Genomic DNA, 72,089 nt, shown 5'->3' with positions numbered 1-72,089 from the left:
TAATAACTCGAATTCCCGATGCTATTATTTTTATTTATTTATTTTTTGCTCTGAATATTTAAAGACATCCTTCGACAGAGGTGGATCGAGGGGGAAGGGCCTGTTGGCCGCCCCCGCCCCCCGCTTTGTGGTTCCTCTTGCTGGAAAACTGCGTGGGTTTGGTTCGACACAGATGCGCCAAGAGCGCAGCTTGCTCCTACATCCACCGATTCGTTTCCTTCTCTTTAGCGCGATCCACTTTAACGCGGCCACCTCCTCTGGAGAAGCTTCTCCTGCGCCTTTGGCTTGCTTTCCAAGCACTCGTCACCCTCGGGGCTGGTGTGCTTGTGTGTAGGGGGGGCAGGCTTTGGCTCCCCGCCGCGCCTGGGGGGCTTTCACCCCACTTGGTTCTCCTCTCTCCAGCCCCTTCAGCACCCCCACCCCCTAAAAAAAAGTCTCCCCACCGCCTGCGCGCTTGAAACCACCCGCAGGTTCGCCTCGTTGTAGGGGTCGCTACCTAAAAGCGACTAAAAAGAAACCGACAACTACCCGCCTGGGGTGGATTCCGCGGAGGTCGGTTGTCAGTCGCCCGGTGCTAGTTGGAGGGGTCGGGGTGAGGAATGTTGAGGGGCGCCTCTTGGCTCCTCGATTTGGGGAGGAACGAAGGAACGACTGCAAGCGGCCCCCCTGGGGGGGGGGCGCTTGCAATCAAAAGCTTTTCTCATTGGGAGAAAAGCCTGTTTTTTGAATTCCCCGCGCAATTTACTTCCGAGTAGCCTTGCCAAGCAAGGGGGGGGTTGGCTCGGGTGGGTTTGTTTATTTCCTGCTGTTCGGTCCACCTCCACCCAGATGGAGGGAAGTGGGGGGAGGGGGAGAGGAGGATGCCGCTTTCCTACGAACCGCCTCCCCCCCCCTCGGTTTGGCTCGTCCCCTGTTCCTAGCAACCCGTCCACTAAACGTCACAGCCTGGAATGGAACTCCGAAGCTGTTTTCCGCGCGCAGAATATCCTGGCTGGCTCCGTAGTCCACCCCCAACTCTCCCCCCCCTTACAGGTTTCTTAACGCCCCCCCTTCCCCTATGGGGGAGTGGGGGGTGGGGGGGAGAGCAAAATGCAAGAGGCATTCTCTTCCCCACTGTAAGATTCCTGCCTCGCTTGGGGGGGAGATGTTTAAAAATAAAGCCAAACAGGGTCTCTGGAGGAGAAGTGGGGGGGGGCCCTCTGCGATGCAAATCAAAGTTCGGAGAGGAGACGAGCGCTCGGCGGGGGGAGGCTTGAAAAGGGGAGTGGATGGATCGTACGGGAAGGAGAGGGGGAGCAGACTTGGGAAGCTGGCAGGGGGCAACTTCGCACTTCCAGCTGGGGAAGGAAAGGCGGGAGATCCAGGCTCGGCGCTGCATGAGCCTGCAGAGATGCGCTTGCGAATGCCACAACTTTCCTTTCCTTTCCTTTCCTTTCCTTTCCTTTCCTTTCCTTTCCTTTCCTTCCCTTCCCTTCCCTTCCCTTCCCTTCCCTTCTTTTCCCCTTCCCTTTCTCCTTTCTTTCCTTTCCCCTTCCCTTCCCTTTCTCCTTTTTCCTTTCTTTTCTCTCGCTTTTCCTTTCTCCTTCCTTCCTTTTCTTTTCCTTTCTCCTTTCTGTCCTTCCCTTCCCTTCTTCATCCATTTATTTCCTTTCCCCTATCCTTGGGGGAAAGGATTCTCCTCTGATCAAAACAGGCCACATTGATAGAATAAGCCAACCCGGGGAGGGTGGGTTGGGGAAAGGCGAATAAGATATTCGGGGGGGGCGGTGCATTTATTCATTCCACGCGCTCTCAAGGGTCAAGCAAACATTCCACAAATAAATAAATCCCTATGGAGATTCTCAGTCATTCAGGTCATAGATGTCCCAAAGGTGTTCCCCCACCCGCGCCCAAAAAAAGGCAACTGGATTTAAGAAGAAAGTCAATTTGTCCTTTGGGGGGGGGTGAAAAACTCTGCGATCCCACAGTTAATGTTTTCCGATTTCTCTGGATTTTGAGGGGTGGGGTGGAGGAAGGATAGCTTCACATCTGGCGCACCAAACCCGCACACCTTTCCATAAACAGTCGTGGTGTATATCTCTAGTCTACATACATTTTCTGCCTGGACGGGTTGGCTGAACTTTCCCACGCTTGCGCGCGCGCGTGTGTACACACACTCACTCACTCGCGCGCTTCCCCTCACGCAGCAGCCAATTGGCAGCCAACCCTTTGAAACCGTCCTCGTGAAGCAATCGATAGTCTGTTCTGTTCGGCTGGCCGTCGCAGCACAGAAAGAGAAATTATTAAAAATCGAACAACCAACCTCCTCTTCCCCGCTCTTCCCAAATTCTGAAGTATTTCGTAAGGGCGAGATTTTGGAACAAACGGTCGGAAAGCTGTCTCTCTCTGAGCCTTTTTTAAATATATACATTTCTTTTTTTTTTGCATTGTCCTTGGGAAATGTCGAGTGAGGGAATGGGACAGAACATATATCTATATATCTCCAATTTTAATATTTTTTTTTAAATAGCACGCTTTTTATTCAGTTAAGAATGCCTGTTTCCCTGGCTTGGCCTGATTATCACCAAATTAAGTCTCCAAGTCTCCAAATCAATTTTTCGTAGTTTTTTTTTAAAGTTCTTTTTTTTTTCTCAGCCCCTTATCTTTTTCCGAAAGCGTTCATCGCAGGTTTTGAATTTCTCCAACACAAAATCCCGGCATCCAACGGACTTCTTCAACCCTCTGCATCGTAGGCATTAAATTAAAGATCTCCCCCAACGAATCCCCAGAAATAGGTTTGATCTTCCGCTCCTTCCAAACAAACTCCAAATTCCTAAATTACCTTGGGCCGCCCTTTCCACCCCTCCCTCATCGCTAAGCGCTCTTTCCCCCCCCCCCCCGCCCACTTCAAATGATCTGCGATCAAGCGATTCATTTCATTTCAACCCTTCCGCTTTTGTTTTTAAAGCGGGGGGGGGGGGATGAGAAGGCCGGAAGCCACCTCTCCTCCGTTTCAAACGGGTCGTTCTCCTTTTGCCCCGACGACCCCTTGTCGCCCTTCCCCCTTTTTTATTTCTAAAGATGCCGCCTTGCCCAACTGTTATTAGTGACAACCATATTTCGTTTTTTAGCTTAAGAACCGAATTACAACTGAACCGGAACGAATGAGAGATAGTAAAAAAACAAAAACAAATGGAGAGGGGTGAGGAGGAGGAGGGAGGGAGGGAAGAAGGAAGAAAGGAATAAAGGGGAGGAGGAGGAAGGAAGGAATGAAAGAAGGAACAAACAAAAGGAAGGAACAAATGAAAGAAGGAAGGAAGGAGAGAGAGGAAGCATGTGAGAGAGAAAGGAAGGAAGGAAGAAAGGAAGAAGGAAAAAAGGAAGGAAGGAAGGAAGGGTCCTATGCAAAGGATTGAGTTAAAAGTCCCTATTGGGGGCTGTGAAATCTTCAAGGTTGGGACCTTAAGGAGGCATCTTGGCTGCATCCATTCATTCACATCATTAAAAAAGGACAACAAAGAATTTTCTTTCTGCGCCAACTCAGTAAGCTCGAGCTGCTCAGGGAGCTGCTGATCCAATTCTACAGAGGAATTATTGAGTCTGTCATCTGCACCTCTATAGCTGTCTGGTTTGGTTCTGCAACCCAACAGGAAAAACACAGACTTCAGAGGATAATTAGAACTGCAGAAAAAATAATTGCTACCAACCTGCCTTCCATTAAGGACCTGTATACTGCACGAATCAAGAAGAGGGCTGTGAAAATATTTACAGATCCCTCACATCCTGGACATAAACTGTTTCAACCCCTACCCTCAAGACGCTATAGAGCACTGCACACCAGAACAACTAGACACGAGAACAGTTTTTCCCCGAAGGCCATCACTCTGCTAAACAAATAATTCCCTCAAAACTGTCAGACTATTTACTGAATCTGCACTACTATTAATCTTCTCATCGTTCCCATCACCAATCTCTTTCCACTTATGACTGTATGATTGTAACTTTGTTGCTTGTATCCTTATGATTTATATTGATATATTGACCATCAATTGTGTTGTAAATGTTGTACCTTGATGAAGGTATCTTTTCTTTTATGTACACTGAGAGCATCTGCACCAAGACAAATTCCTTGTGTGTCCAATCACACTTGGCCAATAAAGAATTCTATTCTATTCTATTCTATTCTATTCTATTCTATTCTATTCTATTCTATTCTATTCTATTCTATTCCTTATGATTCTTGATGAACGTATCTTTTCTTTTATGTACACTGAGAGCATATGCACCAAGACAAATTCCTTGTGTGTCCAATCACACTTGGCCAATAAAATTCTATTCTATTGGATTTAAGTAGCCTTAAATATGAGTCACAGCCTTCCAGCCATCACTGCTAGACCCATTCTCTGCTTTTCTGCCGTGGTTTCACCTTGCAATCCAGTTCACACATCCTGCCTGGTTTAGATCACTGAACAGGTAGTTTGGATGTCACTACTACTGAATTCAGCACTTTTATCAGGTGTGTGTGTATGTGTATGTATCCAAGGATGGGTTTGGATGATGGCTTTGGACTCAGCCAAAGGATGCTATCTTCGGCATGCTTTAAGCAAATGTTTGGACCAGCCAACCTGAACACAGCATTTTTAATAATAAAAAGGACATTTGGGTATGTCTGTTTGGTGGGAGGGAGGATGGAAGCAGAGAGAGAGGGATGGATGGATGAATGGATGGATGGATAGATAGATAGATAGATAGATAGATAGATAGATAGATAGATAGATAGATAGATAGATAGATAGATAGATAGATAGATAGATAGATAGATAGAACATAGATTGATGGATGGATGGATATATGGATATAGATAGACAGCTAGATAAGATGGAAGGAGGGAGAGGGGGGATGGATGGATATGGGTGGATGGATGGAAGGACAGACAGACAGACAGATAGGATGGATGGAAGAAGGGAGGGAGGGTGGGAGGGAAGGTTAGATAGATGGATGGGGATATGGTTAGACAGACAACTAGATAAGATGGAGGGAGGGAGGGAGGGAGGGAGAGAGAGAGATGGATGGATGGATGGATGATAGGTAGTGATAGACAGATGATAGAGGAGACAGACAGACAGAGAGACAGATAGATAGATAGATAGATACCGGTAGATAGATACCCTTTTGCCATTACCAGCCACCCTTTCTACTTGCAAAAAAAACATTTCTCCCCTCCCTCATTCCCAAATGTTAATGTGTCATGGTACCTTTGAAAACCTTTCCTTCCTTCCTTCCTTCCTTCCTTCCTGCCTCCCTCCCTGCCTGCCTGCCTGCCTGCCTGCCTGCCTGCCTCCATCCTCCCTCCCTCCCTCCCTCCCTCCCTCCCTCCCTTCCTTCCCCACCTTTTTGATTGTTGACTCATCCAGCAACCCTATCAATAAAAAATTCCCAGAGCAATACATTCTCAATGTTTTGACTTCCCCTTCCAGCTTTTTTTTTTTTTTTGGCCTGGTGAACTGTTTGCTCCAAAGTCTTCCCTAGGGCTGAAGGTATTTCTGTGGAGGAGGCCTCGGTGCTAGCTCTCTGCTTGGTTGCCAAGTTCTGGTGATGTTCCCCAGTTGGGTTATGAAACTTCTGCAGGCAAAAAACCAAAAAAGAAAAAGAAAAAACATCACCCCACCAAACTCAGTGAGCACCAAGGACTCCACAGGTCAACCCTGAGTTACAAATATCCTCTTCTAACAGAAGGTGTTTCGTCCGCATCTCTTGATGGACTAGATTTGCCCAAGGAGGGCCAACTGGTGTTGGAAGCCTCCTTTGATTTCTCCGCTCAATTCTTGGCGTGCCAGAATTGTGGCTTTCGCTGCTCTGGTGGCCTCTGGCCAGCTGCTGCTGGAAAAAGAACAACGGGGTGGTGGGGGGTGGTGGGGTGGTGGAAGCATCTTCATCTGGGAAGGCTGCCACTTAAAGGAGAGGCGGGAGATGTCAGAGTTTGCAAGATTAATTTTGCCTTCCTTTTTCTCTCTCTCTCCTGTCTTTTGATTCTGCGGCCAAGGTCTCTCCATTCTACACACGTGCAGGCTGTTCAGTGTTCAGTTTCAAGTTCACATCTGGGATATATTCCATTTTACATCTCTAGCTACTAGAGATAAGGTAAAGGTAAAGGTTCCCCTCGCATATACGGGCTAATCGTTCCCGACTCTAGGGGGCAGTGTTCATCTCAAAGCCAAAGAGTCAGCGCTGTCCAAAGATATCTGCGTGGTCATGTGGCCGGCATGACTCAACGCCAAAAGTGCACGTAATGCTGTTACCTTCCCGCTAAAAGTGGTCCCTATTTTTCTACTTGCCTTTTTTACGTGCTTTCGAACTGCTAGGTTGGCAGAAGCTGGGACAAGTAATGGGAGTTCACCCCGTTATGCGGCGCTAGGGATTCAAACCGCTGAACTGCTGACCTTTCGATTGAGAAGCTCAGCATCTTAGCCACTGAGCCACTATGTCCCTTAGTTACTAGAGGTATCTGGACATAATTTGGGAGAGCTGAAGAAGGACATCCAATCTCCTTCCACTTATAACTGTATGACTGTAACTTTGTTGCTTGTATCCTTACGATTTATGTTGATATTGATTGTTTCCTGATTGCTTATTTGTACCCTATGACTATCATTAAGTGTTGTACCTTATGATTCTTGATGAACGTATCTTTTCTTTTTATGTACACTGAGAGCATATGCACCAAAGACAAACTCCTTATGTGTCCAATCACACTTAGATTGGATTTAGACATTCTATTCTATTCTATTCTATTCTATTCTATTCTATTCTATTCTATTCTATTCTATTCTATTCTATTCTATTCTATTCTATTAATAGAATATCCTTATGTGTCCAATCACACTTAGATTGGATTTAGACATTCTATTCTATTCTATTCTATTCTATTCTATTCTATTCTATTCTATTCTATTCTATTCTATTCTATTAATAGAATATCCTTATGTGTCCAATCACACTTAGATTGGATTTAGACATTCTATTCTATTCTATTCTATTCTATTCTATTCTATTCTATTCTATTCTATTCTATTCTATTCTATTCTATTAATAGAATAGAATAGAATAGAATAGAATAGAATAGAATAGAATAGAATAGAATAGAATAGAATGTCTAAATCCAATCTAAGTGTGATTGGACACATAAGGAGTTTGTCCTTGGTGCATATGCTCTCAGTGTACATAAAAAGAAAAGATACGTTCATCAAGAATCATAAGGTACAACACTTAATGATAGTCATAGGGTACAAATAAGCAATCAGGAAGCAATCAATATCAACATAAATCGTAAGGATACAAGCAACAAAGTTACAGTTATTGTATTAATAGAATAGAATGCACAGAATGGAAACGTTGTTGTTGTTGTGGATGATTAATGACTCAGAGACAGTTTTTGAAACTTGGCAACTACCTGGACTAATCCATGCAGTTTTTTTGGCAAGGTTTTTCAGAAGAGGTTGGCTGTTGTCTTCTTTTTAGGGCTGAGAGAGAAAGCCACCCAGCTGGCTTTGTGCCTAGGGCAAAAACTAGAACTAATAAAGGAGGAATATTTACAGCTCAAGGTTGAAATGAGGGGGTCCTTTGTGCTCTCTGAGCTTGGTTCTTTTCTTGCAGATATTCCATGACCCAACTAAGTAACATCTTCAATGTCAGAAAGATGTCCCTTCTAGCACTGATGCTGTTACCTAGCTGGGTAATGAAACGTCTGCAAGAAAACCACCAAGCTCTGAGACCATGAAGGACCCAACAGTCCTGATTTTCCTTGTCCTCCACTCCACAAAACTCTGTCCCTTCTTGTTGTGGCCTGCCAGCGGCCAGTGGAGCTGGCAGCAGTTTCAGACAGTGATGAGGTTGGGGAGGAATGTTGGCCAGTCCTGGAGTCTGGGAAAGGCTCGGACTAGGGCTCTGCATCAGAGGCAGAGAGGGGGCCAAGGCCATCTAGTAGTTGTTTGCTGCCTCCAGAGTCTCTGGAATCTGACATCAGCGAGGCAGAAGAACAACATGAGCCTGTTCCCAGTATGCACATGTGCAGAGCTGCCAGGAAACAGGGTCAACTTGGGAGTAAGGCTTGGAGATGATTGGCCTCTCCCATAAGACATAAAAGAGAAGCGAATGGAATGTGAGCTTTTGCAGGAAGCAATTAGTTCATCTGGTTGGTAAAAGCTTTGGAAAATTCTGACTCTGTGCTAAGTTTGGCCTTGCCCTGCATGTGGCAATTAGTTCTCTGGCAGCATTCCAAGGGAGATAAGGTGGGTGTTTGTAAACACTCCCGTGAAAGACTGTTTGAGAAGCCTGTCGGACTGGGAATGACAATAATTCACAGCCGTATGAATGAACGAGGTTTGCTGGGACTAAGTTTGTGCTGTATACTTTCTAAGGAAGCCTAGGTCAGAACACTTCTAGCACTGATGATGTGACCTAGTTGGGTCATGAAATGTCTGCAAGAAAACCATCAACCTCAGAGAGCACCAAGGATCTGATAATCCTCCTCCTCCTCCTCCTCCTCCTCCTCCTCCTCCTCCTCCTCCTCCCAAACCCTACTCCCTTCTAGCACTGATGAGATTGCCTCATAGGGTCATGAACCAACCAGCAAGAAGCAAGAAAACAACCAAGCTCAAAGAGCACCAAGGATCCATCAAAGCTAGAACTCACAGTCTCCCTTTGGATGTAGCTGAACCCAGCATTCCTCACTATTGCCAGCTGCTGGGCACTGCAATTCTACAACATCTGGATCATCAAATATTCCCCATGCCTGCATTCTATGCAGACTAATTTTCTACCGGCTGCCGAAATGCGTGTGCTTGTTAAAGCTCTCGTATTCTTTATGTCTCTCCCGGCCACCCCTGTTTATTAATCTGAGCAGCAAGATTATTACTTTGTAATATTGATCAGGTGGAATCTGATATTCTGACTCAACAGGCCCATCTGCTGATTAAAAAGTTTTATTGTCAATTGATTCTCCCGCTTTTAACCAATGGATCAATCCATTCGTCTATGAAATTCTATCCTTTTCTTTGCCGGCTAGGAGAGTTAACTCAGGATATTTAATAAAGGTGGATTTCTCCTAACCACACAAAGGACAAAACTTATTTACTAATGGAGGGGTGAGAGAGAGAAAAAAGGAGAATTTAAAACACATCCTCCAAATATGGCATTCATTACCCCTGTTCCCCTGAAAATAAGTCCCTGTCTTATATTTTTCTGAACCCTGAAATAAGCGCTTGGCCTTATTTTCGGGGAGGCCTTATTATTTTGGGACACGTGGAGCAAGATGGGGCTTTTCTTCCCATCTTATCTGATTTCCAACTCTGCGTTTAAATATTTTCACAGAGGGCTTATTTTTTGGGGGAGGCTTATTTTAGTGCATCCGCTCAAAAGCCCGATTGGGCTTATTATCAGGAGATGTCTTATTTTCAGGGAAACAGGGTATTTACAACAAGACTTTCAGTATCGGAATGAAATTGGTTTGTAGTTATCTCCAGGTTAATGCGTTATTTTAAAAATAATGTGTTTAAAACCTGTGATGAATAAAACAAAGTAGAAGAACAAAAGATAACACCTATTTTACTTGTTAACATAGAAGGTATTGAAGGAAATGGAGGAACAATGGATTCAGAAATTAATTTTAAGAATGTCTGCCATCATAGATGAGAATTATATTAGAAAAGAGGAACAATTTTTACTGGCTAAAAGCATAAAAAATTCTTTTTTTTCTTTTCTGCAATTTTTGATTGCTTCCTATTCCTTTAGTTTTTGTTTTGTTGTGTGCATTCGCTTTTATCTGTACATTTGTAATTTTACAAAAGAAGAACACATAGTATACTTTGAAGAAAATTATACTTTCAGGGTGTTGTTGTATTTAATCACTCAGCAGGCAGGATTAAAAGTTTGCCCTTAATTTATCTATTTGCCCGCTCAAATGCTCAAGTGTTTTGAGATTTTTTAAAAAAATAGATTTTAGGAAAAGATAATAGAAGCAAGAACATATTGATGGTGTGTTGAATAATCTGGACAAGAAAACATCTTTAGCATCGTCAAAGTCACGGGGCCTTATGTTTCAGACTGAAGTTGTAAGTACATGAATTGAAATCCGTGCCTTTAATCAAAGGCCACGATTCAATACGGAGAAACCCCATTGGAATTAAGAACATGTAATATTGAAACTTTATAAAAACAAACCTTGTAAAGGAATAAAATCAATACATTTAACATTTCCTGACTATTTGCCCTTTCCGATCCGTTCTACAACAGTAGGTATGTCGCAATATTTATTCTTTGCCTGGTATTGCTTCAGGAGCTGTTCACGGTGAGATGGGTGGCAAATAAATTCATTGCAGTAAATAAATAAATACAAATAAAATAATTCTGGGACGTATCATCCAGAAGATAGTAACTGTAGGGTTTGATGTGACAGCAACCCTTTTATTTTTCTCTCCTGAGTTCCCAGAGTTAGGTGGCGAAACACCAGTGGGAAGTCATATTTTTATTTTATTTTGTTTATTTATTTATATCCCGCCATTATTATTATTTTTACAGATAATTCAAGGCAGTAAATATATCGGACATACCTTTTTTTCCCTCCTATTTTCCTCACAACAACCTGTGAGGTGGGTTGGGCTGAGAACGAGTGACTGGCTGAGGTCGCAACAGTTAGCCTTCAATGCTAAGGTGGGACTAGAACTCCCAGTCTCCTGGTGATTGGCCCAAAGTCACTCAGCCAACTTTCATGGTTAAGGCGGGACTAGAATTCTCACTCTCCTGGTGATTGGTTCAAGTCACTCAGCTGCGTTTCAGGCATAAAGCAGGACTAGAATTCTCATTCTCCTGGTGATTGGCCCAAAGTCACCCAGCCAGCTTTCATGCATAAAGCCGGACTAGAACTCACTGTCTCCTGGTGATTGTCTCAAAGTCACTCAACCTCCTTTCATGCCTAAGGCGGGACTAGAACTCACAATCTCCTGGTGATTGGCTCAAAGTCACCCAGCCAGCTTTCACGGTTAAGGGGGGGACATTCTCCTGGTTTCCAGCTTGGTACCTTGACCACTCGACCAAAGTGGCTCAATATCTTGGCTTTCCTGGGCTGTATCTTTCACCCAAGATGAAATTAGGAGGGAACAAAAACATAAAAAGCTGAGAGAGAGAGAGAGAGAGAGACAGCTTTGAGAACAAACCTTCAGAGCAATTTAATACATTGTCTCCAGGTTGATAACTTCCCTCTAGCTGAGCTGACCATCTGAAAGGAAAACCCCTGCGGTCATTCCTGCCCATATCTGTAATTAAGCAGCAGATCAGGGCCCGAATTGCAACGTGAGGGCCCAAGTGAAGCAGGAGTGCAAGGTGATAGGGCCTCTTCTTTTACTCAGGAGTAAGTAGGCCTTCGGGCTGAGGGGTGGGTGGGGGTGGGAGGGGAAATCGGCTGGAAATTCATCCAAATGAGATATATTGATTTCCGCTAATGAGATGTATTACCAAGTCAGCCTCTGCATGTTTCCTCCGAAGTTAAATGTCACAGGTCCCAGTTTCCTGCCCTCTTTGCTTCCAAAGAAACACCGGGGATTAGATCTGGGACATATACATATACGTATATATATACATATTCACATACACATACATACATACATACATACATACATATAAATTGCTGCTCCTGGGTAAAATAGATTGCTTTCAAGATAACTGGACATAGTTGGAAACTTTAGAGGTTAGCAATCCATGGGCCAACTCAACTCTTCTGGAACTCTTGGGAGATGGATTTAGTCACTTGGATCTTCTCCAGAAGAATCCAGCAAAGAACTGGGACACAGTTTGCTTTCTTTCTCCTTCTCCCTCCCTCATTTCCTTCTCTCTCTGCCTCTCCCTTATTTCCCTCTCCTTCCCTCTCCCTTCCCTGTCCCTCATCTCCCTCTCCTTCCCTCTCAACCTCCCTCTCCTCCCTCTCCCTCTCCCTCATCTCTCTCTCCTTCCCTCTCAATCTCCCTCTCCTCCCTTTCCCTCTTCCTCATCTCCCCAGCCTTCCCCCTCCCTCTCCCTCTCTCTGTCCCTCAACTCCCTCTACTTCCTCTCATCTCTCCCTCTACTTCCTCTCCCTCTCCATCTCTCTCCCTGTCATGCCAAAACAGATCCAGAAGGAAGCAGGATCCAATGGACAATGGAGTGAGCAAAGGTCTAAAATCACTCCAATCTTGGAACCGGTAAGGCCACAGCTGAAAGGATATCATCTGCATTCTGTTTCAGGGTGTTCTTCCCAACGTAATTGGTCCGTGTTTAATTCCTTGAGGGTTTCGTTCACAATCTTTCCCCTCCTCTGTGCTTTGTTTGGGGAAGTGGTGAAGATATCTAATACGGCAGCCCTACCAGTGATAACGGTGATATCTCCCACTACATCTTCTCCTTATGGAGGATTGGATAGCAAGATCAGATTCCAAACCGGGAGGAGGGAAAAGCAGTAGAGCCAAGCTGAACGTTTTCTTAGCTGCCCTAATCCTTCTGGTCAAGGCCATGGAAGAGAATAATAGAAAGCTGAGCAGATGGAATGGCTTGCTTTAAAGCAGGGGGCATCTTCCAATATTGTCCTATTAGTAATCTTGCTGCAGTTATTAGATTTAAAATCAATTTAGTCTCAATTACTGTACAATCCGTAATAATTCCCAACAAGAAAAATTGCGGCAGGAACTTTATCTTCTTTTTCAGAACATTTTGTAAAATCCACCAAATTTTTATCCAAAAGGCCTTTATGACCTTACAAGTCCACCAAATGTGAAAATATGTAGCGTCATCACAATTACATCTCCAACATTTTGCTTGCATTTCTGGATACATACACGATAATTTTTTAGGATCTAAATGCCATCTATAAAACATTTTATAAAAATTTTCCCTCAGATTCTGTGCCTGCGTGAATTTAACATTTCTAACCCAAATTCTTTCCCACGTTTCCAATAATATTGGCTCCTGAAAATTTTGTGCCCACTTTATCATACAGTCCTTTACCAAGTCCCTTTCAGAATCTATTTCAAGTAACACATTATACAATCTCTTTATATGCTCCTGAGACTGATTTCTAATTTGCTTTACCAAATTTCCCTCGTTCTGCTCTATACCAATTTTTGATCTCCCTTCCATCTACCATGTAATTGCTCATATTGAAACCAAGTATAATTTTTCCCTTCCTCTCTTAATACTTGCAGAGATTTTAACTGCAAATTACCTCTTTCAGTATACAAAAGATCTTTATATGTAATCATTTCCTGATTCTGTTCTATGTTTATATTTTCTACTGTATGTCTAGGACATGCCCATATAGGAACCTTATAATTTAGTTTATAAGAATATTTTTCCAAACACGCAGAAGGGCATTTCTTAGCACATGATTTTTAAAGGCCTTATCCACTTTTTGTCATAAATTAAATATGCATGCCATCCATATAACAAATCATAACCTTCTATATTCAAAATTCTGTCCTCTGTTAAATTAAACCAATCACTTATTGCAGAGAGCAGCTGCTTCATAATATAATTTAAAATTAGGCATTTTAAACCTCCCTTTCCGAGAATCTTGAATTATTTTCATTTTAACCCTAGCTTTTTACCTTCCCATATAAATTTGTTAATTCCTTCTGCCATTCCTCAAGATTCTTATCTTTCTTAATTATTGGTATCATCTGAAGAGGAATAAAAATCTAGGTAAAACATTCATTTTAATAGCAGCAATTCTCCCAGCAAAGATAATTGCAATTTTTCCAAACAATCAACTCCTTCTGAACTTTTGCCATAAAACCTCATAGTTATTCTTATACAATTTCACATTTGATGACGTAATATAAACCCTAAATACTTAACCTTCTTTACAATTTCAAATCCTGTTACTTCCTCTAGTTTTTCTTTCTGTTGTCTGGCCATATTTTTATTATCACTTTTGTCTTTTCTGATTTACCTTAAACCCTGAGACATTCCCATATTGATCAATTATTTCCAACAAAGATTTACTAGAATTTATAGGGTTTGTTAAAGTAATCACCAAATCATCTGCAAAAGCTCTTAACTTATATTCATACTGTCTAACTCTAATTCCCTCTATCTCCTTTACTTCTCGTATTTTATCCAATAATGGTTCTAGAGTTAAAATAAACAATAATGGTGATAAAGGACATCCCTGTCTTGTTCCTTTCGCAATCTTAAAAGGTTCTGTTAAGCTACCATTGATTATAATCTGTGCTGTTTGCTCTCCATAAATTGCCCTAATTATTCTTAAAAAACCATCTCCAAATTGCATCTTTTCTATTAATTTAAATAAAAAATCCCAATGCAATCGATCAAAAGCTTTCTCTGCATCGAGAAAAATAAATGCTGCTGGAATAAAATTTTTCTTTTCTAAGTACTCCAGTAAATTAATAATCTGCCTAACATTATTCCTCATCTGTCTCCCTTTTATAAATCCAGATTGATCATTATGAATTCTTCGCTGCAAAATCAACATTAATCTATTAGCTATTATTTTAACAAAAATCTTATAATCATTATTTAAAAGTGAGATTGGCCTATAATTCCCAGTTTTAGAACAATCCTGTTCCAACAACGTGTTCCAACAATCCTGTTCCAACAAGAAGTACCAACAATACAAGAATGGATATTGAAAGTTGCCAATTTGGCTGAGATGGCGAAGATATCAGCCTTTTTGAAAGACAATACGCAAGAAAGATACTTAAAGGAATGGAAAAAATGGATTGACTATATTCAACGTAGATATCAGACTAAGAGTTATCAGACTGTTTTTGAATGATTATGATGTATTATTTTTGATAGCTTTTGGGGGAAGTTAGGAATTGATGATTGTAGGGGTATAATTAAGTTGGGACGAAAACCTTTTAGCATATGTTTGTTTTACTTTTAACTATACCTTGTGCTCGTTCCGGGAAGTCGGGGGGGGGGAGGGGGGTTGCGAAGGGAAGGGGGAGGAGGGGGGGAAAGGGGAAAAAAAAATTTTGTAAAACTTTTTGAATAAAAAAAAAAAAAAGCAGGGGGCATCCAACCATGGCAACTTTAAGACTTGTGGGCTTCAATTCCCAGAATTCCCCAACTGTACTGGACTGGGGAAATCTGGGAGTTGAAGTCCACATGGCTTAAATTTGCCATGGTTGGACGCCTCTCATTTAAACAAAACCAACCACTCTGGATCAGGGGTGGGATTCAAAAATTTTAGCAAGGGGTGCTCTGCCTGGTTGCTGGGTAGGCGTGGCCATGGTGGGTGGGGCCTAGTCCGCCTCCTGCACCACAGCATGGGGGGGGCATTTTTGCCCTCCCTGGGCTCCAGAGGCTTTCCTCAAGCCTCCAGGAGGGTAAAAATGGCCTCCCCAGGCTCTGGAGGCCATCTGGAGGCTGGAGGCCAGCCTTCCTGAACTTCTGGTAGAGCCGTTTTTCACACTTGTCACCTTTGCAGCATCCATTGCAGGGTCACGTGATCATAATTTAGACGCTTGGCAAAGGACTCATACTTATGACAGCTGCAGTGTCCTGGTCCCCCTTTTGTGACATTCTGACAAGCAAAGTCAACGGAGGCTCCAGAGACCCTATGGAGGCAGTAAACGGGCCCATTTCTGGCCTTCCCAAACTTCCAGTAGCCTCTTTTTTGCTCTCCCCAAGCCTCTGTGCGCACCTTGTACTTACCTGCATCCAAAACGGGTCGCGTGGGGACTCCTGGGAAGGGAGGGGTAGGGTGGGCGGGGCCAGCCAGGAGTGGGATTTGGGGGTTCTCCGAACTGCACAGAATCTTAGCTACAGGTTTTCCCGAACCCCTGAGAACCCCCATCAGCCCATCCCTGCTCTGGACATGTCCCCATGTCTTCGTTGGGGTGGAAGAACCATGTGCTCTCCTGGCTGCAAAGCTCCTGCCCTAGACTAGAACCAGTCATTGAATGATTAATGGGAATTTGAGATAGCTTACAGTTCAAGACCCCACAGCTACAACTCATTATTAGACAGAAAGGCTATTTTAGAGATTTCATTACCTAGAGTAATAACGCACCAGAATCAAATTCGAGGCACATAAACCTTCACGCAGAGACAAACAAGGGTGCCCTTCACTGTCAAAGTCACTCATTATCATCTCTTTTTACTAGTGGTAGCACTGACCCTACCATAACTATAAATCTGCATCTTTCTAATATCTCTCAGAGGGACGATGGCTCTTCTGCCCCTTGGAAATGATAGGAAAAATTCAGAAAAACTCCAAGCTGGAGGTCTCCCAAGGCAGACAGGAATTAAAATGAAATAATCCCTGCCCATAGAAACACCGCATGTCAGATGTGTGCCTGGCGCAGAGGTTTTGTTTCTGAAAGTGAAAGAGAGAAAGAAAAAATTCCACAGGGAAAATAGTCAAGCAGATCATATTTAGAGGCCAATTGCATAAGATGAGCTAGAGTTAATATGATCAAAAGAGTGCAGAGAAGAGCAACGAAGAGGATCAGGGGACTGGAGGCTAAAACATATGAAGAACGATTGCAGGAATTGGGTATCTTTAGTGTAATGAAAAGAAGGACCAGGGGAGACATGATAGCAGTGTTCCAATATCTCAGGGGCTGCCCCAAAGAAGAGGGAGTCAAGCTATCATCCAAAGCACCTGAGGGCAGAGCAAGAAGCAATGGGTGGAAACCAGTCAAGGAGAGAAGCAATCTAGAATTAAGGAGAAATTTCGTGACAGTCAGAACAATTAATCAGTGGAACAACTTGCCTCTGACTATCATTAAGTGTTGTACCTTATGATTCTTGATGAAGGTATCTTTTCTTTTATGTACACTGAGAGCATATGAACCAAGACAAATTCCTTATGTGCCCAATCACACTTGGCCAATAAAGCTATTCTATTCTATTCTATTCTATTCTATTCTATTCTATTCTATTCTATTCTATTCTATTCTATTCTATTCTATTCTATTCTAGTCTATTCTAGTCTAGTCTAGTCTAGTCTAGTCTAGTCTAGTCTAGTCTAGTCTAGTCACCATATTGGAGCTCTTTTCAGCTCCTTTGTGCTCTAATTGTAATTTTCCTTCTTGGAAATGATATATATATCAAAAATTGGACATGCATGAAAAATTGTTCTTGCCATTATCTAAAAACACCTTGGTAGCTTAAAAAAGCATAAAAATAAATGACACCTAGCATTAGTATAAAAAATATTGATATGTACAGATGGTTTATTTCCAAATGATGTATTAGCCTTCAAGCTAGCTTAATCTTTTTTGTTAGTGATTATATTTTGGATTGTAATCTGACTCATATACTAAGCCAGGTTCCTAAATCATTGTTTGAATAAGCTAAAACTGGTTGGTCTCCCATATTACATTTATGCCCCAAACCATAATTTATAAACAAAGATGGTTGGGTTCACACAACTTTCTAAGGCAAAACCTTCTAAGTGAGGGATATGGGTGGAGCCTTGGTATAAGTTCATTATAAAAAATTGTCCGCTAGAAAAAAAAATGAATAAGATCAGGTAGAGGATAGCAGTACCATGCCCATATTCCTTGAAAAAAAATGGTTATGGTAAAAAGATTAAGGCTTTTTGGATAAGGATCTGGTGGATCATACAAAATGTTTTGAAAAAGAAGATAAAGTTCCTACCGCAATTTTTTTTACTGGCAATTATTACGGACTGTACAGTAATTGAGACTAAGCTGATTCTAAATTTAATAACAGCGGCAAGACTATTGATAGGACAATACTGGAAGAAAAAAGAGTTACCCACAATAGAAGAATGAATATTGAAAGTTGCTAATTTGGCTGAGATGGCCAAAATCTCAGCCTTTTTGAAAGACACTACACAAGAAAAATATCTAATTGAATGGAAAAAATGGATTGAATATACGCAAAATAGATATCAAATTAAGAGATATCAGATTGCCTTTGAATGATTAGGATGTATTTATCTCTGATTTGTATGGGGGAAGTTAGGATTTGAGAAGAAGGGGAGGACTATAATTTGTGTTAGGGAAAATTTGATTGTGTTGTTTTTTTTTTGAACTATACCTTGTGTTTGCTCTGGGAAGTGGGAGGGGAGGGAGGACGGTGGTTTTGGAGGGAGGGAGGAGGGGAGGGAGGGGGGAGGGAGGGAAAAAAAGGGGGGGGTGAACATTTTTGTAAAAACTTTTTAAAGAAAAAAGAAAAAAATGGTTATGGCTCCAAAATTACCCTTGGCTTGGAGATATGGAATTGCTAAAAAAAACCAAAACAAAGCAAAAAAAAAAAAAGGTTATTTGTAAATGTCAAATCCAGTTATTTCTTGTTTGCAAAGCGCAAGTGGTGTCCTTTATGTAAAACAAGAAATGGACGATAATAACCACATTGAGTGTCGTCAGATTTTCTATTTCTAGAATACTTTCCTATGTTTCTCTCTCCCCCCCCCTCAGTTTCTCTCTTTAGTTTAATTAGAGGTTCAAAAGATTACACATTACGCTGGGTATCAGTGAAGGCATCTTGAAATATTATCAGAGAAAAAACAGACAGGCTGGGTGAAGCAACATGTAAAATAACACGTAAGAAGAGAGACTAAAATGAGACTGTTTTGTGCCTACGTTTTTCCTGTGTATAAAAACAGAAGGTACATATTTTAAAACATGTATTAAAATAACAATATATAAATTTTAAAATAACAATATGTATTGTATATATGTATGTAAGCATAGATATAGATGATTAAATATATAGATATATATATAGATACTGTATATATCTATATAGATATAGATTAGCCATTAGATATAGTTGAGGAAGGAAGGGAGGGAGGGAGGGAAGGAGGAAGGAGAAAGGAAGGAAAGGAGGAAAAGAAAAAAGGGAAAAAAAGAAAGAGAAGAAGGAAGGAAGGAAGGAAGGTAGTAGAAAGAAAGGAGGAAAGAAAGAAGGAAGGAAGAAAGGAAGGAATGAAGGAAGAAAAAAGAAAGAAAGAAAGAAAGAAAAGGAGGAAGGAAGAAGAGAAAGAAAGCAGAAAGAAAATCAAAGAGAGGGAGTGGGAAGGAGAAAGAGAAAGAAAGAAGGAAGGAAGGAAAAGGGAGGGAGGGAGGAAGGAAGGAAGGAGAAAGAAAGGAGGAAAAGAAAGAAGGAAAAGAAAGAAAGAAAAGAGGGAGGAAGGAAGAAGAAAGAAAGAAAGAAAGAAAGGAGGAAGGAAGAAGAGAAAGAAAGCAGAAAGAAAATCAAAGAGAGGGAGTGGGAAGGAGAAAGAGAAAGAAAGAAAGGAAGGAAGGAAAAAGGGAGGGAGGTAGGAAGGAAGGAAGGAGAAAGAAAGGAGGAAAAGAAAGAAGGGAAAAAAGAAAGAAAGAAAAAGAGGGAGGAAGGAAGAAGAGAAAGAAAGAAAGCAGAAAGAAAATCAAAAAGAGGGAGTGGGAAGGAGAAAGAGGAAGGAAGGAAGGAAGGAAGGAAGGAAGGAAGGAAGGAAGGAAGGAAGGAAGGAAAAGAAATCCTGACATCCCAGAGAGCAGGTTGAAAGCTGAAGAAATTCACCTGAAGAAAGGCTGATACCACCTCAAAGAAACAACCCATCTAATCAATCATATTCAGGGAAACAAATATTCTCAGCTGTGAGGAGAGAGCTTGAGGGGATACATAAACGTCTGCATGTCAAGAAGACAAAGAGCAAGTGGAAAAGTTCTAGAGGGGCTGCCACTTCATGGTGGAGAGAGATTCTTTTGACGCCTCCCCATGTGCCAGGTATTTCCTTGAGTTTGCTGAAGTTATCAAATGAAACTTTTTCTGACAAAAGCAGGAGGAGAATTGAAGGAACTTGCCAGATGAAAGAGCTTGGGAGATGGCCTGATGGTTGACAGAAGCCATAAAATACACCAAACAAGACAGAAGAGAATAACAGGGTTGAAAAAGACCTTGGAGGCCTTCTAGTCCAACCCGCTGCTCCAGTAGGAAACCTTATCCATTCCAGACAAATGGCTGTCCAATCTCTTATTCTGTAAAAAAAAAATTTTTTATTTTTTAACACACACACACCAGCCTACAATACATTTTTTTTCTGAACAGAATATTGGCCAGGTTTCAAATTTATACAACTTTTGGTTCTCTTCCAACACGTTTTATATGCTTACATTAATATATTTTGCCTTTTCTCTCTCATTTTTGTTTTCTTTCTTTTATTTATGTTGTATATCTAATCTTACCTTTCGCCCTGAATTCTAATCATTTATCAATTTCCCTCTTTTTCTCCCTCTTCTCCTTACTCCCTCTAAATTAAATCCTTTATTTCCCCATTGATATTAATAACATTTTATATATACTACTTATCAAACTTGCTCCTGGGGAGGAAAGCTATGGCAAATCTAGACAGCGTACTAAAAAGCAGAGACATCACCCTGCCAACAAAAGTGCGTATAGTCAAGGCCATGGTTTTCCCACTTGCAATGTATGGCTGTGAAAGCTGGACCATAAGAAAGGCTGAGCGCCAAAGAATTGAGGCCTTTGAACTCTGGTGCTGGAGAAGACTCCTGCGAGTCCCTTGAACTGCAAGGCGAACAAACAAGTCAGTTCTAGAGGAGATCAACCCTGACTGCTCTTTAGAAGGCCAGATCCTGAAAATGAAACTCAAATCCTTTGGCCACCTAATGAGAAAGAAGGACTCACTGGAGAAGAGCCTAATGCTGGGAACGATTGAGGGCAAAAGAAGAAGGGGACGACAGAGAACGAGGTGGCTGGATGGAGTCACTGAAGCAATAGGCATGAGTTTAAATGGACTCCAGAGGATGGTAGAGGACAGGAAGGCCTGGAGGAATGTTGTCCATGGGGTCGCGATGGGTCGAACATGACTTCGCAACTAACAACAACACTTATCAAACATTAGAGTCGTTCATATATTTGCAATTCAAAGCAATTCATGTAATATTGACCATAATCAAAAAAGAAAAGAAAAAGAGTTTAATCTTCATAATATCATTTCTGATGCTTTAAGTGAATTCCATAATTACAATTAATGACTTTTTATACTTTCAAATTCCATTATTAATATTTAAACCATTTAATATATTGTCAGCTATTTTTTTTTCTTCTTTTCTCTCTTTCTCCTTTCCCCCCCCTTTCTCTATGTCCAATCTCTTCTTAACAACTTCCAGTATTTGGAGCATCCTCAACTTCTGGAGGCAAGCCATTCCAATTTATTAATTGTTCAATTAATGATGGTTTAATTAACAATTGTTTAATTAAAACCAAGGTGGGTTTGTTCAACTATGGTTTACCAAGCAAGCCACAATGGCCTGGCTTAGACATGATACAAAACCAGGTCATATCATATGTGGTGGACATGCTCAGAAGCTAAAAATTATTGGAATAAAATAAGGGTATGATTAGAAGAAATGACGCAACAACACATCGATTTAAAACCGGAGCTCTTCTTATTGGGTATCCTCCCAGAGAAAACCAGTAAGGAAAATATTTATTTGATCATACATGTAATAATAACAGTAGCAAGAATTGTTTTTGCGCAAAACTGGAAAACAGAGAAAATACCCCTGGAAGGAGAAGTTATTAAAAAAATTTTTAGATTGTGCAGAAATGAATAGATTAATTTTGATGATCAAAGAAAGAGAGGATTCAGAATATTTTAAGAGATGGGATCAATTTTACCATTGGTTTGAAAAAAGATATTCCATTCCTCTGAAAACAACAAAATACCTTACCCCATCAGACTTGAAATCCTAAGCTTAGAAAACTTGGAACTCCGTCGCCTTCGACAAGACCTAAGTTTAACTCACAGAATCATCTATTGTAATGTCCTTCCTGTTAAAGACTACTTCAGCTTCAATTGCAATAATACTAGAGCAACCAATAGATTTAAACTTAATGTCAACCGCTTTAATCTAGATTGCAGAAAATATGACTTCTGTAACAGAATCATCAGTGCTTGGAATACTTTACCTGACTTTGTGGTCTCTTCCCATAATCCTAAAAGCTTTAACCAAAAACTTTCTACTATTGACCTCACCCCATTCCTAAGAGGACCATAAGGGGCGTGCATAAGAGCACAAATGTGCCTACCGTTCCTGTCCTATTGTTTTTCTTTTCTTCTTCCTATATACATATATGTTTATACCTCCTTATATTTACTCATATATGTGTTCATATATTATATAATCTTTTTGTATGATACCTACATATATTGTTATGACAAAATAAATAAATAAGCAAAAAAGGGAAAATGGAAGGAAAGGAGTGGAGGCTGACAGGCCTAGAATTGCTCATCACCACAAAGAAACCTTACAGCCAAGTGCAATGACTAATGCTAGTGAACTCAGGAAACCAAGTTTAGAAGGAGAATAACTTCAACAGCGTCTTTCCTGGAATCGGGAAGATTACTGATAGCCTGGCGAAAGGAAGGAAGAAGGGGGTGATGGGTGTGGGAAGAAGGGAAAATCCGTTGGGGGGGGGGAAATGTAATAGGATGCTTAGCCAGGCTAAGGATAAAAGGTTATGTGAAAATGCGATAAGGAACTGGACAGCAGTGCAGGCTTGTGTGATGGTTAAATATAATACAGGTAGACTTTGACTTATGCCACAATAAAACGGTAAAGATTCCCCTTGCACATACATGCTAGTCGTTGCCGACTCTAGGGGGCGCTGCTCATCTCCCTTTCAAAGCCGAAGAGCCAGCGCTGTCCGAAGACGTCTCCGTGGTCATGTGGCCGGCATGACTCAATGCCAAAGGCGCACGGAACGCTGTTACCTTCCCACCAAAGATGGTCCCTATTTTTTCTACTTGCATTTTTACGTGCTTTCGAAACTGCTAGGTTGGCAGAAGCTGGGACAAGTAACGGGAGCTCACCCCGTTACATAGCAGCACTAGGGATTCGAACTGCTGACCTGCCGACCTTTTGATTAACAAGCTCAACATCCTAGCCCCTGAGCCACTGCATCCCCTTTATAACCACAATGGAGCCTAAAATTTTCTGTGAATTAGTAACACAGTTGTTATGTGGCTTCCGTGCTGACTTTGCTTGTCAGAAGGTCACAGAAGGGGGACCAGGACTCTGCAGCTGTCGTAAGTATGAGTCCGTTGCCAAACATCTGAATTTTGATCACATGACCCTGCAACGGATGCTGCAAAGGTCACAAGTGTGAAAAATGGGCCCATCGGATGTCCGGGAAGGGTGGCCTCCAGCCCCAGAGGGCCTCCAGAGCTTGGAGAGGCTATATTTGCCCTCCCGGAGACTCGAGGAAAGCCCCCGACGCCCGGGGAGGACAAAAATGCCCCCATCACCACGGTGCAGGAGGCTGACTAGGCCACGCCCACAATGGCCACACCATCCCAGCAACCGGGCAGAGAACCCCTTGCTAAAAATTTTGAACCCCACCCCTGCCTGTATTGAACATTGACTTTTTACACAGAGATTTTCAGGGCTGTGAAAACTAACCTCAGAATTAAAAATACTACGGGAGAGAGATGTGTCAAGCCCTCACACACACACACACACACACCCCGCACAAAGCAACAACAACCCATAATCTTTGAGTTTACAAACCAGGAAGGCACAGAAGAGAGGAGGAGGGTAAACCAACATTTGGAAGAAAAGTTGGGCGTAACCATGCAGAGCTTGTTTCCCTCTTCCATCCTTTGTGGCTACGCTCTGCCTCTTCCTTCCCCAAAACCCTTGATTTTTCAGCTTGTGAGGAGCTGGGATGAATTTGTCAACTTGAGGGAGGTGATTTCAGTGCTCGGATGCCAGGAAACCTTTCCCAACGATCAAAACACAGCTGCACACAGCCTCTCCTGATCGGTTAATAGGTGCTGCGGCTCAGGGGTACGCCTGCTTTTTACCTGCGCAAATAGATATAATTAGTATAACAGATATCATATCTCTATGCAAATCCTGGTGGGCCTAGATGACTTGCGAGAGAAAGCAAAGGTTTCGTTTGCCAAATTGAAGCCAGGCTGCTCCTCCATTCCACTCCTTAAAAACCTACCGTATCCGTATGAGGAATCAGTCTCTTGTCAAAACTCTGCCTCACCTTTTAAGTGTGTTTACTGTTACATTTGTCTGCTCCTAAATATTATTTTTATTTTTTATTTTATTTTTATAGAATTTATTGTCCAAGTGTGATTGGACACACAAGGAATTTGTCTTGGTACATATGCTCTCAGTGTACATAAAAGAAAAAATACCTTCATCAAGGTACAACATTTACAACACTTAATGATGGTCATAGGGTACAATTTAACCCTTAATGATAGCAACAAAAAGTTACAATCATACAGTCATAAGTGGAAGGAGATGGGTGATGGAAACGATGAGAAGATTAATAGTAGTGTAGATTTAGTAAATAGTTTGACAGTGTTGAGGGAATTATTTGTTTAGCAGAGTGATGGCCTTCGGGGAAAAACTGTCCTTGTGTCTAGTTGTTCTGGTGTGCAGTGCTCTGTAGCGTCGTTTTGATGGTAGAAGTTGAAACAGTTTATGTCCAGGATGTGAGGGATCTGTATCTTTAAAACATATTCTGTAATCAGGAGTATTTGGGCAGGAGGGATTTTATACAGAAGCTGGAGAGGATTTTTTTTATACAATTTCAGCCAAAGCATAGTGTTTTCTCCAAAAAGGAAAATTTTTGAGTGAAGGCTTCGAGCACGGAATTCTTAGCATCTAGACGTGTCCAAATTAACTGTGGAAAAACGCCTGAGGTAAATATTCATACAGTACTAAGCTAGATGGCTGGCGTGGTACAAAATTCCATAATGATCTGACAGAATAACAGAATAACGGAAGGGGCCCTGGAGGATTTCTAGTCCAACCCACTGCTCGGGCAGAAAACCCTATACCATTTCGGACAAATGGTTGGCTGATATCTTCTTTAAAGTCTCCAGTGTTGGAGCACACAAAACTTCTGGAGGCAAAACATTTCACTGAAATTTCAGGACATTTTAACATATTCTGGGTCCTCATTTTATCCATCTCAGAAACATGGAAGGCTGAGTCAACCTTGAGCTAGTCAGGATCGAACTGTTGGCTGTCGGTGGAATTAGCCTGCAATACTGATTCTAACCACTGTGACGCCATGACTCTTCAAAAAAGAACTCCTTTCATGATGCCAGGCTCTAAATAAACCAAGAAAGAAACACTGTGATTGTTCTAAGCCTATTTCTTTATTGTTCCTCGTGTATAGACAGAATCTTGCCAAAGTAAAGCATGTTACCATCTCTGTAAAGCATATTACCAGATGTTCCAATCAACACTGAATGTCTATGGAGATGCTCAGTCATCCACATCATGGTTGTCCCAAAGGTGCATTTTCAAGAGGCAGATAGACTTTCTTGCTTTTCTTTGAAGATATTTTGCTTCTCATCTGAGAAGATTCCTCATCTCTGACTGGATGGATGGGGAGTAGAAGGATTTATATTCCTTGCAGACAGCTGGCCATTTGCATTCTTTTAGAGAGTCATTGAGACCATTTGGAAGTTTACCTGTGTCCTCAGGGTCACATTGTTTTGGAAATGACCAGCTGTCTGCAAGGAGTATAAATCAGTGGTGAAAACCATTTTTTTTTACTACAGGTTCTGTGGGTGTGGCTTGGTGGGTGTGGCAGGGGAAGGATACAGCAAAATCTCCATTCCCACCCCACTCCAGGGGAAGGATACTGTAAAATCCCCATTCCCTCCCCACTCCTGAGGGAAGGATATTGCAAAATCTCCATTCCCACCCCACTCTGGGGCCAGCCAGAGGTGGTATTTGCTGGTTCTCTGAACAACTCAAAATTTCCGTTCCCAGTTCTCCAGAACCTGTCAGAACCTGCTGGATTTCACCCCTGGTATCAATCCTTCCATTCCCCACCATCCGGTCAGAGCGGAAGAAGCTTCTTGGACGAGAAGCGAAACATCTTCAAAGAAAAACCCAAAAGTCCTGTCGTCTCTTGGAAAAAAAGCACCTTTAGGACAACCAAGACTGAAGTTCAGCAGAGCTTTTGTGAATGTGAATGAAGACTCCTCATTCTTTCAGATGAGTTGAACGCTCACATAGATGCCCCAAAATAGCCCGTGGGCAAAAAAAAAAAAATCTAGCCGGCACAATAGTTTCCCTGACTGCTTCTGATCTTATCTCTTTGGATTGCAGAAATGAAGAACGTACCCACAAACAAATCGGCAGACAAAAGGCTGGGGCTCCATTTCTGTCATCTGTCCAGATGCGATATGAAATGACTTTCAAAAACAAGCTTTACAATAATTAATGACGGAACGAAATGGGCAGGGTGGCCCTTCAGATGGCTTGATAATTCCCGGCGTTTTCTTGTAAAAAGCCTGAAATCACATACCCTGGAGGGGATCAAATCTTGCTTCACAAGTAAACAAGTAACTACATAAAAATTAGTCGAGAAGTTTGCCGCACTTTAAAAACATTTAATCGTAGCCTGAGGGGTAGAGCAGAACGTTATATCTAAAGTTACTTTTTATTGGATTGCCTGTCTTGGAGAAAAAAAATATAAATTGTCAAATTGTAATTAGTTTGGATTTTGGTTTTGTTTTGGAAGATGAGATACCGAGCGAAGAGTTTATTTTTCAGAAATGAAGCAAAGCAAAAGAAGAGGTATGCTGTTACCAAAGATAGAAAGACCGAGAGAAGCAAAGTTTTACGATGAAAGAAATATCTATGTTGGGTAGCAAATTGAGGATCCAGGCTATACCTAAATTAGAAGACCACACTTGGAATACTGCATCCAGTTTTGGTCACCACATTAAAAAAAAAGAAAAGAAGATGTTGAGATTTTAGAAAAACTGCAGAGAAGAGCAATTAAGATGCTTAAAGGCCTGGAGATTAAAACACATGAAGAACGGTTGCAGGATTTGGGTTTCGCTAGTCTAGAGAAAAGAAGGACTAGGGAGGGACATGATAGCAGTGTTCCAATATTGGAGGGGCTGCCACAAAGGAGAGATAGTCAATCTATTTTCCAAAGCACCAGAAGGCAGGACAAGAAACAATGGATGGAAACTAATCAAAGAGAGAAGCAACATGGAACTAAGGAGAAACTTCCTAACAGTGAGAACAATTAACCAGTGGAACAGCTTGCCTCCAGAAGTTGTGAGTGCTTCATCACTGGAGGTTTTTAAGAAGAGACTGGACAGACACTTGTCTGAAATGGTATAGGGTCTCTTGCTTGAGCAGAGGGTTGGACTAGAAGACCTCCAAGGTCTGGTCTATTCTATTCTATTCTATTCTATTCTATTCTATTCTATTCTATTCTATTCTATTCTATTCTATTCCATTCCATTCCATTCCATTCCATTCCATTCCATTCCACTCTATTACTCTACTCTACTCTACTCTACTCTACTCTACTGTACTCTACTCTACTGTACTCTACTGTACTCTACTCTACTCTACCCCATCCCACCCAACCCCATTCCACACTACCTACCCTACCCTACCCTACCCTACCCTACCCTACCCTACCCTACCCTACCCTATTCTTATTATTAATGGAACACATCTCACTGGAAAAACTGTGATCAGATAGCTTGATCAGGTATCTCTCCAAAGAATTGTTGATGGGAACACACAGTCTCCCTTGGTTGCTAAAGGCAAATTTTGCCTCACTTGGAAGATGTGTGAGATGACCATCTCCTTATTCATATCAATAGGACAGTTAGGAGAGAGAAGAAACTGTCTCAGAACTTCCCATGTTGGTCTGAACACCTGAAGCTAAAATCCTAACAAGTTTAGAGCACCTTCAAACCCTAAATAAAAACGGAGAGTAATACAAATCCTCTCTAATTTTTGAAGCAATTCATGCTTACGGTCTAAAAATTGGAAGGCCTGTTTTTAGGTTTATAAATAGCCAGAAGGAGAAGTGGACTTTTTTTGTGTGTGGTGGTGGAATTGGCTGAAAGTAACCTCTTAAAACTTCCGGGATGTTCATTGAACTTGGAAAAAATTGAATTCTGCTTTAAAAAGTTGGCTCTGGCAGCTGAGATTGGATCTCCAGTATAACCAGGTCAACTAATACCCTGGCAGCTGCATTCATACAATGTGCAAAGCTTGGTTAATTTTAACTTTGTATAGTATTTCATGAAGGGACACGATGGCTCAGGGGCTAGGACGTTGAGCTTGTCGATCGAAAGGTCGGCAGCTCAGCGGTTCGAATCCCTAGTGCTGTCGTGTAACGGGGTGAGCTCCTGTTACTTGTCCCAACTTCTGCCAACCTAGCAGTTTCGAAAGCATGTAAAAATGCAAGTAGAAAAAATAGGGACCACCTTTGGTGGGAAGGTAACAGCGTTCCATGCACCTTTGGCGTTGAGTCATGCCGGCCACATGACCACGGAGACGTCTTTGGACAGCACTGGCTCTTCGGCTTTGAAATGGAGATGAGCACCGCCCCCTAGAGTCGGCAACGACTACCACATATGTGCGAGGGGAACCTTTACCTTTACCTATAGTATTTCATAACTTAGCCTAACTGGGTTTTTTTTTAAATGCAATAACAGAGTTGGCAGGGATCTTGGAGGTCTTCTAGCCCAACCCCCTACACAAACAGGAGATCCTATTCTGTGCAAATGGCTTCTTGGAATCTTCTTGGATTGGAATCTAGTATTGGAATCTAATATCTTCTTGGAAACTTCTAGTATTGGAGCATCCACCATGTCCGGAGGCAAGCTGTTCCACTGATTAATAGTTCTCACCGTTACGAAATTTCTTGCTTACAATGCTTTGGAAAATAGCTTGACCTCCCTCTTCTTTGGGGCAGCCCCTCAAATATGGGAAGACTGCTATCATGTCCTTCCTTTCATCATCTTCGTTGCTCCTTTCCGCACGCTGACTCTACATCTTTTTTGTAACATGGTGACCAAAACGGGACGTAGTATTCTAAGTGTGTTTACATTGCTTTCTGTAAATCCATAAAATGGAGCCATTGGGTAGTCAAGGGTGTTGTATGAATCTAGCCATTGTGTGATGGACAACATTTGGGCAACATTGGGGGGTATTTTTTCTTTTCTTTTGGGGCAAGCTGTAAGAAAACCCATCTTTCTGTTTTTGAAGCAGGGAATCCATGAAGCTTTGTGGACCAGTTTTCCATTGTTTCACCTACTAGGTGTAAATCAGTGGTTCTCAACTTTTATAGTGCTGCGACCCCTTTAATACAATTCTCCACAATGTGGCGACCCCAACCGTAAAATTATTATTTTTTAGGCAGCAATCTCAGCGTGCCTCAGCAGCCGCAGAAGGGGGGGGGAAGCGGCAAACTGTTTTTTTGAATTTATCGTGCCTTGGCTAGCGATCTGAACTGCTTGTGATTGCCTTGAGGACGGAGGCATTAAAGCGGAGACTCCTCCCCTATTAAGTTTATCGCGCCTGAAGCCAGATTAGGCTAGCGATTGGGAGTGATTGCAGCTGGCTTGAGAGGGAGACATCAGAGCAAAGATTTCTCTCTTTTTTAATTCATCGCGCCTGAAGTCAAATTCGCGATTCTTGGACTCGCAAGTATACTTCCCCATATTTCCGATGGTCTTAGGCGACCCCTGGCAAATCGTCATTCGACCCCCAACGGGGTCGCCACCCACAGGTTGAGAACCGCTGGTGTAAATAGACCAAAAAGGCAGCACAAAAGAAGTATTAGAGATGGGCAAAATGTGGATAACTAGTATGGAAGCATCTCAGAAAACCCAATGGGACCTTCAAATGTGACCTTTGTTTCATAAGTCAACAGGGTTTGTCAGCTGGTCTTGCAGTGTCTCCTGAGGAGATGGTCCACCTTGACCAGGTCCTGCTCTTGGAACAATTACAAAACAATGCCAACTTTCTTCTTTAAAAGTGAAACCAGAATGGGACGGGCCTTTCATGCCACAAGTTCATGGCCTCTGATTCAGATGTGGAACTTGGCGCTTCTGCATTTGGTTTCCTGCAGACGTTTGATCCAGACGGCGAAGAGCGAAACTGGCTCGTTCCAAGGACCTCCCGAAATAGCTCATACTTATAGGCAAGAATCTAATTTGGTTACATCATATTGGCTAGTTTCCTTCCCCCGCCTTTCCCGAAGCCGCAAATGGCATCTAGACAGGCCGTCCTCGAATTATAACCGTTTGTTTAGCAACTGTCTGAAGTTACGACGGCATTGAAAGAAGTGACTTGCAAGCAGCCCTCGCACTTATGGCCCCTGCAGCATCCTAGCGACCACAAGGTCAAAATTCAGCTGCTTGGCAACTGGTATGTATTGGTTGCAATATCCCAGGGTCATGTGATCACCATTTGCAACTTTTCAGTTGACGTCTGAGCAGCAAAGGCAAAGTCTGGGAAGCCAGATTCGCTTAATCTGGAATGCTGTCAGCATTCCAAGTAATGCACCCATGGAAAGCAGAACTCTGAGGCAGGTAGGTTTCTCAAGAAACAATTTATTGGATACATCCTATTGGCACAACTGGTGAAAACCGACTCTGAAAGTTCCCATTGTTTGCACCAGATTAAAAAGTAAAAGCTCCCCCTCCCCCCCAAGTCATCAGTCACATGGTCCAATAAAATTGCTGGCCAGTTGCTTGGTTACTCCACTCCTCCTCTCCCCAGCCACCTGTTGGAATGTCCTTGGTTCCCACAAGAAAACTTTTCGTTTTGACTACAAACCCCCAGCTATCTATCTCCCTCCTCCCTGTCCCTTCTTCTTCCTTCAGGCAACCCTGAAGCCTCCAAGATGGCCTCAGCCAGGTTTGCTTCAGGGTTGACAGTCGGACCCCCTTAACTGATGAGAAGCCTCTGTGTCGTGTCCCACTCCTCTGCTGACGGCCGGGTCAGGGAAATCCGAATCAGGCTTGCCTCTGCAGCTCTGCCCAAAGTCCTAGTAAAGTCCTCAGAGCAGGCAGGAGACCAGAAAGTGACTTCAGCAAGATAAGTTCGACTTTGCCTGACTCAGAGACTGCCAGAAAGCAGATCCTTTATATAGGCCATGGAGTGTGGCTCCATGACTCAGCACTCATTAAGGCCTGCCCCTCCCTTCCTTCTGTTGCCTCCGTCTATCAATTCTTCTGATGCGAGGGTCACTCCAATCAGCAGCTGTTGGAAATAAACCTTCCTCAGGCTCACATGCTGTGGAGGAGGGGGAGGGGTCTAGCTGCTCCGTTTGCCTGGGCATGGAGCCAGGGCTGGGGCCGGGGGGGTGCTCCCTCCTCTGCAGCCTGCTTGGGCATGGAGCCAGGGCTGGGACCGGGAGGTGCCCCCTCCTCTTCAGCTTGTCTGGGCATGGAGCCAGGACTGGGGCCGGGAGGCATACATTCCTCCGTGTTCGGGAGCAGATAAGAAGGCCCCGGCTGCGGTGAGAGCGGGCAAGACACAACACTCTGAAAAAGAAAAGAAACAAAATAGAGGTTAATCAGTGCTCAAATTAACCACTTCTTCCTCCCCACCGGAGGTCCCTTGGGTTTTTGTGGATATTTCTCGTGGAACTGTTTGACTAGATCCCAGATCTTTACCCAAGTAAATATGCAATACATTTAACAACTGCTTGATTCGCTTAACAGCAATGGCCAAAAGGCGGTAAAATTGGGCGCACCTCGCTTATCAACCATCTTGCTTAGCAACAGAATTTCTGGTCCCAATTGTAAGTCGAGGGCTGTATGCATGTAGCTGATTCATTCATGCAAAACGGGATTACTGGAGATGGTACAGAACAGTTTTAAATTTACAAGAAAGGTGGTCCCAACTTCCAAAACTGTCTTTTCTCCCCCCCCCACCATCATTGGGCAAAATATTTTCCTCTTGTTGATTTTCATATGCAATTGCATTTTCAGCAAAAACCTCTTTCCGTGTATCGCAATGTCTGATCGAAGCTCGTACATCTCTCTCTCTCTCTCTCTCTCTCTCACACACACACACACAAACCAGGATTCTGAGATTCATTAAATCTAATTTATTGCATGTGTAATTAGGCACCTCTTAGCTGAACTCAGTTCTCCAGAGATAATAATACTTGGAATGTATATGGATGTCTTTCATCTTCAAAGTGCTTTACAAACATTAGCTAATTAACAACATAATGAGACATGAAAGGCCAGTGTAGTTACCCACCAGGCTGTCTAACCCTTGTATAATTCAGAATTTGATGTTTGGAAATGTAGTAAGGACATCCATTGTGGGGTTTTTTACAGGGTCCTTTCCCCCATTTTAAGCCAAAAAAAAAAACCCGAAAGAAAAAAGAAAAAGAGAAGAGAAGAAAATGCTTACTGTTTAGAATGTAACTAATTCATAAGAAGTGGCTGGAAACTGAGGAAGGTCTCTTTCTGACTGCATTGGAGGAGAAGGACTTTGAAAGCATTTGAAAGAGCAGATTTGATCTCAGTAGTTTGGGGAGAAAGCTGACTCCATCCAGTGATATTTCGGTGTCTTTCATGGATCACTGAGGATGTCTATTGAGAGCTACACTGGTGCTCTCTGAGCTTGGCTGTTTCCTTGCAGACATTCCCTTTGGATCGCATGGCCATAGGGATGCTACAGCCGGTTCTAAGTGTGAAAAATGGTCATAAGTCACTCAAGTAATCTTGTAGGTCTCAGCTTTGATCCTTATCTAGGCACTGAGGAACACTATCGGTAAAGGACAGTGGTGAAATGCAAATTGTTTTGCTACTGATTCTGTGGGCGTGGCTTTTTAAAAGCATTTTTTTACTACTTATTCGCCCAAACCAGTAGTAAAAAAATGCTTTAAAAAAGTAAAAAAAAAAGGGGTTCCGACGATCGTGTGGCACAGCTGATTGAGAATCCGCTGATTGACAATCAGCTGTGCCGCACGGTCACGTTTTCTGCAATCGAGTTTGGAGCGGTTCACCCCCAAAAAAAGTTATTAGACATCGAACCTCAAAAATACACTTTTTAATTTTTTATTTTATTTTATAATTTAATTTCTATACCGCCCTTCTCCCGAAGGACTCAGGGCGGTTTACAGCCATATTAAAATACAAACATAAAGAACAATTTTAAAAACAAATACTTTTCCCAAAAGGTTTCCACAATTTTGGCCACTACTGCACAAGAAAGCAACCAAGCTCAGAAAGCATCAAGGATCCCTCATTTCAACCCTGAGCTACATCTATTCTCCTTTACCGATAGCTCCATGTGTTCCTTAGTTCTTTTTTTTTAAATTTATTTACATTTATATCCCGCCCTTCTCCGAAGACTCAGGGCGGCTTACAGTGTATAAGGCAATAGTCTCATTCTATTTGTATATTTACAAAGTCAACTTATTGCCCCCCCAACAATCTGGGTCCTCATTTTACCTACCTTATAAAGGATGGAAGGCTGAGTCAACCTCGGGCCGGGCTTGAACCTGCAGTAATTGCAGGCTGCTGTGTTCTAATAACAGGCTTCTAACAGCCTGAGCTATCCCGGCCCAGAGCGATCTTTGCCTAGATCAGGATCAAAGCTGAGACCTACAAGATCACTTAAGTGGCTTATGACCATTTTTCAGACTTACAACCGTTGGGGCACCCCCCCCTCCCAACCACATGATCAAAATTCAGACGCTTGGCCGCTGGTTCATATTTATGATGGTTGCAGTGCCTTGTGGTCAAGTCATCCCCTTTTGTGAACTCCTGACAAGCAAAGTCAATGGGGAATCCCAGATTCACTTAACAACCGTGTTACTAACTTAACAACTGCATTGGTTCACTTAATAACCGTGGCAAGAAAGGTCGTAAAATGGGGCAAAATTCACGGAACAAATGAAATTCACTTAGCAACAGAAATTTTGGGCTCAATTGTGGTCGTACGTCGCGTAGCTCCTATATGATTTAACCCTTCTCTGTTAGTTACTCTGATAATTAGTTCATTGAATTCATCTCTTGAGTATTAAAAAAGAAAAAAAAAGGGCATGGAATTTTGAACCTGCTCTGATTTTGCTTGGAGCAGAATAAATATTATTGGGCTTAAATTTGAATTTGCTTGCTTTTTCTTCTATGTTAGCCACATACAAGAAGTCCCGAAATAGCAGTCACATCTAACGAGACATGTAAATTGGATTATAGGAAGGATTTTAATGTCTCTTATGCTAATTTCGCAACCGTTCTTGCCCCATTCTACTGTTCATTTCCCTTTTTATGAAAACTGAAAAGTAGCCTTTGAATGAAAAGTATTGTTTTGTTTTGTTTTTTAAAAAAAGCATCGCTATTACTCACCCGGAATCTGTGCAGCTTGTCCAAGTTAAAAACGGAGAAGTACAAGTGCTTGTGTAAATATTTTAGGAAACGTTGCCAAATGGTTATGATTTTATAGAATCTTCCTGCAAACTAGAGCTGCAATTTACGCAATGCGTGACTAACTCTAATTAAATCGTGGGGTATTGTGGCTTATAAGATCTTCATGTTTTGTTCAGGCGTGGTTGTGACAATGAACTTTTGCACAACTTTCACGTTGCCTCTGCTGACTCAGCACCTTCCAAGTTGATGAACTACAATTCCTGTGTGGGCAACAGATGGTGGGCTTTGTATTTTTCTACTTGCATTTTTTACGTGCTTTCGAACTGCTAGGTTGGCAGAAGCTGGGACAAGGAACGGGAGCTCATCCCATTACGCGGCACTAGGGATTCGAACCGCTGAACTGCCGACCTTTCGGTCGACAAGCTCAGCGTCTTAGCCACTGGGCCACCGCGTCCTTCTAAAAAAGCAAAATATTGTAGAAAGTGCAGGAAAGAAGATTCTTTGGTCTTTCTGCCATGTTCCACTGATGGAATTATACATGGATGTGGTCCAGCTTGAATTAGAATTTTTATAGATTTCAGAGAAACCCAACCACACCAGGGACCTCTTATGATACTTAAAAGAAAGATAGAAGACGAGAACCTTTTGTGGCTGCTGGAGATATATTGGTGGTGAATAATGAAAATCTGGGGTGAGATGGAGCTCCCCCGTGGAGAAGAAATCTGCTTGTCATCCAAGTAGGAAATGGTTTATGTCTGAGTAATAATGCGGTTTATGGTTTTTCTTGTAATGCATTGTCCAAAGTTTAATCTCCCATCATTTATCAACGTTTTCTATTGTGTTGTACTAATGGACCTCTTTAGCACAAGCAATGGAAAAGGCTGCAATTCAAGCAAAAGTAACAGAAATGCCATTTATCTTTCTTTGGTGGACCCTTTTGGAAGAACGATGAGAAATCACAAAACCTTACCAAGAATAGCAAAGATCAAAAGTCACCCACAGGGGTATCTCATTCCAATCAGAAACTCACTTAAGAAAGTATATCAAAACTTTCCTTTCACTTCCTTTATTTTTTTTTTTTTTGGAGTGGGTGGGGTAGAAGGATGATAACGGGAGTCCCTGCAGATTTTATTACGCTAGTTGTTGCCGACTACAGGGGCGCTGCTCATCTCCGTTTCAAGGACATGGAGCCAGCACTGTCTGAAGACATTTCCACAGTCATGTGTCCAGCATGACATCATAGACCATTGTTACCTTCCCCCCAAAAGTGGTACCTATTTATCTACTTGCATTTGCATTCTTTTGTACTGCGAGGTGGGCAGGAGCTGGAGCAAGGAACGGAAGTTCATCCCATTATGCCGTGCTCGGCTCTCGAACCCAGACAAGCTCATCTCAGCCATCACACCCTCTGTAGGTATAATAATATAAAGGAATTGGGTGAAGAAATGCTGCTAAGGGACCAATGAGTTAAAAGACTGCCTAGCCCACTGATTGAGGTGGGCTAGATGGGCAGGAGCTGGGGTGAGGATGGGAGCTCACCCCATTGCATGGTGCTTGGGTCTCAAACATGGGCTGCCGGCTTTCCAGACGACAAGCCGAGTGTCTTAACCGCCCTAGAAAGACAGTAGGTGTGGTAAAAGTAGCTTGAGCTTTCGAAAACTGCCCTTTTGAAATAGACCAGGGGTGTCAAACTCAAGGCCCATGGGCCACATCTGGCCTGTGGGGTCCTTAAATCTGGCTCACAGGGCTGCCCTGAAAACAGCAAAGGACCGGCTTGTGGTGCCTTTGCCAGTGAAAATGGGGGTGCGGGAAGAGAGCAAGGAAGAAAAAAATAAGGCAAGAGGGGAAGGAAGAAGAAAGGAGAAGGAAGGAAGGAAGGAAGGAAGGAAGGAAGGAAGGAAGGAAGGAAGGAAGGAAGGAAGGAAGGAAGGAAGGAAGGAAGGAAATAATGAGAGGGAGGGAGAATCTGAGGGGAATCCTACCTGAGCACTTGGCCACCACAGGTGCCCCCGACACAAGTATGTCGAGCTGGCCACACCCACCCATATTCTGTTTTGAAAAATGCTCCATCCAGGGTCCAGTTATCTAGTTATTGTTGTAAGGAAAAAAGGAGGAGGACTTCTATTCCATTCTATTCCCTTCCCTTCCCTTCCCTTCCCTTCCCTTCCCTTCCCTTCCCTTCCCTTCCAATCCCATTCCATTCCATTCCATTCTATTCTATTCTATTCTATTCTATTCTATTCTATTCTATTCCATTCCATTCCATTCCATTCCATTGCTAATTTAGTATTAGAACTCACAGTCTCCTTACAGTTTCTACATCAGGATTTTCATTATGACACCAAACTGGCTCTCAGTGGCCACAGAAATGCTCCGAATCAGAAACATGAAGGTCGAAAGTCAAATCAGAAAAGCAAGTCAGGAATGTCAATTTATTAAGAAATAAATTGACAACAATTTCAAAATAGGCTAAGTTTGGTAAGAAAGCTTTAATTATTTTTCTAGTCTGGAACAGCCAGCTGCCATGTTGGGAAGGTTGAATCCAAAATCTATGAATATCTTCTTTCCCAGGAAGATTCTTGAAATAGCAGCACAGGAGAAGTTAATATAAATATTAATGCATTATTGTTTATCATGTATGACGTTAAACCATAACTGCTCTCTGTCTTCCCCGAGGGACATTTTTTCCCCCTCGGGCCTCTTTTGTTGATGACTGTCAGCCCATAAAATATATGTTTCATACACACAAAGCTTTTACTGGGCAGTGAATATATTCATATAATATATTAAGTGTATTTGTTAACCGAACCGGAGTATCACAGGTGAAGAATATATAATTACCATAAAATGCAGAATATTTTTTTATTTTATTTTTATTTATTTATTTGTCAATCATATATAAGATAACAAGTAAAAGTATAAACATAATTTGGATACATGAAAAGAGTAAGTAAAAAAGGAATATTAGGACATATCTCTGGACTCTCTCGATTGTATTTATGTCCGATATGCAGTGCGGGTTCCAGACAGATGAGCTGTATTTAAGGATTGGTCTAGTAAATGTTTTGTATGCTCTAGTTAGTAGATATTGCCATGTCTTTATCTAAATTCCTGGCAAAACCTTTCTTTTGCTCGCTTTCAGAATAAAATAAATCCAAAATATAGATGAGATAAATATATAAGAAGATATAGAATCTACACACACACACCTGAGGGTAGAACAAGAAGCAATGGGTGGAAACTGATCAAGGAAAGAAGCAACTTAGAACTAAGGAGAAATTTCCTGACAGAACAATTAATAAGTGTAACGACTTGCCTGCAGAAGTTGTGAATGCTCCAACACTGGAAATTTTAAAGAAAATGTTGGATAACCATCTGTCTGAGATGGTGTAGGATTTCCTGCCTGGGCAGGGGGTTGGACTAGAAGGCCTCCAAGGTCCCTTCCAACTCTGTTGTTATTATTATTATAAATGATTTTAGAAACAATTTCAGGGAAAGATTAGTGAAAGAAATCTTAACAAAACATAGTTTACTTTTCATTTATTTCAAATCTTTCTTTCAAAAATTGTCACTCCAGTTTAGAATTAAATTCTAAATTTAATATATATATATTAAAAATTGGCATATAATAACTGGGAGAAAAAATAGAAAAGAAGCAAGTTTATGCTCTTTTACTGTACAGGAGATGATTATTAAGATAAATACTATGTAAAAGAATCTGGAGTTAATTATATTCCATATAATCAGACATGGGTTGACTTGTAATTTATTGCCCCCTAATTTGCATTTATTATCAAAGATAATCCATTTTCAGGAAGTGCAAAATAACATGATGTAAGCAGTGATCAAGAAGGCATGCTTTTAGCCAACTTCAAAACTATGTTCTAGTCTTTTCAAAACCAATTATATACAATTTCAGGAAATAACACACTAAAGACAGTCAGGCAACTTGTAATTGAGAGGAGGAGGAGAAAGGGGAGTAGAAGGGGTGGGGGTGGAGGAGGAGGAGGAAGAAGAAGAAGAGGAAGAGGAAGAGGAAGTAGTAGTAGTAGTAGTAGTGGTGGTGGTGGTGGTGGTGGTGGAGGAGGAAAAGGAGGAAGAAGTTGAAGAAGTGGAGGAGGAGGAGAAATAACATATTCTTCATTTATATTCTGAGGGAATATAAATATTCTTTTTCTTCAGTGCATAAGTTCTCACAGCTGAAAAAATGGCAGTCAGCTCTGCTTTGAATTAAGATTAAAGACAGCTAATTAATCTCTGTAAAATCCCAAGGGATGCTGTCTTCTTGAATACCTATAAACTGGATTTAGCATGCAAAGTTAGCAATGTTCTTTTGGAGTCAAGATAAGAAGAAGGAACATTCTGGAGCCGTTCCTTGCCATCTTCCCTTCAGTGCATGGAATTTCTCTGCTGCCATTTTAAGGCAAGTCCCCTCTCTTGCGAGAAGTAGGACCAGGATGGAGATAATAGAATGAACTGTGATGGTGATAAAGGTGTTGAAGAGGATGGAGCAGTTTGAATGGACATCTGGAGAGAAGATTGAGATCTGCTCCAAGAATTTAGAATTCAAATTTAGACTCTGCTGAAATTGAATCAAAGAATGAAATGGCAGAGGAAAGAATCTTGCACCCATTTTCTCTTGCCCTATCCTCAGGTGCTTTGGAGAATTGACCAACTGCCTCTTCTCTGTGACAGCCCCTCAAGTACTAGAAGACTGAATAACAGAGTTGGAAAGGACCTTGAAGGTCTTCTAGTCCACCCCCTGCTCAGTCAGGAAACCCTATATATTTTCAGACAAATGGTTGTCCAATCTCTTCTTAAAAACCTCCAATATTGGAGCACCCACAGCTTCTAGAGGCAAGCCGTTTCACTGATTAATGGCTTTAACTGTCATGAAATTTCTCCTTGGTGCTAGGTTGGTTGAACACTGCTATTGTGTCACCCCCTACTCCTTCTTTCCATTAGACGAGGCATACCGAATTCCTGCAACCTTTCTTCGTATGTTTTCACCTCTGTTCCCCCAATCATCTTTGTTGCTATCATATCATATCATATCATATCATATCATATCATATCACCCTGATTGAAAGTCTAGTAAAGTGTTGGCGAACCCATGGCAGGCGTGTCGGAAGCAGCATGCAAAACTGTCCCGTGAAGAATGTGCGGCCTCGCAGGCTCCTCTTCCGCATTCCTGTGATCACACGCGCATCGGTCAGCTGGCTGTCGGGTGCGCGGGAGTGGCAGAACCCAGAAGAGCGACGTTCTGGTACAGATGTGCAGGCTGGCACCCGAACTTCTGGGTTAATGTTGCGTGCCTGCTTGATGACCAGCTGTTTGTCGGGTACGCTTCCATGCCGGTATCCGGGTGTTTGGGTGCCGGCTTGCGTGTGCGTGATGGACCACCGCTCTTTCAGGTATCAGTGCTCCCACGTGTGCAAAGGCCAGCGGGGTCGCGCATACCTCGTGGGATGGTTTCGCGTGTCACTTCTGGCACGCAATCCGGCACATGGAAACATCAAAGGTTTGCCATCACGGGTCTAGTATCTAATTTAAAATTAAATTTAAACCAAAATAGTTACCTCTAGCCGAAGTCTAGTCTCAACATGATTTTCTTTAGCAATCAATGATAGTTCCATATCTGCTATTCATTCGGAAATGACTCATTTCAGTCCTTCCCTTTGAATAATCCCAGGGACAATTTGGAAACATCTGGAAGAGGCATCAACAATTGAATGACTTATTCCAGGAAGGGACAGTTGGCACTGCACAAGGATCATCTTGGACAAAGCTCTTCAGTTGGAATTAGATCCACAAAACTCAGAGTAGCTCTTTCGATTCCCAACCCCCACCCCCCCCAGACTTCAGTTTGTTGTTTAGCCACTGCTGTGCTGGTTTAAGGTTAATGTTTTACTACTTGGTCAGAACACCAGTTTCCTATTACTGTTTTGTGTGTCTGTGTGTGTGTGTGTGTGTGTGTGTGTGTGAGAGAGAGAGAGAGAGAGAGAGAGACAGAGAGAGACAGAGAGAGACAGACAGATAGACAGGCCTTTGCCTATGACTGATTCCTGTGGCTTTTGACTAGCATTCCTACTTCCAATGTTAAATCATGGCAAAAAATGTTGTACAAAAATGTGTGTATGTTGATACATACATACACACACACACACACACAGTTTTGTTAATGTGTAACAAGGCCATTTCATGAATACATTTCGTTTCTCACCACTTAGGTCACTGAGCTTTTATTGTGGCCAGCTGCTCACTACCTTGGGTTTCCAAGTCTTTTCCAAAATCAATAAGTGATCAAGTAACCATCACTGGATGACTTTAAGGATCACATCTGACTTGACGTTTTGGGGCTGTGTGGAGTCCAGAATCTTTACAGTAAGCCCAGATTTTGGTGATAAAAAGACCCACATTTTACAAGCCAGGTTGTTGGTGGAGGAATGAGAAGACTGTAAGTAGGGATGTCAGGAAAAAAAAAGGCTTTTGCATAAACATGCAAGCCCCTTGGACTGCAAGGTGATCAAACCGGTCAGTCCTAGAGGAGATCAACCCTGACTGCTCTTTAGAAGGCCAGATCCTGAAGAGGAAATTCAAATACTTTGGCCACCTAATGAGAAGGAAGGACTCACTGGAGAAGAGCCTAATGCTGGGAATGATGGAGGGCAAAAGAAAAAGGGGCCGACAGAGAACGAGGTGGCTGGATGGAGTCACTGAAGCAGTAGGCGTGAGTTTAAATGGTCTCTGGGGGATGGTAGAGGACAGGAAGGTCTAGAGGAATGTTGTCCATGAGGTCGCGATGGGTCAGACATGACTTCGCAACTAACAACAACAACAAACAACAAACTGAACAACATCTACCTCACAGTTTGTGGTTTATCTTCAGACCATGCCGGTTTTACATGAATTCAACCATAAACTCAATATCTACAGTGGTTCACAGTTCATAAAAATGCTCATAACTTTGCTCTGAATTTTCTACACTTTTTCCCAGAATGTCTGATCTCAACAGCAACATCCTAGAACTAAGTCCTCCAGGACTTCACTGCATCAAGCAAAATACCTGTGGAATTAGGCCTCCTCTGAGTGATGTTTCCTCAAAATTAAACTCCTTGCACATTGGTGTGGTGAAAAAAAAAATGCTTCTACTTCTTCCCCCTCTGTAGGAAAGCTTTGGATGAAAACAGGCAATAGGACAGCTCTACTTGAAATAATGGTATAGCTGGTCAGTAGAACTAAATTCCAGTGGGAAACCCTTCCCTTCCCTTCCCTTCCCTTCCCTTCCCTTTGCTTCCCTTCCCTTCCCTTCCCTATCTTTCCTTTCCTTTCCTTTCCTTTCCTTTCCTTTCCTTTCCTTTCCTTTCCTTTCCTTTCCTTTCCTTCTTTATCCATTTACTTCCTTTCCTTTCCCTTCCCTTTCCGTCCCTTCCCTTCCCTTCCCTTCCCTTTCCTTCCCTATGTTTCAACTTATATGTGTTGGCACTTTCTACTGGCATTGAAGTATGCAAATCTTTGGAAGGATTATTAAAAATCAGAATATCAGGAAATTAGGAATCTGCCTTATTGTAATTATGATAAAGGAGACATTCATTGATTTTAGACCGAAGATTTATTCCAGTGGACTTTCATTTCAATCCCTTATTTATTCTCTCAAAAGTTAAGTTTTGTTGGATCTCACCTCCTTGGTAGGATGTTATATTTGGACAATCCGCTGAACTAATCAAGCAAAGATCTCTCCCTGTTTTTGTTCATCCCTAAGTGAATTTCTTCCTCTTCGAATCAGATGAACTTAGTCAAAAGACATAACAGCATTATGAAAGTACTTCTTCGTTTCAATAAAGACGTTTTTTCAAGCTCAGGAACGGAAGGGTGAGAAAAAAAGCCTCAGAGAGGAATCTATGAACACGAGAAAACGACAAAGGTAGTCGCCTAATTCTCTTTGTTATCAAGTGAAATGACTTCACAAATATGACAATAAATCACTGTGGAAATCAATCCGAGCGGAGGCAACTGCTGCTGGCTGATAATGCATCAATCAATATTTAATGTTTACACTTTAATTAATCCACACGTAGGAAGCATTCTTTCACTGACACCAAAAAGGGACCAGAAATAAAACACCTTTGATATCAAACAGGGGATGACTGCTGGCCTATCTGTTAAACCTTGATTGGGCTTTCAATTGATCATTTCACACACACACACACACACCCCTCCTCCCCTTTCCTGGTTACACAGCCATACAATGTCGCATTTGGTTAGACAATAAACACAGGGCAGGTTCCCGAGGAAAACAAAGAGAGAAAAAGAAAGAAAGGCAAAGAAAGGAGTTTTTGAAAAAAACTGGCTTTGGATTCTTGCAAGTTTTTCAAAACAAAAGGAAATGTCCTTCTGAGAAAGATATTATTTATGGAGGGGGAAGAAGAATGGGGAAAAAAAATAATCTATTTCCCTTCGCAAAAGAGGGCTCTTTTTTTCTACTTCATGATGGCAACAAAGACAACGATTTGTCTCCATCATCGTCATCATCATCATCGCCATCATAATCAGGAGGAGGAGGAGGAGGAAGGAAGGAAGGAAGGAAAACATTTTTGCCACAACACTGGATGAAATCAAGAATGGAAAGTTGAAATCAGCAGATATGGACACTTGTGAATTGCATCATAAGATTGCACTTGCGTGTTTGATTGTCACTTTGGGGGATGGGGAATGCTCCGATTTTTCATTCATCAACTTCTGGAAGTTTGAGGGTTTTCCAACTCTGCACGTGAGATCCAAACCTTTTAATACCAATTACTATTTACATTTATATTAATAGTAATTACAAATACTATTGGTAATTATGTGGTAATTACGTGGTGGCTCAGTGGCTAAGATGCTGAGCTTGTCGATCGAAAGGTCGGCAGTTCAGCAGTTCGAATCCCTCGTGCCGCGTAACTGGGTGAGCTCCCATTACTTGTCCCAGCTTCTGCCAACCTAGCAGTTCGAAAGCACGTAAAAAATGCGTGTAGAAAAATAGGGACCACCTTTGGTGGGAAGGCAACAGCGTTCCTTGTGCCTTTGGTGTTAAGTCATGCCAGCCACATGACCACAGAGACATCTTCGGACAGCGCTGGCTCTTCGGCTTTGAAACGGAGATGAGCACCGCCCCCTAGAGTCGGAAATGACTAGCACATATGTGCGAGGGGAATCTTTACCTTTACCTTATTCAACTATAGGATCCTTGGTGCTCTCTGAGCTTGGTGGCTTTCTTGCATATTTTTCGTTATCCAACTAGATAACATCATCAGCTGCTAGCACAGATGATGTTACCTCGTTGGGTAATGAAATGTCTTCAAGAAAATAACCACACTCAGAAATCAACCAGGACCCTACAATTCAAGGCTGAGCTTCAAATATTCTCTCCTATTGGTACTCTTGAACTCTTGTGGAAATCGTACAGAAACAGTTCATATTTCTTTACCTGCCTTCTGTAAATTCTTCTTTCAGAATATTTGAGCGTCTTCCTGATCTGAGCCATAGCAGACTAAATTTTCTATGACTGTCCTTCACAATCTATGCTAGCTTTTGTCTGATGAAAAGGTGGGGAGTGGTAATTGAAAACACAACAACATTTCAGAGCGGTGAAATCAATCCTTTGTGGAAACTAAGCGACAGTGGGGAAAGGTTATTATTGTTGGTATTGTTACTGAATACTTAACACTGTTCGGAAATTGGTACTTGTCAGAAACAAACTGAAAGTACCTAATGAAATTATTATATCACTTCACTAAAGCTCAGATGTTAGCTGTAGGCGATGGAAGCTATAAACATTCCAGAACAGGAACAATAGCCCTGAGAAAGTCATGGAAATAACTGCCAACTTTCTCACTGTAAAGGCAGTTATTTTAGTTTAAATGAGGGCTGTATTTTTAATTCTGATTTGCTGGGGTGGGCAGGAGAAAGGGAGAGAGAGAATGGAATTGGGTATGTCTAGTTTAATGAAAAGAAGGACTGGGGGAGACATGATAGCAGTGTTCCAATATTTCAGAGGGGCCTCTGGTGGCTCAAAAGACTAATGAAGTCTGTTATTAACAGCAGCTGCTTGCAATTACTGCAGGTTCAAGCCCCACCAGGCCCAAGGTTGACTCAGCCTTCCATCCTTTATAAGGTAGGTAAAATGAGGACCCAGATTGTTGGGGACAATAAATTGACTTTGTATATAATATACAAATGGATGAAGACTATTGCTTGACACAGTGTAAGCCGCCCTGAGTCTTCAGAGAAGGGCGGGATATAAATGCAAAAAAAAAAAAAAAGAAGAAGAAGAAGAAGAGGGAACCAAGCTATTCTCCAAAGCACCAGAAGTCAAAACAAACCAAGGCAGAAGCTGGTAAGGGATGACCAGGAGTATGGATAATTGTCTGAAATATCTCAGGAGCTGCCCCAAAGAAGAGGAAGTCAAGCTATTCTCCAAAGCACCTGAAGGCAGGACAAGAAGCAATGGGTGGAAACTAATCAAGGAGAGAAGCAACCTGGAACTGAAGAGAAACTTCCTAACAGTGAGGACAATGAATCAGCGGAACAACTTGCCTCCAGAAGTTGTGAAGGCTCCAACACTGGAAGTTTTTGAGAAGATGTTGGATAACCATTTGTCTGAAGTGGTGTAGGGTTTCCTGCCTGGGCAGGGGGTTGGACTAGAAGACCTCCACGGTCCCTTCCAACTCTGCTCTTCTGTTCTGATCTGAATTTATTAAAATAAAAGTTAAGTGGCTCCCAAAAAACTTGAAAAGACAATTTAATAAAATCAGACTGTGTAGTGCAGGTGACAGTATAATTAAATTGTTTTTCTACTCTGCCAATTTTAGGTAAGTTTTTTTTTAAAAAACCAACAACACACAACAACAATACCCACCCAGTCCAATAATCTAGTCAGTGGAACTTCTAAAAAAATTACAACTCCGCTTTATCCTATATCAAATAGTATATTTACTTGGCTCATAAATCAGGATTCTGAAGAGATACCCCTGCTATAGCCTATTCCTCATTATAATTGTCCATAGCTTTGAAAAGAATGCTATACAGGTATTTCTCATCTTACAATCAATTATTTAGTGACTGTTTGAAGTTAAAACAGCCCTGGAAAAAGTGAGTTGTGATGGTTTTTCACACTTACGACCATTGGGGCATCCCCATGAGGTCATGTGAGCAAAATCTGGACACTTGGCAACTGACAGGTATTTATGATGGTTGCAGTGTCCCAATGATCACCTCATGCGACCTTCTGACAAGCGAAGTCGATGGGGATGCCAGATTCGACGGCCAGAAAGGTTGTAAAATCAGACAAAACTCCTTTAACAACTTAAGGATGGAACGCTTAGCGCCGGAAATTTTGGGCTCGGATCTGGGCGTACATCGAGCACTACCCGTGCTTGGAAGATGCTTTCCAGATGCTCCACTGATAGATGACAACGTGAACCTACCTGCTTGTTATAGCAATAGCACTTAGACTTATATACCGCTGCGCAGTGCTTTACAGCCCGAAGTCAGGGGTGTCAAGCTCAAGGCCCGTGGGCTGGATGTGGCCCATGAGGTGGTTTGGCCCATGGGGCCACTCTGGAAACAGCGAAGGACTGGTCCACAGCACTCTCAAGCTTCATTTTTGCTGGCAGAGGGTTGCAGGAGGCCGTCGCAGCCGAAAATGGAGCTCAAGAGCCCGTTTTCATGGGGAGAGCGCTCGAGCCACCACAGGCACCCCCAATATGAATGAAGTCGAGCTGGCCAGCCCACTGGTAGGATTCAGCCGGTTCTGTCCGGTTCGGGAGAACTGGTAGCAGCGACTGCGATAGGCCCCGCCCACCCACCTAGACGTAATGCTGTCCTATTTAGCCACATTTTGGAGGCCGTGCGCATGTGCGGGAGGTGCGCATGCGAGCCAAGAGCGTGCGTGGAAGGCCAAGCATGCATGGAAGGTGGCGGGTGCAAGTGAAGCGCTCACATTTGTGAATTGGTAGGGACCGCCTGCTGCTACCGAATACCTCTCACCGACCTGTGCACTCTCACAGAGAGGGACTCCTCAGGGTGCCGTCGGCTAGGCAGTGCCGGCTGGCAACGCCCAGGGGAAGGGCCTTCTCTGTGGGGGCTTCCACCCTCTGGAACGAACTTCCCCCAGGACTTCCTGAACTCCGAACTTTACGCCGCGAGCTTAAAACACATCTATTTATCTGCGCAGGACTGGACTAGATTTTAAAATTTAAATTGGTTTTAAATGGGTTTTATTATGTATCTTGTTATTTTTAATTATTCGGCCATTTGGAATAAGTTTTTTAACTGATGTTTTATTTTGTATTTATATGTATATTTTTATTTGGCTGTGAACCGCCCTGAGTCCCTAGGGAGATAGGGCGGTATAAAAATACGAAAAATAAAATAAAATAAAATAAATAAATAAGGTAAGTGAATCCCATCTCCGGGCCAGCTCCTAACCCCACCCCAAGGTCAAACACAGCCCTGATGTGGCCCTCAATGAAATCGGGTTTGACACCCCTGTGCTAAGCGGTTATGCATCCTTCTGAAGGCCATCATTGAAGCCTCTCACTCTTTACAAGCATTTTATCAAAGAAAAGCCTAAGGTATTATTTACTTTATTCATTAAAAATGAAACTCAGTCAACCGAACATTCAAAAACGCATCACAAATGCCATTGACTGGTGCTGATGGTTGATACGGGTTGCTGCCAGCATCCGAGGTATCAACCAAGTATCTTCTTGAGATGTACAGTGTTCCAAGTAGTGCAGTTTTTTGCAGTTCCGCTGATGTTATTGCAGGAAGCTGCAATTCGTTGATGTATCTTATAAAATTCTTGGACATGGTACCAAGTGCCCTGATGACAATAGGTATCACTGTTACAGATGTTGTTGTTGTTGTTGTTGTTGTTATTATATTGCAGGTTCCCTGAAGAAGAGAGAAGGCAAAAGTTGTTCTCATGCCTCGCCGTGTTTAACGTGCTTTTATTTCTGGCAGGGACAAAAACAAGAAACAAACCTCAGCAACCTGCTTGCCACATTAATAAAACGGCTGCCAGATTCAAAACTGTTAATCGATAGCCTTGGCTGAACCACTGTTTATTAATAGTGCTTCCTATTCTATCTGGGGACATTCGAAAACTCCGAACAACTTTGGCTATTTATTAACAAAGCACCGTGAAACCGTAACCCCATGAAGATAATAAACTCCCCCCTCCCCGTTTTTTTTGCTTTGTAATGGCAACAAAGGAAAAGGCATTCTCATTACTTATTAAGATGTGCTACATCCTTTGTATATTGAGTTTCTTCGTAGACTTTGAACTGTTATCCCTCGTCATTCTATTTCGGAGGCAAACATCAAAGCAGGCCTGATCTTAACGAAGCTTCTGACGAGGGGAGGCCTTTCAGAGAATATTAATGCCCTATTGAAGAGCAGAAGCTAAGAAGGAGTTGTAATCCCCTAAAGAGCTGGCCTTGAGAGTCTTAAGAATATAGGCGCGGTAGTATGCATGCTTGATAGATCAGAGTTGTTGTTGGTGGTTATGGTAGCTGTTAATGTGCAGCTTCGGTGAATGAGAGGGCCTGGCATAGCAAGCGTGGGACTAACCGATCTGCCATGCGGATTCAAGCATGCAGATGGACAATAGGGATTTGTCGGCGATCCTGAGCCAGCCAAGGTGTAGTGAAACCAGAAATCAAATATGTCAGCGAGTTGTTCCTTTAAAGGTGTAAGAACTTCAGTTGGGAATCAGTTAAGAATTCAGTTAGGCTCAGTGGGCTAAGACACTGAGCTTGTCGATCAGCAGTTCATTGGTTCGAATCCCTAGTACAGTTCTCCTGCGTGAGCAGGGGGTTGGAGTAGATGAGCTCCAAGGTCCCTTCCAACTCTGTTACTGTTAATCTTGCAGGTAAATGTTATAAAGCTCAATTGTTCTGTTCCAGACTTCTGTTCTTTGCACCTTTCTCATATGGATCCCTATTAGTCATTTGCAATTTCTGGACATGTTCTTTTCATGAATCATAGGATTACAACTCAACGTTGGAGGATAGGCCTGCAATCCTGGGAGCAGATGCAAACCAGGATACATGAGGACCCTTAAGCATTCCAAAGCACCTTCAAAGATATGGGCAAGAAAGTTTTTTTTTTTTAACCTATGTTCCAAAAGAGTTCCATGGTGGGATCTTTTAAAATAGGAGGCGGAGGAGAAGGAGAAGGAGAAGGAGAAGGAGAAGGAGAAAATAAGTATGAATCATTTTCCAGTTGACATGGTCACATCTAAAGATCTCATGGGTGTACTTAAGCCAGTGCCAACATTTCTCCTATTACAAGCAATTGTAGCTTCTTCCTCTGAAGCTTTTATTACTGAGTATGTTATCTCGTGGCAAAGGAAGGGGAGAACAAGAGGGAGGGGGGAAAAACCTTTAGGAGCTGAATTGTGCTGTCAGTTTTCCACATCTCGAAAACTCTTTTGAGTCAGTCAGAAAGACGGATGTGTCAGAAGGCTATCAATCACAGCCTAGTTTTGTTTTCTGCCATCGGAAACAAAGTGTGTCAACGTGGCCTTGAATAAAAATGCCTTCATCTCATTAAGGTGGCACTCATGGCTGCCCAAATGTCTGGAGAGGAAAAGAAGAAGAAGTCCCCTCCCCCAGTGTTATCTTTCAGGTGGATGGTTTAGCTTTGATCATTATCAAGGCGGGTCAATTGACTTGTCTACATCTATGGGAATGAATGAATCTGAAGCACTGAGCCCAAGGGTGGGCTTCAAAAATTTTAGCAAGGGGTTCTCTGCCTGGTTGCAGGGTGGGCGTGGCCATGGTGGCCGTGGCCTAGTTGACCTCCTGCACCATGGGGGGGGGATTTTTGCCCTCCCCGGGATCTGGAGGCTTTCCTTGAGGCTCCGGGAGGGTGAAAACAGCCTCCCCAGGCTCTGGAGGCCCTCTGGCCCATTTCCTGTCTTCCCAACTTCCGGTAGGCCCATTTCTCACCCTCCCCAAGCCTCTGCATGCACCCTGCACTTACCTGCATCCAAAATGGGCCGTGTGGGGACTCCTGGGAGGGGTGAGGCAGGGTGGGCAGGACCAGCCAAGAGTTGGATTTAGGGTTTCTCCAAACTGCACAGAATCTTAGCTAGAGGTTCTCCCGAACCCCCAGCAGCCCACCGTTGACTGCAACCCAAACTGACGGCCAACAGGAAGAAAAAAGGCGATTGGATTTATGGGCCATTTCATGGTGAACAGGGGATAGTCTACTCCTACATTTTTTTTAAAAAAAAATTCTGAATGGGATGTCAACCTGTTACATTTTAGGGCTCCACTAATGAATAACTTTTCTTTTAAAGTTAATCTGAAGTCCTTTGGATGGTATCAACTTTCACATCTAGAGTCTCCACATCTTTTTTACATCGTGGCGATCGAAGCTGGATGCAGTATATGATTCAGGTGACCAAAACTGAATGCAGTAGAAATTAAACACTCTTGTTTATTCTTGCAGGCAACTAAATCCAAAACATTTCCTTGCTTCTCACACCATTTCTGTGCCCATCTCTTCCAAAGATTAAACCCAAATAGCCGATATGCATGGTGTGGTTCTAATAAACATTGTTTTCCCTCTCTTTTTCTTTCCTTTTTTTTTTTTGGCAGAAATACATTCGGCAACAACCCGGGTCACAGGATGATTTACAAAACTGTCATTGTCATATGGTGTTAATTTGATAGCTCGTTTCAAGTGACATCTGCGAGAAACAGTTGGATATGCTTCAGCTTTTGCATTAATTAACTCAAGTTTCTAATTAATTATGCAAAGCTGAAAACAAACAAATAAAAATAGGGTGAAAAATAATAGCTAAAAAGCCAAGATAAGATGCAGTCTAACACCTTTCTTCTGATTCCTCCAGTTACTGAGATGTATGGCATGGCTTTGGTTTCCATTGGCATCGGATATTGTTATTGTTATTATTATTAATTATCTGTGGTTAGATTTCACAGACTAAGGCTGGTGAAAACTTAATAATTCAAGTCCTGATCAGAGACCTAAGAATTATGCAAGTAGTGCCTAAGGATAGAGACAGTTCCAAGCGAGTGTTGTTGGGGGTTTTGTTGTTGTTGTTGTTGATGATGTAAAATTAGGGTATCCGGGTCTCATAAATTCAAAATTTGCAAATATTGGATGTGTCCTAATACCCACAAGCATCACAGTAGCTCCGCAATCATGTGATCGAAATCTAGGTGGCTGCAACTGGCATTTATTAAGGATGATTTTGACATTCCATGGTCATGCGATCACCATTTACGATGTCCCCAATGTGCTTCCAACCAGCGAAGTCAAGGGGCAGGGGAAACGGGATGCGCTTAAGGTATAGTGACCAGACATCCCGCTTTTGGCGGGACAGTCCCGCTTTTTAATAATTTGTCCCGCGTCCTGCGGCATTTCAAAAAAGTCCCGATTTTGCAACGCAAGAGGAGGAGGAGACGGAGGCGGGGGAGTGGGTGTTTCAGACGTCAAGCGGTGTCTCTCCTCCGCCCGCTCTCGTGAGAGTGGGCAGAGAAGAGATGCCGCTTGACTTCACCCGCCGGAGGCTGCCTGGAGGAGCCGAGAGGAGAGCCGAGCCTGCCTGGAAGAGCTGAGACGAGCGCCGAGCCTGCCTGGAAGAGCCGAGAAGCAGCAGCCGCTCCTCCTCCTTCAGCCAGGTGGAGAGACTCAGCACGCATGCGCAGCGCCCCCCCCGCCCCCCTGCCATCAATGGTGTCCCACTTTGCCATTGCTGAAATCTGGTCACTTTAGCTTAAGGACCACGTGATTCAGCTGGGTTCACTTAATGACCCTGTGGACAATAACTGTAGTGATTCCCTCAATGTCAGAACTGCCATCGCATTCTTCAGCTTCGCATTCGCTGGCTGCCAGTCTGCCATGAACGATGAGGAAGGAAGTTGGTCGGGAGGGGAGTAGGCGAACTACTCATCATACCGTCCAGGGGCACCATCACAAGGTCAAAACGCTGGGAATGGAAAGCAATGGCTCACCAGCCGTTGAAGACACAGTTCCCTAAATAATTTATTCAAATATAAATGAACAATAAGGGATCATCAAGATGGAGGAACTTGGGGAGGAAGTGGGAGGGAAAAGTTAACTGGGAAAGGTTGGTACAAACTTCAGTTCTGGCTTTGCTATATTGTAAACCACCTGATCTTTAGTAAAGTATACCTTTCTCTTTTTCTTCTTCTTTTTTTTATTGAGTTTTATTGAATTTTAACAATTAAACAATTTTCATTCAACTCTTGTGCATGACTGTGACCAATGATATATCATCCCATTAGTGTTCTCCTATACTCTGTATAATTTTACTAAATTATATTACAAATTCTAATTAGAATTACTAATTCTTACTAATTCTACTATCTGTTATTTCCCCCTTTTTTCCTATTTTCAACCCAATTATACCATTTATTTATTTTATTTATTTAATCACATTTTTATATCGCCCTATCTCCCAGAGGACTCAGGGCGGTTTACAGCCTATTAAAAACACAAATACACAAATATAAATACAAAATAAAACACTAATTAAAAAACTTATTAAATAAGGCCGAATTAAAATTTAGAATTAAAATAATAAAACCCCATTAAAACTACATTAAATTAAAATCCTAGCCCAGTCCTGCGCAAATAAATAGATGTGTCTTAAGCTCGCGGTGAAAGGTTCGAAGGTCGGGAAGTTGACGGAGTCCCAGGGGAAGTTCATTCCAGAGGGTGGGGGCCCCCACAGAGAAGGCCCTTCCCCTGGGTGTCGCCAGTCGGCACTGCCTGGCGGACGGCACCCCAAGGAGTCCCTCCCTGTGAGAGCGCACGGGTTGGTGGGAGGCAGTCGGTGGCAGCAGACGGTTCTATAAGTAGCCCGGCCCTAAGCCATGGAGCGCTTTGAAAATGGTTACCAAAACCTTGAAGTGCACCCGGAAAGCCACAGGTAGCCAGTGCAGTGTACGCAGGAGTAGTGTCACATGGGAGCCACGAGGGGCTCCCTCTATCACCCGTGCAGCCGCATTCTGGACTAACTGGAGCCTCCGGGTGCTCCTCAAGGGAAGCCCCATGTAGAGAGCATTGCAGTAATCCAGGCGAGATGTCACGAGAGCATGAGTGACTGTGCATAGGGCATCCCGGTCTAGGAAGGGGCGCAACTGGCGAACCAGGCGAACCTGGTAAAAAGCTCTCCTGGAGACGACCATCAAATGGTCTTCAAAAAACAGCCATATTCTCCCATATTACATAAAAACCCATATTACATAAAAACCTGAATCCTTCCATCCTTTCAGTTCAAGTGGGAGGGAGCTACTCATGGCTCCCATGTAACACCACTCCTGCGCAGGCTGCACTGGCTACCTGTGGTCTTTCGGGTGCACTTCAAGGTTTTGGTTACTACCTTTAAAGCGCTCCATGGCTTAGGGCCAGGGTACTTACGGGACCGCCTACTGCTACCAAATGCCTCCCACCGACCCGTGCGCTCGCACAGAGAGGGACTCCTCAGGGTGCCGTCTGCCAAGCAATGTCGGCTGGCAGCCCCCAGGGGAAGGGCCTTCTCTGTGGGGGCTCCCACCCTCTGGAATGAACTTCCCCCAGGACTTCGTCAACTGCCTGACCTTCGGACCTTCCGCCGCGAGTTGAAGACTTACCTGTTTATTCGCGCAGGACTGGCATAGAAATTTTAATAGCTTTTAATATTTGATAAATTTTATGGGGTTTTTACGGTTTTAAATGGTTTTAATTTTGGCCTTATATCTAATAAGTTTTTTAACTATTGTTTTTATTGTGTATATAATTGTTGTTTTATTTTGGCTGTGAACCGCCCTGAGTCCTTTGGGAGAAGGGCGGTATAAAAATCCAATAAATCTAATCTAATCTAATCTAAGTGTCATTTTGTCCATCTCAGTGCAATCCTATATTTTTCTAATTATTAGCTCTTTAGAGGGCATATTTGAGCTTCTCCAATATTGTGCAAATGCCAATCTTGCCGCCATTGTCATATGTAAAATGATATATTCTGTTTTTTTTTTCATATTTTGTTTTCATCATTCCTAGAAGAAACAGCTCTGGTGTGTATTCTATTTGGAAGCCTGTTACTTCCTGTATCCAACTAAGTATTTTCATCCAATATTTTTTTTTGTTTCGGAGCATAACCACCATGTATGAAAGAAGGTGAAATCTTCTTCTTCTTCTTCTTCTTTTTTTTTTTTGAAATCCTGGGATTAGAAAATTTACAACTCTGTCGACTTCGACATGACCTGTGTTTAACACACAACATCATCTATTGCAATATCCTTCCTGTAAAAGACTACTTCAGCTTCAATCGCAATATTACAAGAGCAAAAAACAGATTCAAGCTTAATGTCAACCGCTTCAAACTTGATTGCAGAAAATATGACTTCTGTAACAGAGTTGTTAATGCTTGGAACTCATTACCTGACTCCATAGTCTCTACTCAAAATCCCAAAATCTTCAACCAAAAACTGTCTACCATTGACCTCACCCCATTCCTAAGAGGACTATAAGGGGCGTGCATAAGAACACAAAAGTGCCTACCGTTCCTGTCCTATTGTTCCCTTTAATTATATCAAATTAATATAGCTGATGCATATCTTTTTTACATACACATACACACACACACACACACACACACACATATTCTTCATCATATGTTGTTTTATTTATGACAATGTTTGTGTATACTGTTGTGACAAAATGAAATAAATAAATAAAAAAGGTACCTTGCTTTTGTCCACATTTCCAACAATTGGGGTTTAAATTTGCATAAAGTATACCTTTCAACACAAGTGGAGTCGAGGGTCTTCCTTGTGTATAGGACGATGTTGGAGCAAGTCTGACACTTAATAAGCATGGCAAAAAAAGAGGAAGTAAAATCAGCAACTTAACAATGGCTTTGCTTAGCAACAGAAGTCCAGGTCCCAATTGTGGTTTTAAGTAAAGAACTACTTGATTTTTATATCCACCCTTGCATTAGACATTTAGTAGTCATTTATAGCCATCTTTGTATTAAGAGCATACAATATAGTGTTCAATGTAACTTGCCGTGCAAAGATCAGTTTCACGTCGCTTAAAACCTTTGCACAATTTTATACATAATTCAGCCTTTGGAAATTATTTTAATGCCCACGCATGGATTCTAATGTATTATAAGTTGTCTGGGAAAATCAATTTTAAAAATAAGCAGTCCCAACATAAAATACTTTCTCGGCTGCTGTGCTAGGTTTTGAGTCAGCAAAGAAAAAGAAATTATGATTTTGTACAGGCATCATGTTGCTGTCAGAATGTGCATGATCAGTTTCTTTACTTACAGGTGTGGTTGATGTGCCCAACTCATGGCATTCATTACTTGTATAGTGGGGTGAAACTTTTAGACAGATTGCAGAATTTTCAACCTGGCTTTTAAAGAAATTATTGGCAGTATCATTGATAGATTTTTTTTTTAAAAAAAGAAATCTGGTACATTCCTTTTCAATGTTTATTTTTTTTAGCCATCCTAACCTCAGACATCCACAAGAATGTTCCTAGCAGAACCTGAAATATGAAATAAATTTGGGTTCTGCATTTTATCTTGTTATAGATAGATGTATAGATAATAGATTTGCCAGATTTCTCCTTCTCCTTCTCCTTTTTCCTCTCCTTCTCCTTCTCCCTCCTCCTCCTCCTCCTCCTCCTCCTCCTCCTCCTCCTCCTCCTCCTCCTCCTCCTCCTCCTCCTCCTCCTCCTCCTCCTCCTCCTCCTCCTCCTCCTCCTCCTCCTCCTCCTCCTCCTCCTCCTCCTCCTCTTCTTCTTCTTCTTCTTCTTCTTCTTCTTCTTCTTCTTCTTCTTCTTCTTCTTCTTCTTCTTCTTCTTCTTCTTCTTCCCCTTCTCCTCCTCCTCCTCCTCCTCCTCCTCCTCCTCCTGTTCCTCCTCCTCCTCCTTTAAAAGATCCCACCATGGAACCTCCTCCTCCTCCTCCTCCTCCTCCTCCTCCTTCCTCCTCCTCCTTCCTTCCTTCCTTCCTTCCTTCCTTCCTTCCTTCCTTCCTTCCTTCCTTCCACTAGAAGACATTGCTCTGTTTTTCAGATAGATACCCACAGGCAATAGGGCTGATTAATGAAATCTTTTCTTTTACCAAGTCAAATTGGGCAAAACCCAGCTTTTATCTATCTCAACATATGCAAATTCGATAAGCATTCCTTTCACCTCTCCATGCAGTAAATTCATTAAAAATGTTGACACACACAAGGCCCAGAGCTTAACTTTTTAGCAGTTAATTTTTTTAAAAAATGTAAACCTCTCTGATTACACATAGGAAAAATTATCCTTTACATATTTATAATTTCGAGTTATAAGAGCTGTCTCCCAAGGGACTCAGGCGGTTTACAGCCTATTAAAACACAAATACACAAATATAAATACAAAATAAAACACTAATTAAAAAACTTATTAAATAAGGCCGAATTAAAATTTATAATTAAAATAATAAAACCCCATTAAAACTACATTAAATTAAAATCCTAGCCCAGTCCTGCGCAAATAAATAGATGTGTCTTAAGCTCGCGGTGAAAGGTTCAAAGGTCGGGAAGTTGACGGAGTCCCAGGGGAAGTTCATTCCAGAGGGTGGGGGCCCCCACAGAGAAGGCCCTTCCCCTGGGTGTCGCCAGTCGGCACTGCCTGGCGGACGGCACCCCAAGGAGTCCCTCCCTGTGAGAGCGCACGGGTTGGTGGGAGGCAGTCGGTGGCAGCAGACGGTCCTGTAAGTAGCCCGGCCCTAAGCCATGGAGCGCTTTGAAGATGGTTACCAAAACCTTGAAGCGCACCCGGAAAACCACAGGTAGCCAGTGCAGTCTGTGCAGGAGAGGTGTCACATGGGAGCCACGAGGGGCTCCCTCTATCACCCGCGCAGCCGCATTCTGGACTAACTGGAGCCTCCGGGTGCTCCTCAAGGGAAGCCCCATGTAGAGAGCATTGCAGTAATCCAGGCGAGATGTCACGAGAGCATGAGTGACTGTGCATAGGGCATCCCGGTCTAGGAAGGGGCGCAACTGGCGAACCAGGCAAACCTGGTAAAAAGCTTTCCTGGAGACGGCCGTCAAATGGTCTTCAAAAGACAGCCATATTCTCCCATATTACATAAAAACCCATATTACATAAAAACCTGAATCCATCCATCCTTTCAGTTCAAGTGGGAGGGAGCCGCTCGTGGCTCCCATGTAACACCACTCCTGCGCAGGCTGCACTGGCTACCTGTGGTCTTTCGGGTGCACTTCAAGGTTTTGGTTACTACCTTTAAAGCGCTCCATGGCTTAGGGCCAGGGTACTTACGGGACCGCCTACTGCTACCGAATGCCTCCCACCGACCCGTGCACTCGCACAGAGAGGGACTCCTCAGGGTGCCGTCTGCCAAGCAATGTCAGCTGGCGGCCCCCAGGGGAAGGGCCTTCTCTGTGGGGGCTCCCACCCTCTGGAATGAACTTCCCCCAGGACTTCATCAACTGCCTGACCTTCGGACCTTCCGCCGCGAGTTGAAGACTTACCTGTTTATTCGCGCAGGACTGGCATAGAAATTTTAATAGCTTTTAATATTTGATAAATTTTATGGGGTTTTTACGGTTTTAAATGGTTTTAATTTTGGCCTTATATCTAATAAGTTTTTTAACTATTGTTTTTATTGTGTATATAATTGTTGTTTTATTTTGGCTGTGAACCGCCCTGAGTCCTTTGGGAGAAGGGCGGTATAAAAATCCAATAAATCTAATCTAATCTAATCTAAGTGTCATTTTGTCCATCTCAGTGCAATCCTATATTTTTCTAATTATTAACTCTTTAGAGGGCGTATTTGAGCTTCTCCAATATTGCGCAAATGCCAATCTTGCCGCCGTTGTCATATGTAAAATGATATATTCTGTTGTTTTTTTTCATATTTTGTTTTCATCATTCCTAGAAGAAACAGCTCTGGTGTGTATTCTATTTGGAAGCCTGTTACTTCCTGTATCCAACTAAGTATTTTCATCCAATATTTTTTTTTGTTTCGGAGCATAACCACCATCTATGAAAGAAGGTGAAATCTTCTTCTTCTTCTTTTTTTTTTTTGAAATCCTGGGATTAGAAAATTTACAACTCTGTCGACTTCTACATGACCTGTGTTTAACACACAACATCATCTATTGCAATATCCTTCCTGTAAAAGACTACTTCAGCTTCAATCGCAATATTACAAGAGCAAAAAACAGATTCAAGCTTAATGTCAACCGCTTCAAACTTGATTGCAGAAAATATGACTTCTGTAACAGAGTTGTTAATGCTTGGAACTCATTACCTGACTCCATAGTCTCTACTCAAAATCCCAAAATCTTCAACTAAAAACTGTCTACCATTGACCTCACCCCATTCCTAAGAGGACTATAAGGGGCGTGCATAAGAGCACAAAAGTGCCTACCGTTCCTGTCCTATTGTTCCCTTTAATTATATCAAATTAATATAGCTGATGCATATCTTTTTTACATACACATACACACACACACACACACATATATTCTTCATCATATGTTGTTTTATTTATGACAATGTTTGTGTATACTGTTGTGACAAAATGAAATAAATAAATAAAAAAGGTACCTTGCTTTTGTCCACATTTCCAACAATTGGGGTTTAAATATGCATAAAGTATACCTTTCAACACAAGTGGAGTCGAGGGTCTTCCTTGTGTATAGGACGATGTTGGAGCAAGTCTGACACTTAATAAGCATGGCAAAAAAAGAGGAAGTAAAATCAGCAACTTAACAATGGCTTTGCTTAGCAACAGAAGTCCAGGTCCCAATTGTGGTTTTAAGTAAAGAACTACTTGATTTTTATATCCACCCTTGTATTAGACATTTAGTAGTCATTTATATCCATCTTTGTATTAAGAGCATACAATATAGTGTTCAATGTAACTTGCCGTGCAAAGATCAGTTTCACGTCGCTTAAAACCTTTGCACAATTTTATACATAATTCAGCCTTTGGAAATTATTTTAATGCACACACACAGATTCTAATGTATTATAAGTTGTCTGGGAAAATCAATTTTAAAAATAAGCAGTCCCAACATAAAATACTTTCTCGGCTGCTGTGCTAGGTTTTGAGTCAGCAAAGAAAAAGAAATTATGATTTTGTACAGGCATCATGTTGCTGTCAGAATGTGCATGATCAGTTTCTTTACTTACAGGTGTGGTTGATGTGCCCAACTAATGGCATTCATTACTTGTATAGTGGGGTGAAACTTTTAGACAGAATGCAGAATTTTTGACCTGGCTTTTAAAGAAATTATTGGCAGTATCATTGATAGATTTTTTTTTAAAAAAAGAAATCTGGTACATTCCTTTTCAATGTTTATTTTTTTTAGCCATCCTAACCTCAGACATCCACAAGAATGTTCCTAGCAGAACCTGAAATATGAAATAAATTTGGGTTCCGCATTTTATCTTGTTATAGATAGATTTATAGATTATAGATTTTCCAGATTTCTCCTTCTCCTTTTCCCTCTCCTTCTCCTCCTCCTCCTCCTCCTCCTCCTCCTCCTCCTCCTCCTCCTCCTCCTCCTCCTCCTCCTCCTCCTCCTTCTTCTTCTTCTTCTTCTTCTTCTTCTTCTTCTTCTTCTTCGTCCTTCTTCCTCCTCCTCTTCCTCCTCCTCTTCTTCTTTGTCTTTTTCTTCTTCATCATCTTCTTCTTCCTCCTCCTTCTCTTTCCTCCTTCTCCTTCCTCCTCCTCCTCCTTCTCCTCCTCCTCCTCCTTTAAAAGATCCCACCATGGAACCTCCTCCTCCTCCTCCTCCTCCCTCCTCCCTATCTTCCTTCCTTCCTTCCTTCCTTCCTTCCTTCCTTCCTTCCTTCCTTCCTTCCTTCCTTCCTTCCTTCCTTCCACTAGAAGACATTGCTCTGTTTTTCAGATAGATACCCACAGGCAATAGGGCTGATTAATGAAATCTTTTCTTTTACCAAGTCAAATTGGGCAAAACCCAGCTTTTATCTATCTCAACATATGCAAATTCGATAAGCATTCCTTTCACCTCTCCATGCAGTAAATTCATTAAAAATGTTGACACACACAAGGCCCAGAGCTTAACTTTTTAGCAGTTAATTTTTTTAAAAAATGTAAACCTCTCTGATTACACATAGGAAAAAATTATCCTTTACATATTTATAATTTCGAGTTATAAGGGCTGTCTAACTCAATTCTGGGCAGCGAGCAGATTAAAAACAGATTCAGTACCTGAAAATAATAATAATAATAAAAAAATAACTTAACAATAAGCATCATGGAAGAAACAAATACTGGTACATCCTAAACAGAGGTGGGTTTCAGCAGATTCTGACCAGTTCTGGAGAACCGGTAGCAAAAATTTTGAGTAGTTCGGAGAACCGGTAGTAAAAATTCTGACTGGCCCCGCCCCCATCTATTCTCTGCCTCCCGAGTCCCAGCTGATCGGGAGGAAATGGGGATTTTGCAGTATCCTTCCCCTGGAGTGGGGTGGGAATGGAGATTTTACAGTATCCTTCCCCTGCCACGCCCACCAAGCCACGGCTACAGAACCGGTAATAAAAAATTTTGAAACCCACCACTGATCCTAAACAAAAATAGATATTGGGCGTACCTCAACCACTGCCACAATTTGAGGAGTGGGTCATGGCGGAGCCTGTTTTCAGAGACTGTCAAAAACCTTGCAGGGGGCTAGTAAAATTCATCCTCTAATTTGGTAATGTAATTCTATAATTAGAAAGAGGATGTAGGTATCTTAGACATAAATAGATATCGGGCATATATATTACAGGAAGCAATGATTTTTCCTCAAAGCATTATATTAGAGGAAACCACTTAAAAAGCTACATTAAGGGAGATTGTACCCTCTCTTTCCACCACCCAATTTTTTTAAAAAAGAAAACAACTTTTCTCCAATTTTTTTTAAAAGAAGTTTTATTTCCATTTTCCAACAATGTACAGTCTCTTATTCAACATTAATAATTAACTTTCATTTGTTACTTATTCGGGCCTGCTCAGCTATCACTTCCTTCCTTAACACAACCTTTCCTCTTCCCTTCTCTACCTTCTTCTACTTTCTCCATCCTTCCTCTCCTTCACTTTTCTACTTCCTCTCCTCCTTCCCCACTCCTCTCTTCTTCCACCCTTTCTAACCCTCTCTCTTTCCCCTTTCTTCTTCCTTTCCTTTCCCCCTCTTCTACCTCTCTCTTTTCCTACCTACTTTCTTCCTTCGCTCTCTCTACTCCTCTCTCCCTTTCCATTCCCTTCTGAAATGGCAGCTGAGCAGCCCCGATTTCATATCAAATTATTTCTATTTTTTAATTACACATCTTCAATCATTCCTGTACATTAATCCTTCATCTTCCACCCCTCCCCCTCCCTTCCCTCCCTCCCCCCTCCCCCCCAGACTTTCCAGAACAAAGTACAGGGTATAAAATTAACAATCATAAATTAAAATACAACATAAGTCATAATCCATAGTCACTCCTCCCCCTTTGTACCCTCAACTCCTCTCCCGATTAAACATATAAACTAGTATAATACAGTTCCTAAATTCACTCGTTTTTCTCCAATTTTTTAAAACTCAAATGGATGGCCTCTGTGGAAAGAGAGAAAGAAGCGTGTTGGTTAACTATTCTGTTGTGTGCAAAGGAGTGGAGGACTCTTCTCGTGAAATACCTCTGGACTCACTCAGTTGTATTAATGTCCCGATATACAGTGTAGATTCCAGGCAGATGAGCTATATTCAAGAATTGGCCTGATAAATGATTGGATTGTTTCTCCTATAAAAAGAGATATGCCCACTGGCCACCATGTTTGGACATGAGCAATCCAGAACTTTAGGATAAGAGGATCCAGAATTTAGAGGTTCCAAAGAGGACCTTAAAGGTAAAGATTCCCCTTACACATATGTGCTAGTCGTTCTCAACTCGGGGGCGGTGCTCATCTCTGTTTCAAAGCTGAAGAGCCACCGCTGTCCGAAGACGTCTCCGTGGTCATGTGGCCGGCATGACTCAATGCCAAAGGCGCACGGAACGCTTTTACCTTCCCACCAAAGGTGGTCCCTATTTTTTTACTTGCATTTTTTATGTGCTTTCGAACTGCTAGGTTGGCAGAAGATGGGATAAGTAACAGGAGTTCACCCCGTTACGTGGCACTAGGGATTCAAACCGCTGTACGGCTGACCTTTCGATCGACAAGCTCAGCATCTTAGCCACTGAGCCACAACGTCCCTTTAAGAGGGCCTTAGGATCCAGAATTTTTGAAAAGCTCAATGGGATGTTCCAAAATGCATTTCTGTTTCCTATCCACATGAGGCATGGAGCTAAACATTCCAAATATTAGTAGCCTGTGAGTCGATATGGAGATACAAATTCACGCAAGATAGCTGAGCCCTTTGAAAGATATGTTTTCAAAAACTGCAGGAGAGAATATCAGGATGGTATACAAACTGGTCCAAAACTGGGTTTCTCCTGTTTGATGCTTGTTTGATTCTCAGTCATCCAGGTCACGGTTGTCCCAAAGGTGCTTTTTCAAGTGCCAACTGGACTTTCTTCATTGTTGTTGTTGTTGTTTTCCTTGAAAACATTTCGCTTCTCATCCAAGAATCTTCTTCAGTTCAGTTCAGTTCTGAAGAAGATGAAGAACTGAACTGAAGAAGCTTCTTTGGATGAGAAGCGAAATGTCTTCCAGGAAAAAAAAAAAAGAGAGAGAGAAAACATCCAGTTGCCTCTTGAAAAAGCGCCATTGGGACTCCGATTTGATGAAACCAAAATTTATTTATTTATTTATTTATTTATTTTGTCACAACAATATATATCATACAGAAAAGATTATATAGTGTATAAACATATATAAGAGTAAATATTAGGAGGAATAAGCATATATATATATATAAGAAGGAGAAAAAGAAAAACAATAGGACAGGAACGGTAGGCACATTTGTGCTCTTATGCACGCCCCTTATGGTCCTCTTAGGAATGGGGTGAGGTCAATAGTAGAAAGTTTTTGGTTAAAGCTTTTGGGATTATGGGAAGAGACCACAGAGTCAGGTAAAGTGTTCCAAGCACTGATGATTCTGTTACAGAAGTCATATTTTCTGCAATCTAGATTAAAGCGGTTAACATTAAGTTTAAATCTATTGGTTGCTCTTGTATTATTGCAATTAAAGCTGAAGTAGTCTTTAACAGGAAGGACATTACAATAGATGATTCTATGAGTTAAACTTAGGTCTTGTCGAAGGCGACGGAGTTCCAAGTTTTCTAAGCCTAGGATTTCAAGTCTGGTGGCATAAGGTATTTTGTTGTTTTCAGAGGAATGGAGAACTCCTCTTGTAAAATATTTCTGGACACGTTCAATTGTATTGATGTCAGAAATGTGGTATGGGTTCCAGACAGGCGAGCTGTATTCTAGAATTGGTCTAGCAAATGTTTGATATGCTCTGGTTAGTAATTTCTCCAAGGATTCTTTGAAGCAACTCTTAGATTTCTATCAGACAGGACATTAATCTTTGACACGTTCTACATTGGGGAAGCTTTTCCACCAATGGCTATTAAATAAAGGAAATATATAGCATTTTTTTTCTCCCCCCTCCGCTTTCTCTTTCTTCCTTCCTTCTAAGACGTTCAAGCAGCAAACAGCCTCATGAAGAATGTCATCTCCATGACTTTGTCAGTCTGTTCGTCATGCAAGTTTCATGACCGCATTTACTCTTAATTGATCCTGCAGCTACACGCCTTATGGTCCTCTTAGGAATGGGGTGAGGTCAATAGTAGAAAGTTTTTGGTTAAAGCTTTTAGGATTATGGGAAGAGACCACAGAATCAGGTAAAGTGTTCCAAGCACTGATGATTCTGTTACAGAAGTCATATTTTCTGCAATCTAGATGAAAGCGGTTAACATTTAAGTTTAAATCTGTTGGTTGCTCTTGTATTATTGCAATTAAAGCTGAAGTAGTCGTTAACAGGAAGGACATTACAATAGATGATTCTGTGAGTTAAACTCAGGTCATGTCGAAGGCGACGGAGTTCCAAGTTTCCTAAACCCAAGATTTCAAGTCTGGTGGGATAAGGTATTTTGTTGTATTCAGAGGAGTGGAGAACTCTTCTTGTAAAATATTTCTGGACACGTTCAATTGTACTGATGTCAGAAATGTGGTATGGGTTCCAGACAGGCGAGCTGTATTCTAGAATTGGTCTAGCAAATGTTTTATATGCTCTGGTTAGTAATTTCTCCAAGGATTCTTTGAAGCAACTCTTAGATTTCTATCAGACAGGACATTAATCTTTGACACGTTCTACATTGGGGAAGCTTTTCCACCAATGGCTATTAAATAAAGGAAATATATAGCGTTTTTTTTCTCCCCCCTCCGCTTTCTCTTTCTTTCTTCCTTCTAAGACGTTCAAGCAGCAAACAGCCTCATGAAGAATGTCATCTCCATGACTTTGTCAGTCTGTTCGTCATGCAAGTTTCATGACCACATTTACTCTTAATTGATCCTGCAGCTACACGCGCCCCTTATGGAGTGTTTTAAATCAATGTCAACCATAAAGTGGTACTAAACTGTACAATATCTTTTCTTCCCCCCTCCCTCCTCCTTGGCTACTCCTAGTTGCAGTTAAAGATAACTTATTTATGAGGGCGCAAGGAAAAACTAAGAGGGCATGAATATAAATATGATGAAACACCCAAAGACAGGCAGTATCTTTCTGAATTACTTTTCCCCCCACTCCCCGTCTTCTGCTGTTTTATAGATTTGGGAATCTGAAGGAAGACTTTACACGCGTATGTATATAAAGTGTGATCTGCCTGTAATTCATACACGTAGATGCAGATACCTTGACATAAATGACACTTTTGTTGCTTAATAACTTACCTGAACAGAAAGTGACAGAAATATGGGAAATAACAGAATAACAGAGTTGGAAGGGACCATGGAGGTCTTCCAGTCCAACCCCATGCTCAGGCACGAAACCCTGTACCATTTGAGATAAATAGTTGTCCAATTTCTTCTTAAAAGCCTCCAGTGTTGGAGCATTCACAATTACTAGAGGCAAGTTGTTCCACTTATGTCTGAAATGGTATATAGGGTCTCCTGTTGGACTAGAAGACCTTCAAGGTCTCTTCCAACTGTGTCATTCTATTAAACATTCAAATTTCTTCAAATTTCTAGGTTCTACCATATCTCATGACCTAACATGGACACCCAAAATAAAAAAACGTCGTCAAAGAAGCACAACAAAGAATGTTCTTTTTGCGCCAACTCAGAAAGCTCAAACTGCCCAAGGAGCTGCTGATCCAGTTCTTCGGAGGAATTATTGAGTCCGTCATCTGCACCTCTATAACTGTCTGGTTCGGTTCTGCAACCCAACAAGACAGACACAGACTTCAGAGGATAATTAGAACTGCAGAAAAAACAATGGCTACCAACCTGCCTTCCATTGAGGACCTGTATACTGCACGAGTCAAAAAGAGGGCTGGGAAAATATCTACAGATCCTTCGCATCCTGGACATAAACTGTTTCAACTCCTACCCTCAAAATGACACTATAGAGCCCTGCACACCAGAACAACTAGACACAAGCACAGTTTTTCCCCAAATGCCATCACTCTGCTAAACAAATCATTCCCTCAACACTGTCAAACTAGTTACTAAGTCTGCGTTACTATTAAACTTCTCATCGTTCCCATCACCCATCTCCTCCCACTTATGACTGTATGTCTTTAACCTTGTTACTGGTATCCTTAAGATTTATATTGACTGTTTCCCTATGACTATCATTAAGTGTTGTACCTTATGACATTTGATGAACTTATCTTTTCTTTTATGTACACTGAGAGCATATGCACCAAAGACAAATTCCTTGTGTGTCGAATAGAATAGAATAGAATAGAATAGAATAGAATAGAATAGAATAGAATAGAATTTTTTTTATTGGCCAAGTGTGATTGGACACACAAGGAATTTGTCTTGGTGCATACGCTCTCAGTGTACATAAAAGAAAAGATACGTTCATCAAGGTACAATATTTACAACACAATTGATGGTCAGTATATCAATATAAATCACACTTGGCCAATAAAGAATTCTATTCTATTCTATTCTAAAAGCAATTGCCCAGGGCTAAATAAATTCCAGGGCTTCATTGATAAAACAGAAGCCTTCACCCAAGAGCTTTTGCCTAGGGTCGTTTCAGATATGAAATTGTCTCCAAATTATGGTTCACCCTTTGACATAAATGGAAACTGCTGTAATCAAGACCTCTCGCTCAGTCTCATCTGAACCTTAAGCTTGGTAAATGGCTTTCAGCAAACTGCTGTTTTATAGCTTCAGCTTGTTTCATTGATGTGGGAATAAAATGCTTTGGCAGGAAAGAGTCTAAGGATGCCGACAGAAGAGAATATTTGTAGCTCAGAGTTAAATTGTGGAGTCCCAATTCCGTTCTAAATATTAGAATGTGCAGAAATGGATGGATTAATGCTTACTATTAGGGATAAAGAAGAAACTGAATATTTTTTGATATGGGATATATTCAGTGGTGGGATTCAAATAATTTAACAACTGGTTCTCTGCCCTAATGACCAGCTGGGTAGGCATGGCTCGGTGGTCATGTGACTGTGTGGGCATGGCCAACTCAACATCACTCACGTCGATGGGCGCTTCGCCTTAGCTGTTACAATGTACTAAGGGTTAAGCAGAGAGGCAGTTTCTGTAAGCAGGACAATAAAGATTAGGCTAGAAACACCACCAGAATGTTTCCTTCCTTACAGGATTAGCCCTGTAAAGTAGGAAAAAACAAAAGATTTCTTCCAACAGCTGGTTCTCCGAACTGCTTAGAAAGTTAACAACCGGTTCTCCCGAATAGGTGCGAACTGGCTGAATCCCACCATTGGATATATTCCATAAATGGCTAGACAATAGAAACAGAAGTTAGAAAGGAGGAGATATAAAAAGAGGAAATGTTAATGTGACAGTTGTTAAAAAAGATGATGTTTAGTATTATCATTATTATACCGTGTTTCTCCAAAAATAAGACCCCATCTTATACTTTTTTTGAACCCCAAAATGAGAGCTTATGTACAAAATTGTCCAAAGCACATATTGTGGTAGAGAGAGGTTCCCTGAGGATGGTGGGCTCCAGCATGAGTCCGAAAGCTCGGAAGACTAAACTTGGATCCTGCAAAACCATCAGTGTCACGTGCTAGCACTGATGATGTTACTAGTTGGGTAATGAGACATCTGCAAGAAAATAACCAAGCTCAGAGAGCACCAAGGACACCACAGTTAAAGGAGGTGGCTCAAGTAGTGTTCTAGAATAGAATAGAATAGAATAGAATAGAATAGAATAGAATAGAATAGAATAGAATAGAATAGAATAACAGAGTTGGAAGGGACCTCTAAGGTCTTCTAGTCCATCCCTCCGCTTCGGCAGGAAACCCTACACCACTTCAGACAAATCGTTATCCAATCTCTTCTTAAAAACTTCCAGTGTTGGAACCCTCACTATTTCTGGAGGCAAGTTGTTCCACTGATGAATTTTTCTAACTGTCAGGAAATTTCTCCTCAGTTCTAAGTTGCTTCTCTCCTTGATTAGTTTCCACCCATTGCTTCTTGTCCTGCCCTTAGGTCAGGGTGATATTCAAAAATTTTCCCTACCGATTCTGTGGGTGTGGCTTGGTGAGTGTGGCAGGGGAAGAATATTGCAAAATCTCCATTCCCACCCCACTCTGGGGCCAGCCAGAGGTGATATTTGCCAGTTCTCTGAACTACTAAAAATTTCTGCTACCGGTTCTCCAGAACCTGTTACAACCTGCTGGATTTCACCCCTGCCTCATAAACTAAACCAGTTTATGGATTGACTTGATAGGCTAGTTCACACAACATGCTAAGGCAGTGGTTCTCAACCTGTGGGTCAGGACCCCATTGGGGGTCGAATGACAATTTGCCAGGGGTCACCTAAGACCATCGGAAATATGGGAAGTATACTTGTGAGTTGAAGAATCGTGCTCCAGCTGCAGGCTCTTCAAATCGCTAGCCGAATTCGGCTTCAGGCGCGATGAATTAAAAAAGAGAGAAATCTTTGCTCTGATGTCTCCCTCTCAAGCCAGCTGCAATCACTCCCAATCGCTAGCCTAATCTGGCTTCAGGCGCCATAAACTTAATAGGGGAGGAGTCTCCGCTTTAATGCCTCCGTCCTCAAGGCAATCGCAAGCAGTTCAGATCGCTAGCCAATACGGCTTCAGGCGCGATAAATTCAAAATGAAAATCATTTTACGGTTGGTGTCGCTACATCGTGGGGAATTGTATTAAAGGGGTCGCAGCACTAAAAAGATTGAGAACCACTGTGCTAAGGCAATCATTTGATTTTCATGACATGTTGAAATACAGACTATCCAACATACATTTTAGTATGATATGTGAATTTGCACCTGCTGTGTGGACCGTTCTTGAAGAATATAGATTATCAGATCAATAGAATAAAGATTAATTTATATTTGACGGAAGAGAGATTTCCACTTCAATGTTCACCAAAAATACTGCTGGAGTAATATGGATCCACAGTCGCTCTCCTGCCCCAAGAAAACTTAGCTAAATTGAGATTCGAAGAAAAAGTGATAGCTCTCTATCTTGGACTGTTATGTTGGTGCATTGCTAAGTTAGATTCATTTGCCAATTACATCTTTGAAGAACAATCAAGAGAACATCTGGGGGTATTAATGACATCTTGTTATGCAGCTCCAGGAAACCTGAAGCCCTGGATTATTTCCTATATCATATTACTCAAGTATGTAAGACACCAATATATAATTCATGCTTGCATAATAATGAAGGGTAGGGAAAGAATGGTTCCATAATGTTTTAAACATTTACTAATCCATTTGCCTATCTTCATTCTACTTTATGGAAGAACCAAGCGGAGAGAACATCCGTGTCAACTGCTGATCCACTGCGGGAGACACACGTTCAATTGAAAGAGAAGTTTCTGCCTTGGAGAAATTTTGAAACAATCCTCCATCTGATTTTTCTGCCCACAAATTAGATGGGGCATTTTGAAAGGCCCGTTTCTATATTTCTGAAGTATTACTTTTATTAAAAAATTGTTCACAAGTGAATCAGAGGTGGGATTCATTTACCTTTCCTATCGGTTCGCAAATGTGAGCTCGCTTTGCTCGCACACGCCATCTCTGCACATGGGCATGGCCTTCTACGCGTGTGCAGTAGTTGTGCATTACATCTGGGCGGGTGGGCGGAGCCTCCCATAGTTGCTGCTACTGGTTCGTGCGATCTGGAGAGAACTGGCTGAATCCCAGCACTGCAGTGAGCTGTTCCTTATTCTTGTGTTGCCCATGAAATTGGATCCAAGAGTAATTTTTTTTTTAAAAAAAATATGATTATTATTTGATTGGCTTGTTCAAACGATTGTGGCAAGAAAGGTCGTAAAACGGGGGGAAAACTCCCTTCACAACTGCCTCGCTTAACAACAGAAATTTTGGGCTCAGTTCTGGTCGCCCATTGAGAACTACCTGTATTTTCTATTATGTCCCCCACTTGATTGAAACTGTCCGGTGTTCTATTGGAAGAAACATCCATCCGGGTTCAGTTCCAAGGGGGGAAAAAGTCACTGGAAACATGGAAGCTGCTCGGAAAGATGGTTTAATGGCGGTCAGGTTCCCATTGCTTGAGTTTCTGAACAGAAAAGGACTGAGATCCTGTGTGCTCCCTGGCTTTATGCTTTTTCTGAGCTTTGAACTTTCTGGGGCACAGGAAGAGTATCCTGATTGGTTGGCAGACTCCCAGTGGGTGGAGGTCTTAGCTAGCCTTGCTGGCTGATGTAATCTTCCCAGGTATCATGTGGTGAGTTTCTGTTGCTAGATGGGTCCTATTGTGTTGCAGATGATGGTCCCATTGACAAAGGTGGGGGGAGTGAGTTTCTGTCTCTGACCCATTGACAAAGGTAGGGGGTGTCATGTCCCACTCCGATGAACGAGTCAAGGAAGTCCGTAGCAAACTTGGCAACGAAACCTTTGCAGCTTGCCAAGTTCCTTCGAGGTTTATCAGGGCAGGCAGGAGTCCAAGTTGTGACTTCAGCGATAGGGTCCGGTATCGGCAAACTAGATAAGACTTTGCTTGATTCAAGGTTGGAATGCCAAAAGCAGGTCCTTTATATAGGCTGTGGGGTGTGGCTCCATGACTCAGCATTTATCCAGGCCTGCCCCACCCCTCCTTCTGCTGGCATCGCCTCTCAGATCTCCGGAAGCAAGGGTCCTCCCACTGTGAATTGTCTTCAGCTGGATCTGCTGTCAGCTTCTGGGAAAGGGAGGGGTCAGAGGGAGTAGGGCCGAGTAATTCCAGCACCTGGCTGGCCTCCTGCTCTGAAGGCTGAGCCAAAGGGACACATGCTGTATGAGTGAGGTTTATCGGGCTTGTCCTTTCACTCCTGGAATCCTCTCCGGGCATGGGACCAGGGCCGGGGGCTGGAGGCATGACAGGCCGTTCATCTTCATTATCAGACTTGGAGTCTGATAAAAGGCCCGGTTGGAGACGGGACGGGCCTGGCTGAGGAGAGGAGGAAGGACGAGTCACAACAGGGGGAGGTTGGAAGCTTCAGGGAGCTGCCTTGCTCTTAAAACATGTTTCTCCATTTCTCATCCAGGGTAATATAATATTCTGCCCTTTTTAATATTTCTGTTCTGTCCCCCTTGCCTCAGTCCGAGCGATGGCTTAATTAGCCGGCACTATCAGCTCTGGCAGCAAACTAGCGAGCGTCTGCCAAGTGTCTCTGTTATCTCCCTTGATGCCGATGAGTCAACAAACAGTACTTCAGCTCTAGTCAAGCAGTTGATTTGCCTGCTACGAAGAGGCATAGCAGCCCTTGCTGCTTTTATATCCTGTGGGGGGGGGGCTCCATGACTCAGCACTTCCTAGGCCTGCCCCACCCCTGTTTCTGTTTTCCCGCCTCTCCTGCCTACGAAACCTAGGGTCCAGCCAGGCCTGATTGCCATCAGCTGGGTCGAAAGGCATGGCCTGGGGGGGAGAAGAGTCAGGGGACAGAGGCCTCGTTATCTCCTCCACCTGGCTTGCCTCTGGCTCCTGGAGCTGAGCCAGGGAAGCTGGTGCTCCCGAGGTAAGTCCTGATAGCCCTTCCCCCTCACTTAGTCACTTTGTGGCAGGGGGCCCGGCCCGGGGGGGGGGTGCAGACACAACAATTTCCTAAGGTATTTCATTCTTCTAGGAGGGGGAAGGTGCTAACTTCCTACAGTTCAAAGCAGGAAGTGTACCATGCCTATTGAATACAAGAAGCTGTAACAGTTTGAATTTGAAACAGTTCAAGGTTTCCAAAAGTTAGATGGCAGGCAGGAGTCCAAGTTGTGACTTCAGCGATAGGGTCCGGTATCGGCAAACTAGATAAGACTTTGCTTGATTCAAGGTTGGAATGCCAAAAGCAGGTCCTTTATATAGGCTGTGGGGTGTGGCTCCATGACTCAGCATTTATCCAGGCCTGCCCCACCCCTCCTTCTGCTGGCATCGCCTCTCAGATCTCCGGAAGCAAGGGTCCTCCCACTGTGAATTGTCTTCAGCTGGATCTGCTGTCAGCTTCTGGGAAAGGGAGGGGTCAGAGGGAGTAGGGCCGAGTAATTCCAGCACCTGGCTGGCCTCCTGCTCTGAAGGCTGAGCCAAAGGGACACATGCTGTATGAGTGAGGTTTATCGGGCTTGTCCTTTCACTCCTGGAATCCTCTCCGGGCATGGGACCAGGGCCGGGGGCTGGAGGCATGACAGGCCGTTCATCTTCATTATCAGACTTGGAGTCTGATAAAAGGCCCGGTTGGAGACGGGACGGGCCTGGCTGAGGAGAGGAGGAAGGACGAGTCACAACAGGGGGAGGTTGGAAGCTTCAGGGAGCTGCCTTGCTCTTAAAACATGTTTCTCCATTTCTCATCCAGGGTAATATAATATTCTGCCCTTTTTAATATTTCTGTTCTGTCCCCCTTGCCTCAGTCCGAGCGATGGCTTAATTAGCCGGCACTATCAGCTCTGGCAGCAAACTAGCGAGCGTCTGCCAAGTGTCTCTGTTATCTCCCTTGATGCCGATGAGTCAACAAACAGTACTTCAGCTCTAGTCAAGCAGTTGATTTGCCTGCTACGAAGAGGCATAGCAGCCCTTGCTGCTTTTATATCCTGTGGGGTGTGGCTCCATGACTCAGCACTTCCTAGGCCTGCCCCACCCCTGTTTCTGTTTTCCCGCCTCTCCTGCCTACGAAACCTAGGGTCCAGCCAGGCCTGATTGCCATCAGCTGGGTCGAAAGGCGTGGCCTGGGGGGGAGAAGAGTCAGGGGACAGAGGCCTCGTTATCTCCTCCACCTGGCTTGCCTCTGGCTCCTGGAGCTGAGCCAGGGAAGCTGGTGCTCCCGAGGTAAGTCCTGATAGCCCTTCCCCCTCACTTAGTCACTTTGTGGCAGGGGGCCCGGCTCGGGGGGGGGTGCAGACACAACAATTTCCTAAGGTATTTCATTCTTCTAGGAGGGGGAAGGTGCTAACTTCCTACAGTTCAAAGCAGGAAGTGTACCATGCCTATTGAATACAAGAAGCTGTAACAGTTTGAATTTGAAACAGTTCAAGGTTTCCAAAAGTTAGATGGCAGGGCAGGAAAACAGGGCCTCTGAGAAACCCATCCAGAGATGAAATTCAGCATCTCTCTTGGAAGTTTGATTTTTATTTCTTTTTTTTTTTTTTTGCCTGGAAGCCACTCCGTTGGGAGGTGGATGTCAACCCGGTGACACCGAGCAATATATTTTGCTGAAGTGCCTGTATTTTTCCTTCAGATTTTGTATTTTTCCTGAAAAGGACAAGAAAAGAATTGCGCTTTGCCGCTAATTAATGACAAGCTGGTAAAAAG

Source organism: Ahaetulla prasina, chromosome 12 (genome assembly GCF_028640845.1).
Source record: "Ahaetulla prasina isolate Xishuangbanna chromosome 12, ASM2864084v1, whole genome shotgun sequence".
NCBI lineage: Eukaryota > Metazoa > Chordata > Lepidosauria > Squamata > Colubridae > Ahaetulla > Ahaetulla prasina.
Note: the sequence above shows the minus strand (reverse complement) of the source record.